Consider the following 72,089-nt stretch of genomic DNA (forward strand, 5'->3'; position numbering starts at 1 on the left):
TGGTCCTGCACCTCAGGCGAACGTTACCGAAGAGCCACTTGTTGCGGTGATAACAAACATAAATATGGTTGAAAATATTGATGGATGATGGGCGGATTCTGGTGCAAACCGTCATGTCAGCTATGAAAAAGATTGGTTCAAAGCATATACTCCTTTTGAGGAGCCCAAAACCATCATGCTTGGTGATTCTCACACTACTCGAGTGCTTGGAAAGAGATATGTCGAGTTGAGCTCTACCTCAGGAAGGGTGTTAACATTAAAAGATGTACTTTTTACTCCTTCAATGAGAAAAATTTTGATGTCTAGCTTTCTTCTTAATAAAGCAGGCTTTAATCAATATGTAATAGTGAAAAAAGATATTTTGGTAGGAAAGAGGTATGCTTGTGATGGGATGTTCAAGTTGAATGTTGAGATGAATAAAGTTTCTAATTCTGTTTACATGATTTCTTCTATTAATTTTTGTCATGCTCGTTTGTGTCATATTAATAATTGTTACGTGGGAATCATGAGTAGTTTAGGATTAATTCCAATGATTAAAAAGAAGTTTAAAAAATGTGAGACTTGTAGTAAAGCAAAAATCACAAAATGCCTCATTTTCAAGTTGAAAGAAAAACTGAATTGATAGAATTAGTTCATATTGATATTTGTGAACTTGGAGGAATTTTAACTCATGGTGGAAATAGATATTTTATCACTTTTATTGATGATTTTTCTAAGTATACATATGTTTTCTTGATGAAAAATAAAAGTGATGCTTTTGAAAACTTTAAAATTTTTCTCCATGAAGTTGAAAATCAATTTGGTAGAAAAATAAAAAGAATTAGAAGTGATAGAGGTTGTGAATATGAGTCTAATGAGTTTAATTCTTTTATTAGATAATTGAGAATAATTCATGAAACTATTCCACCTTATTCTCCTGCATCTAATGGTGTAGCGGAGAGAAAAAAATAGAACTTTAGTTGAGTTAATAAATGCCATGCTTATTGAGTCAAGTGCACCTCTAAATTTTTGGGGTGAAGCTATTTTGATTTCTTGTTATGTCTTGAATCGTGTGCCTCATAAAAAGATAAAAATAAAACCGTTTGAGTTGTGTAAGGCCACAAGTAAAATTTGGGATATCTAAGAGTTTGGCGTTGTCTAGTTTATGTAAGGCTAATGGATCCCAAATATCTAGATTGGGTAAAAAAGCTAGTACTTGTGGTTTTCTTGGTTATGCTTCAAATAGTACAACCTATATATTTTTTAGTCTTGAAGATAATATAATAATAGAATCAGGAGATGCTATTTTTCATGAAGATAGATTTCCATTTGATTCTAAAAATAGTGGGGGTCATAGGACTAACGAAAATATTTTGTCACTACCTAGTTCTTCTACTTTTGTTTTGAAAAATGAAGAAAATGATGATTTTGAGTTAAGAAGAAGTAAAAGAGCTAGAGTAGAAAAAGATTTTGGTCCTGATTTTTATGTTTTTAATGTTGAAGATGACCCTCTCACTTTACAAGAAGTTTTAACTTCACATGATGCTATTTTTTTGGAAAGAGGCTGTAAATAATGAAATGGAATCACTTATTTTCAATAAAATTTGGAAGTTAGTTGATTTACCATCGGGTTGTAAAACAATCTGTTGTAAATGGGCCCTATGAAAAAAGTTAAAACCGAATGGTTCTGTGTAATGACCCGTTGAGTTGTTTTAGTTATTTTGTCGTTTTTGCCTATTTTGCCCTTGTGAACCCGCTACTTTTCTTGTTTTGGATTGTTGCGTAGTGAGAGTGGTTGGCAAAACTCCCGAGGTAGCCGAAATATCTTAAGTTGGAAAATTGCTAAGTTAAAGAATCTTTAAGTGTTAGGTTGACTTTAGGCATCATCTGAGGTATTTGTGTCACTTCGGGAATTTCGTCACTTCCATTAGCTCCAGAACGTCGAATATAGGCTGTTTGAATGTTTGGTTCAGTTCCCGAGGGTCTTAGGGGCATTTCGGTCATTTGGTTGAAAAGTTAGTTTTTGCCTGTTCAGGGTTGACTTGGTCAACGAGACCTCTTTTGGGATTTCCGAGTGCGTGCGTGAGTGAGTTTATAGTTATTACATGTGTCTGCATATTTGGTTTGTAACGGGCAGGTTCTGAGAGAGTCTCCGGATTTCGGGTTATGAGAGTCAAAAGTCAGATTTTACTTGTTCTGGTGTACACGCAGGCGCGAGGGTGGTCACTTCCTTGCGGTTGCGCTCTAGCGAAGGGAGGCACGCAGGAGCGAGACTCTGGTGGCTTCACCTTGGTTTGCTTATGCGAAGATTTTCCTGCAGTCCGCAGCAGCGAGCCTAGGATATTTTGAGGGATTCCACCTCGTCGAGAAATTGTCCGCTAGTGTGAGCTTGAGTGCGTAGGTGCGCGAATTGTTGAACAGAACGTGCCTTTAGTGTCTTCCATCCTTAGACGATTCATTCTAAACCCTTAAGTCTTGAGAGCAATTTGGAGAAGATTGAAGAAATTCAAGGAGAAAACCATTGGGTAAGTCTTCTAACTTGGTATTTGATTATTCTCATGATTTAGGTTCATAACCCATGCTTAGAATGTTTCGATTAAAGAGGAAATGGAAGGGTTTTGGAACCTAACCTAAGAATTGGGGTTTTGGTATTTAAGCATGAATTAGTGATTATTTATGGATGATTTTTGGTATATGAGTTATATTAAGTATGAGGATCATGATTCTAGGTCCAATTTACTGTTTTACCTTTTTGGGTTCGGAATCCTAATTTTAGGGCTTAAATTGGGGATTTGGATTTATGTAGAAATATGGATGTTGATAGACTCGTATTCTAACGTATAATACCTATTTGACTAGACTTTGATCATTCGGAGATTGTTCGGCTTGGCAAGAGGGCATTGTGATTCGATAATCGGCATTCCAAGCAAGTTGAGACCTTGCACTCTTTCTTGAATGTGTGGTTGGCTAAAATAAATCTAATGAGAGGGTTATGGGGTAATTAAAGGGGTTCCGATACTCGTGAGGTGACGAGCACCAGTATCGGATACTGGTCATCATGTTATGGGTATTTGCGCAATTTCAATTATATAGTTGGTCTGAATGCTATGCTTTGAGCACTAGTTGATAGAATAGTACAATCATTTAGATCTATGATTGGGGTCCGATGTCCATACTTTATGTCTCTTATTATTATTTCCTGTCTTATTTGTTTCTGTGCATATCACTCATATATCCTTGTTGAAATGAAAAGAAAAAGGTGAAGCTTTTATGATATTGAGAACACAATGATGGATTTCATACTTGTATGCTCATTCTTGACTTGATGTATGCCATATTCATACTTTATATGTATTCATGCATACGATTTGAGGATACGATTGTGAGTTCGATGGGATCTTATTCTGGATGAGTGATGACGCTTTAACGCGTTCCGTTGACAATGGGTCTGATTAGCTAAGTGACAGGTTATTGAGATATTATATGATGAGACCATGATCCGAGGATTTACCGGAGTGATGATATATGGGCCTCATGAGCACCCCATTGGTATGACTGCTACTTATTTGGGCTATGATAGCCACGTTTGGTTGATGATTATTGCGATGATGTGAACTATCATGCATTCATCACCCCACATCTCGTCAGAATTATGAAAAGTACCTGTTTTGTTGGATTGAATTGTTATTAATATGCATCGGCATGGTGTAAGCATATCCATTCATAGATTCATGATACTATTAACTTGATTTACGATACATGAGAACGGCACCTGAAGGGCCGGAAAGAGAAAGAGTAAAGTGAATTGGGTTTTGTTGTGTGTACTTATAGGCAAAGACAATGGTAAAGGTCATCATTATCCATTAGGAGTCATCATGAGCTTGGGGACTCTGCGAAGAACTATTTGAATCAATACCCATTCAAAAAGGAGCACGTGTTCTGGGGGTGTCAGCCCACTGCGGGATGTGTCTCGTCAATCATCAGAAATGTTTCAATCACGCACTCACGAACCTTTTCCACTTTCCGGTCACACCTGTTCGTGTCACCGAGAAGATAGGGACTATCTGTATTGGGCTAAATTTGAATAATACGGCTAGACAATACCATGATAACATGTGTCAATAGAGATGAGTTAAGTATGAGTCAGCATGAAGCATTCCCGGAGGAAGCTCCATGATTCCGGAGTCATTCCTGTTCCAAAAGTGTCACGCCCAAAACCCACCCCAGGTGTAACAAACATCCAATGCTATGAACAACACCGGAAGCACCTTATAAAATCAATAAACGTCTAATCTCTTTCGATAATCTTTCAACAAGTATATCATTACGCTATAAATAACTAACTCACTCATGATCACCATCAAATAATAAAATCAGCGAAAGTCTGTCATAAATGTATCGTTATAAAACGTAGCAGCACCTAAAGAGTGAAGCAATGACTTCAACAACTACTCACAAAATTAACGTCTATCTATGGAGCCTCTAAGATGGTAAATAAAATATAATCTAACTTTAGGACTCCGCCCAAAAACTAAAACAATAACTAAGATAGGATGGTGCCTCATGAACAAGCGTGTGGGCTCACCACATAGTCTAGAAAGTAGCAAGCTCTTATAATCTGTGCGAGTATCATGAACTTGCTCCTCAACATTGCCTAACACATCATCAAAAACAACAACAGAATGTCTGAGTACTAGGTACTCAATGAGTGTCTCCGAGCCACTAGTTAACATAACAAAATAATATAATAAGGATCAGTAAAACAGTGTCAATAAAAGCAATTTAAAATTCAGAGATAGAATAAATCATCAAACTTAGTAAAACCATTAATGGAAACCGTTAAAGGAGAAATAAATTAATTTCAACTCATTACGTCGTTTATCACATTTAAGTCTTTCAATCATGAACTCAAGATTATCAACAAGCCACTCACAGGAAACTAAAGTATAACACATGCCAATACAAGCCCAAACCAATGTAACGAAGAGATGACCATTTAAGGTTCTCTAAGATGCATAGAATAGAAGTACCACATCGAGGTTGGTTCCCCTCAAAGGCTATCCTTTCTCCCAAATAGCTAGATAAAATCACATTGGGGTTATGAACCCTCAATGACCACTCTCCCTCCCAAATGGCTAGGCAAAGACCACACCGAGGTTATGAACCCTCGATGGCCACTCTTCCTCTTGAGTGGCTAGGCAAACCCTACTATGATCCATAGTAGCTACCTTTCTTCCCGAGTAGTTAGACCAAAGACAAATAATTGAATCATAGCATAAAAGCCAAATCACAATCAAAGCATGAAAGCCAATTCACTCATTATGAATTATGTTCATCATCCCATTAATAAGGGTACATTAATATCACTAACTCATTAAGAAATCAAGTTCAAATCATTATTCAATTTCAATTCAACGAAACACATTCATAGCGTAAACCACATGAAATATCGAAGCTTTCCGAAATCAAGTTTAAGCATCCCTTATGGGGTAATCTATGTTCAAATATTAAAGTCTTATATTTCAACTCCAATCATCCTTCAATAAGGGAAACTCGTGTGTGTGTGTGTGTGTGTATGTGTGTATAATACACATAAAGGTTTAATGTGGGCTTGTCCCTCACGCACACAAACATTGCCAAACCACACCTTAAACATTTTACACCTCGAAAAATCTTCTGTTGATGCATAAGCGAATGGGATAGTGAAGAGTACGAGTATACGATATTTCCATAACAAAGAAACGACATTCGATGACCCTAAGTGATATTTCAAAGGCATCCGATGTTAGACGAGAAAGTTGGCCAAGTGAAGGAAAGGCATACGATGAGTATCGGAAAGGAAATATGAGTAACGAGTTAACGAGGTTTTAATAATGTCTTGGAGAAGAGTGATAACATCCCTTATATTGGTATTGAGGTGTTGAACAAGAGCTAAGAAGGTTCCATAAGGATTGGAGATCAAACGAGTCGACGAAACGAACTTCGGAATCACTGGGGATTATACGGCCAAACATACTAGCCGTATAAATTATATGGTCCGTATGTTTGGGACCGTATAATCAGCCCAGAATGGCATAAGTTTCTGGATCAAATATACGGCCAAACATACGGCCCGTATAAATTATACGGACCGTATGTTGGTCCGTATATACGGTCGGGGACTGCTTTGCTTAATAAATAAAGGGACAAGGTTTATTTCATTTCACTTCTATATCACACCCCTTCTCTCTAAAACATCTCTCTACACTTATTCCACAAGAATTCAAGGATTTTTAGTGATCAACAACATAAACCAAGTGAATCAAGTGTAAGAAACCCCATTAAAGATCATTCAAGCCAAGAAATCTCATTGGAGATGAACTAGGGTTTTTGCTCAAGTGGAGTATTATCAACCAAGGCTTGTTCCTACAACATCTAAGGTAAGATTTATGGTATTTCTATGTTATTTATGGTATTTCTATGTTATTTAAGGTATTTAAGAGTTGAAATACTTGGATTGTAGAAGGGTATAGAAAAATATAGGTCATGAATGTGGAATAGTGCCATTTTGAGTGATAGCTTGACTTGAGTCATGATTGTTGATGTGTTGTGATATAAATATGTTATAAATGATGTTGAGAATAGGGGATAGGCAATGTATGTGAATGAATAATGACTATTGTTATAGTATTGTGAATGTATTATTGACGTTTGGGAGTTGATATACGCTATGAGGGAATGTCGTATAAATAAAAGAGATGTTGTCTGATTTTTTCTAGTTTTAGTCATGTATGCTAGCTATCGATTTCTAATGATACTATGACTTTAATGAAGGTAGAAAAGCGATCGTTGAAGGAGAACGTACAAGTGGTAAATAGTTGAACAGAAAGGTATGCAAGGCTAACCCTTCTTTCATAAGGCATGATTCTTTGGCCAAACATCTAAATCTTCCATAAGTCAATGATGTATTTCCAATTATTCGATTTTCCAAGCTATTGAGCTCACGATTCTTGATATGCTACGATTGTACTAAGTTCTTTGTATGACGAGTAGGCCTATTAAGATAGATGAGGTGAATGACGATGATAGTGATAATGATATCGATGACGACTATAATGGTCATAGCGATGACGATAACGATGACGATGATGATAGTACTTATAATGGTAAAGATGCTTATGAGCTATTATGTATATGTATCTATGTATGACTATTATGGAACCCCGAGCTTATGAGGCCGGGTAGGATATGCAAATAAGTATGTATATGATTATGTAACGCGCGCACACTTCTGCAGATGGTACGGATAACCCTGACGCCTTGGTAGGGCCAGGTAGATGTAACCCTGAAGCCTTGGTAGGGCCAGGTATGTGTGACCTTGAGCCTTGGTTGGCCAAGTATGTATGAAACACCGATCCTCCATGGCCGGGTATGCTATGTAAATGCTATGTACATGATATGATGATGTATATGATATAGATATAAGAATTAATACGAATATGATACGATCACAAATAGAATATGTACATGATATAAATATGGATAAGGATACGTAAATGGATACAGGTATAAGTACGGATACGGATATGGATATATGTACCCAAATATGCATTAGAAATGGTAAGTTCCTATGAAAGGTAAGTAAGTGCTTATGACGAAGATATTACAATCTCCCATCCTATGCTATTCCTTATGTTGTATATTATGCTTCTACGTTGATATTGATCATGCTTTACATACTCAGTACATTCTTCGTACTGACGTCCTTTTGTTTGTGGACGTTACGTCATGCCGGCAGGTACACAGGGAGACAGACTCGATCCATAGCTACATTCTCAGGGACTACATAGCGGGGCTCCATTTGATTCGGAGCTATATCTTTTGGGTACTTATTCTTTTGTGTACATAATTATGGGCATAGCGGGGTCCTGTCCCGCCTATATGATATGTTATACTCTCCTTAGAGGCTCGTAGACATGTGTATATGGGTAGGTATGTCTGGCCTTGTTGGCCTATATTTTGTATATCATTTTGTAGCCTTGTTGGCACATATACATTGATGCGGCATAGATGCCTATGATGATATAAAGATGTTGTTGTCCAATGGGACTAGTATGATGGATGAATAGAAATGTATGTTTTATTATGTGGCTCACCTAGATGTAAGCGTAAGTGTAAGCTAAGGGGTGCCCGGGTGGGCTAGCACCGGGTGCTCATCGCGGCCCTCTAGACGGGTCGTGACAAAAGTGGTATCAGAGCAGTTCAGTCCTAGGGTGTGTCTACGAGCTGTGTCTAGTAGAGTCTTGGTTATGGGTGTGTCTCGCGCCACACTTATAAACAAGAAGCTGCGGACATTTTAGGAATAAATGGCCTTCTTTCTTCATAAGAATCGTGTGATAGAGCTATGATATACGAACTTCTTGTTCCTTAACCGTGTGTTGTGTCTTTTAGAAATGCCTGTAAAGAGAAAGGCTACAGCAGCCCAAAAGGGCAAGACGGTGGCAGAAAAGCGGGCTGAAAGAGCACCGCCACCGGTAGTAGAGGAAAGTGAGTCCCAGAGTACGGCTCAATCTCAGTCCTCCCGTTCATTACCTATATTAGAGGAGCGTGACGGAGCCTCAGCTCCAGCTCCAGCACCTCCAGCTCCTCCACCAGATGCTTTAGGCCAAGATGTAAAAGAGGCAATACATTTGCTTACTTAGTTGGTTGCTGCCCAGACTCAGCGGCAAAGTACAGCGCGGGGTGATAGGGTTGTTAGTGCAAGGGCCCGTGACTTCATTACTTTGAACCCTCCGAAATTATTTGGATCAAAGTCGGATGAGGACCCTCAGGATTTTATTGATGGTATGTTGAGGACGTTTCGTTTGATACATGCTATGGACACCGATTCGGTGGAGTTAGCGTCGTATAGATTGAGAGATGCCTCGATCCAACGGTACACGGTTTGGATGGCTTCACGTAGGGCCAATGCACCTCCCCCGGTATGGCAAGAATTTGTTGACGCTTTCCTTCGACATTATATGCCTCCAGAAGTTCAGCGAGCTAGGGCCGATAAATTCTTAAATTTGAGGCAAGGTAGCATGAGTGCTCTAGAGTATAGTCTCCGTTTCAATTCTTTGGCTAGGTATGCTTCGGCCATGGTAGCAGATATGGGTGATTGAGTGCACCGAATGGTGAAAGGCCTAGGGCCACATTTGATGGATAGGTGTTTGACCGCGTCCCTTCAGGACAATATGGACATTGCGTGCATTCAGGCTCATGCTCAGAACTTAGAAGAAAGTCTACAGCAGCAGAGAAGTGAGCGGGAGCATGATAGGGTACATGGCAAGAGGGCCAAATCTTCAGGTCCGATGAATGAGTTCAGAGGTGGGCACAGACAGCAGATTTCTAGGCACTCGGGTTATTCTATGACCAGTGCACCTCCCCGGTATTCAGGCTAGATATTCGATAGATCTACTCATTCCGGGCCGAGTCAGAGTTATTCGGGGTCTCAGTTCAGAGATGATTTGGACCAGGCAAGGCCACCCGTACCACGATGTTCCCAGTGTGGGAAGTTGCATTGGGGTCGATGCCGATTGGGTTCAGATGTTTGCTATTCATGTGGTCGACCAGGCCATATTATGCATGATTGCCCCTCAGTTCATGGTAGAGGTAGGACCTAGCCTTCAGGGTCGGTAGCCGGATCTTCAGCATTTATACGCCCTATGGGGCTCACAGGCGCCAGTCGGCCATGGTAGAGGCAGAGGGAGAGTTCCCAGTTCTAGCGATCCTCAGACTGTGTTTATGCTTTGGCTGGACGCCAAGATCTTGAGTCTTCTCCTGATGTGGTCACAGGTATATTATCGGTATTCTCTCATGATGTATATGCTTTGATTGATTCGGGCTCCACATTGTCATATGTTACTCCGTATATTGCGGGTTGATTTAGAGTCGAACCAGAGTCGATCAAATCTTTTGAGGTGTCTACACCCGTGGGTGAATCGGTAATAGCTAGCCGAGTATATAGAAATTGTGTAGTTGTGATTTGTGACCGTCGTACTATAGTTGACTTGCATGAGCTAAAAATGGTAGATTTTGATGTTATTATGGGCATGAATTGGTTGGCTTCTTGCTACGCCAACGTTGATTGTAGAATGAAAATGGTTCGTTTCTAATTTCCGAGAGAACCAGCTCTAGAATGGAAAGGGAATACGGCGTCACCAAAAGGTAGGTGCAAGGAAAATGATCACGAAAGGTTGCATTTATCATCTAGTTTGGGTTCAGGATGTAGAAGCTGAATCGCCGACTTTTCAGTCAGTTCCCGTGGTGAATGAATTTTCGGATGTGTTCCCGGAAGAGCTTCCAAGCCTTCCTCCCGAGCGGGAGATTGATTTTGCTATTGATGTATTTCCAGGTACTAAGCCTATATCTATTCCTCCTTACAGAATGGCTCCCGCAGAATTGAAAGAGTTGAAGGAGCAATTGAAAGACTTGCTTGAAAAAGACTTTATTAGGCCTAGTTCATCCCCGTGGGGAGCACCCCTATTGTTTGTCCGAAAGAAAGATGGCTCTTTGAGAATGTGCATTGATTATCGGCAATTGAATAAGGTGACGATTAAGAACAAATATCCTCTTCCGAGGATTGATGACTTATTTGATCAATTACAAGGTGCCAAATGGTTTTCAAAGATTGATTTGAGGTCCGGGTATCATCAAGTGAGGGTTAGGGAGAAAAATATCCCTAAGACAGCCTTCAGAACAAGATATGGTCATTTTGAGTTCCGGGTAATGTCATTTGGGCTAACTAATTCGCTGGCAGTATTTATGGATTTGATGAATAATGTGTCCAGGCCCTTCCTAGATTTATTTGTGATTGTATTTATCGACGATTTCTTGGTGTATTCTAGATCCGAGGTAGAACATGCAGATCATTTGTGTATTGTCCTTGGAGTTCTTCAAACTCGAGAGTTGTTTGCAAAGTTTTCCAAATGTGAGTTTTGGTTGAACTCCGTGACATTTCTGGGGAATATTGTTGCAGCCGATGGTATTCGAGTGGACAGTCAAAAGATTGAGGCCGTGAAAACTTGGCCAAGGCCCACAACTCCTACGGAAGTTCGTAGCTTTCTTGGCTTAGCAGGTTATTACAGGAGATTCGTTAAGGGTTTTTCTTCTATTTCTGCATCGCTCACGAAGTTGACCCAGAAATCAGCAAAATTTCAGTGGACAGATGTTTGTGAATGTAGCTTCCAAGAGTTGAAAGATAGATTGACTTCCGCCCCAGTCTTGACACTTCCAGAGGGATTGGAAGGATACGTTGTTTATTGCGATGCTTCAGGCATTGGGCTAGGTTGTGTGTTGATGCAACATGGTAAGGTGATTGCGTATGCTTCAAGGCAATTGCGGAAACATGAGAAGAATTATCCGACCCATGATCTAGAATTGGCCGTAGTGGTTCATGCGTTAAAGATATAAAGATATTATTTATATGGTGTCCATGTGGATATTTATACAGATCATAAGAGTCTTCAGTATATCTTCAAGCAGAAAGAGTTGAATTTGCGGCAACAACGATGGTTGGAATTGTTAAAAGATTACGATGTTGATATCTTATATCACCCCAAAAAGGCAAATGTTGTGGCTGATGCTCTTAGCCGCAGATCTATGGGAAGTTTGTGTGATGTTCAACCAGAGAAAAGAGAAATGGCTCGTGAGCTCCAACAGTTAGCTAGCCTAGGATTTCGAGTAGTGGACTCAGGTAGCAGGGGAACTACTATTCAGAATTCAGCAGTCTCGTCGCTAGTAGCAGAAGTGAAAGAGCGACAATACGAAGATTCCATGCTAAGGCATTACAGATATACACTCCCTCAGAAGGAGGAGTCATCATTTGAGCTTTCAGGAGACGGAGTTCTCCGATGCCGAGGCAGATTATGTGTTCCTGATGTGGCAAGTTTACACCACCAGATATTGAGAGAATCTCATTGTTTCTGTTATTTTGTTCACCCCGGAGCAACGAAAATGTATCATGATCTTAAGCCTATATATTGGTGGAATGGGATGAAGAAAGATATAGCGGAATTCGTAGCTCAATGTCCCAACTGTCAGCAAGTGAAAATCGAGCACCAAAAGCCGGGTGGATTGTTGCAAACCATAGAAATTCCAACTTGGAAGTGGGAAGTATTTAACATAGACTTCATTACAGGTTTACCCCGTTCTCGACGTAAGTATGATTGTATATGGGTGATTGTGGATAGACTCACAAAGTCAGCTCATTTCTTACCAGTCAGAACGACCTATGTGGTAGAAGATTATGTAAAGCTGTATGTTAAAGAGATAGTGAGACTCCATGGTGTCCCAGTATCTATTTTCTCAGACAGAGGAACTCAGTTTACAACCAATTTTTGGAAGTCTTTCCAAGAGGGTCTAGGGACCCAAGTGAGCCTTAGCACGGCATTTCACCCGCAGACTGATGGACAAGCTGAGCGCACCATTAAGACTCTTGAAGGTATGTTACGGGCATGTATGATAGATTTTGGAGGTAATTGGGATGATCATTTGCCACTCATTGAATTTGCTTACAATAATAGTTATCATTCTAGCATTCAAATGGCACTGTATAAAGCTTTATATGGGCGAAAGTGTAGATCCCCAATTGGGTGGTTTGAGACAGGAGAGGCTAAATTGATAGGGCTAGACTTGGCCCAGCAAGCCATCGAGAAAATCAAGATCATACAAGATCAGTTGTTAGCAGCCCAAAGTCGTCAAAAGGCCTATGCGGATAATCGTCAAAGAGACTTGGAGTTCCAAGTGAAAGATTGGGTATTCTTGAAAGTGTCACCGATGAAGAGTGTAATGAGATTTGGCAAAAAGGGGAAGCTTAGTCCCCGGTACATTGGGCCTTATGAGATTATGCACAAAGTAGGCAAAGTGGCATATGAATTAGATCTACCTCCGGATTTGGAGTCAGTTCATCCAGTTTTCCATGTCTCGATGCTTCGAAAATGTGTTGGAGATCCTACTAGGATCGTGCCAATAAGTGATGTACAAGTGACAGAAAAGTTGACTTATGAAGAGGTACCCATTTCCATACTAGATAGGCAAGTACGGAGGCTTAGAAACAAAGAAGTGGCCTCAGTTAAGGTTTTATGGAGAAGTAGTAAGCGAGAAGAAATGACATGGGAAGCGGAAGAAAGTATGTGATCCAGATACCCGCATTTCTTTCAGCCCCTGGAAGAGAATCAAGATGAGATATCAAGATCATAAGGTATGTATGTCTTCCTTTTATGCTTTTTGGTCTTGTGTGGCCAAATTTTATTGCTATTATGTTGTGGTCCTGTGAGGCATTGTTATTATGGGTTGTTGTGACAGGATGGTAGTGTCATATTATAGGGGAAACTCTGGCGAAATTTTTTATAGAATCCCCGAGGACTTTAACATTCGATAAGGGAGGGAGAATGTTACACCTCAGAAAATCTTGCTGTTATACCCCGTATTTTTTCACGTCGGATTATTCGCAAGCTAATCGACATAAGTTAAGGACGGGATTATTTTTGGATATGAAATAGGAACTTTTAATTTTCAATTTTAATTAGTACACGAATTGCTTATAAATTTTATTTAGTGTAGAAATATTATTGGAGATTAAGGACTAATTAATTATGATTAGATTATTAAGTAGGGATTAGTGATTAATTAAAGTTAATAAATTTAATTATGGTTATGGGCCCCACCCGAAAATAAAAAAAAATAAGTCAAGAAATCAAAATTGATGAGTCATAGGGGAGTAGCACGTGTCAATTTGAGGGACACCATATATATGTAAAGTTGGATGAACAACTTAGCAAACTAATTTCATTTCACCAAAGTTAAACTTAAAAAAAAAAAGGAGGAACATTTCCATGGCTGCTCTCGGCCAGCCATGGATGGAGGAAAAAAATATTTTTGTTGCTATTTTGGTTAAGTTTCAAGTGATTTTCAAGTTCAATGAGGTAATAGCAACATTGGATATTGAATTGAGGAAGAAGAAATAGTGAAATTGGAGCAAATAAGTGTAGAAATTCCTCCGAGTAAATTAAGCTAAGATTTTCTCATTTTATGATATAATTGTATTGATGATGTTAAAATGGAAATATTAAAATTAGATTCGATGAAATTGGAAGTAAGAAATTGCATGAATCCGTTGATATTAGGAGTTGTGGTTGTTATATGGAATTGTTGAGTTGAGAGGATTAAAAGTATGGTTCATGTTCGTATGTTGTTGTTCGTGTTGTTGTCGTGTTGTCGTTGATGTGGAGTGTATAACATATCGTATACAAAACGTATGTTGGTTTGTTTAGTGTATAATCGTAAATGTTAATGATTTGGATTGGAAAGGGATTAAGAAAGGTTGTTGAATTGTTTATGGGTTGGATTGTAAGGATTCTATATGAATATTGCTATTGCTGTCATTGTTGGTATTGTTGTGATAATAGGAGGTTAATTGGACGTTCGGGTTAGGCGAGTTATATAGGGGAAATGCTGCCTGATTTCTGTTAAGTTCTTAACTAATAAAAATCCTAATCAAGAAAGTATGAATTGAAGAATGGTTCCTATAGTTAATTGGTTGCAGATTGATAAGCTAGAAAGTATAGTTTACTAACGATAGCGTTAATTTCATATTAAATAGGCTAAAGGGGCGACGAAGCGAACGTGATTACGATTAACCTTCAACAGGTATGTAAATTTAACCCTTCTTTCTTTTTGGCATGATCTTTATGAAACGAACGGACGATGTGTATATGATTCCAAAGAAGTTCCTATTCTTAGAGCCACTAGGATGGCTAATGTCCTTGATTTCCAAAAGCTATTTCATTATGTCTTGATACGTGTATATGATTCCAGAAGTTCTATTTGGATATAATCCATAATGATATTCGAAAGGTACTTGATATGACTATTGTCTTGATTTTCAAATGATGGTTCGTTTTGATTATTCTATTGAGTCTCAAATACGATTTAATTTGCATATGGTTGCTCACTACTCTACTCATGCATGCCTCAACATATCTTTCACTGAGTCCCGGGCCAGGATACGTTTTCGTGCACAGTTTCACTACATTGTTCACCGAGTCCCTCACTAGAGGGCCGGGTACGGTATATATATATATATATATATATATATATATATATATATATATATATATGATGTGATGGTGTTATGATGTGTTTATGGCGCCAAGGATGGTATATGGCGACCTTATTCACCGAGTCCCATAATGGGCTGGGTATGGAATATGATATTGACATGCATGATTTATGTTTCAAAAGGCAAGTGTTTTGGTATTCTGGATGTTATACTTGTCTCCTGTAGTCCCTATTTCAGTATGATTCCCTTTACTGTATTTTATGCTTTATATACTCAGTACATATTCCGTACTGACCCCCTTTCTTCGGGGGGCTGCGTTTTATGCCCGCAGGTACAGATAGTCGGTTTGGTGACCCTTCAGGATAGGACTCCTACTCAGCTGTCTTGGAGAGCTCCGTTGTTCCGGAGCCTAGACTTTTGGTACAAATCTTATGATGTATACGTATATGTTTATCCAGGGGTACGGCGGGGCCCTGTCCCGTCATAGTTTGCTATCGATACTCTTAGAGGTCTGTAGACATATGTGTGGGTTGTGTATACGTTCTGTTCAGCTGTGTCTATACGATGTGCTATGATATGATGTTCGTCTGTAGTGACAGCCTTGTCGGCTTGCGTATCATTTTATGATTTGATTTGTTATGACTCCTCAGGAGACAGTTTATCTGGATATATATATACGTGACGACGTTATGAACCTTGGAGTTCTTTTGCAAGTTTCCATATTGTTCTTAGATTCAGTTTGACTATATCCAACAGGTACGTACGAGTGTCTAGGTCGGGCACTAGTCATGGCCCACGGGGTTGGGTCGTGACAAAAGTGGTATCACAGTAGTTCATCCTCGGAGTGTCTACAGACAGTGTCTAGTAGAGTCTTGTTTATCGGTGTGTTGTGCACCACATCTATAAATAGGAAGCTACAGGACATTTAGGATGTTATCTTTCCTTCTTATCTTAGATCGTGCGATAGAGCCCAGCCATAGGAAATGAAATTCCTTATACTAACCTTTGATTTCAGCTGAAGAACGACATCGACAGAAGAAAGTGACTGATGATATTAGAAGCTACACAGTACACAGGTAGCCACGGTGCGAAAGAGGCATGTCGTGTAAGGTAAGAATATTGGAGTTTGATTGACATGTAAAGTTCAAGAATGAAAGGGGAGGTAGATAGGAAGGTATAACAGGATTGATCGTTAAAGGATCGGGTACGTCTCGAGGTGCGATATGTGAGGTAAGTTTCGACACCTTTATACTTTTTACTTGAAATTGGGAGCCCTCTGTGGCTATGACATGATATGATATATACGTATATATGTTGGCCTTGTGAGGCATTGTTGGTATTTCCTGCGCGCAGGTTTTGGGATAGTAAGAAGTACAGAGGAAACTCTGCCCAAATTTTCCCAGAAATAGAAAAGAGAGAATGAGATATAGGTTCATAATATGTCTTGAAAGTCGATACCGATAGGGTAAATTTATTATGTTGGATTAAAGCTTTAAGAGATACCCTCCATGTCATCCGTAAGGGGCACCATTCTTACTTGGGAAATTTTATTTCGAAGAAGCATATATGAGCAGCAAAGTTTGGAATTCATTTGAACGGACCAGAATACTTTCCAGCCACATTTTTACCTTAGAAAAGCTCATATTGAAGGGCAAAAACGTCCAGCAATTAAGTTTCACTTCATTGGAAGAATACAAGGCAAACAACAAGTAGTTTATGAACTAAATGATTCGTTCACAACTCGAGAATAAATCTGGAGGTAAACCATGTGAATCAAGCACTAGAAGTCCTGTGGTGCTTGTCGAATTCTAGTTTTGCTTCTGGTGGTGGTTGGAGAATGCCTCATGGTGACATTTTATTAGTTATTAATAAACTAATTGGAGATGGAATTTGTGGAAGGAAAACTCCAAATTGTGGGCTGTCTAGGATCATGTGTTTCATATGTTGTTGATGAAATGCTAGAATAATTCGGAAGGGCTTGTGATACTAAGGGATGATTTAGAAAAAGGTGGCAAATCTTAACAAAACATTTTATTGAGGTATCGAGTGAATTGATAAGTGGGGATAAATTACGACGAGTTTACAGTAAAAAGAAGTGATAGTATGATTGAGATAAAAGTATGGGGGAGGAAGAATTATGACAAATTATAAAGGTATTAATGAGACAGCTTGTGAGATATTAAGGATAAGATTGATCAGAAAGGGTGAAGGGTTAAATACGCCTACTCCACAGAGTGCAATTAAAACATAGTAAGAATCGTGAATAAGGCTAGGAAGTGTTACGTTATAGGATGGATTACGAACAGGATGTAATGTGAATACCATAAGGATTGTTATAGAAATGAGTAAAGCCTAGCAAGGAAGTAACTAAAGGATATGATGTGATCAGTGTGAAACGGAAAAGCAAATATAGAACAAAAAAAAACATACAAAGTCCTATAGGGAAGTTCAAAATAGAGATCAAGTGGTAACGAAAGTGAAAGCGAGCACAGGAAGAGAAGAAGTTAATAGAAAGAAGAAGATAAGAAAAAAGCGAGTGGGATTACAGTGTAGCAATGTGTTATGACATGTATAGCTGAGAAAATGAGTAATATAAGCGACAGAATTGTGAAAGACCGAACTAAAGGAAGATGAGCAACGGGACAGAATGAATGCCAGGAATGACTGGTATGATAAGAACAAATAGGGATGAACAGAATATACTTTGAAAATGAGATAGGGGTTATGTAGAAGTAGTGTTTTCCGAAGGATACGGGAGTAGCATGAGATTCCTCGTGCACAAAATAAAAGATGGACATAGACTTGAGAAATGAAAGGAATACTAAAGGAAGCACTCAAGACAGACGTAATTAATTGAGTATGAGTATAGGATAAAAGGGAAATATATAGCTACAAACTTAAGGTGTAGTACGACGAGAAGGTAATAAGACAAGACCACTATTAAAACAAATTTGATATGATTTTGAGTAAGTTAGAAGTTAGCGTTGGGTATACAACAAGGGTGAGAGAGCATGAGGCATAAAGGAGTACTGTGTGTATGTGACTTCACCTCGGAAATAGTGAAATCCTTAAAGGACAAGGATTGTGGATTTGCGAAACAACTGACGTATGTGAATTTATTAGAAGAAACAGATGATATCCGTTGGGATAAAGATAGTGTTATAGGAAAGCTTGGGACACTTATCATCAGAATATAAGTGCTACCTAATTGAGAATTTGAAACGACTATAAGCACTAGCTAATTACTGATCAGTATAAATGGAATGTGGCTTTGGATAAATCGTTACATTAATTATATTACTCGAGTACCAACTATCAGATAAGATTTTGTACTATATATCGAGAGTTCTCATCGCTTCGTGATTTGGTTAAGGTTTTGTACGTGGGGAATCAAAGTTATAGATGATAAAGAAAAGACATGGATATGGTATAAATACAACCCCAAAGGGGGGAAGCGGGTGAAAGCAAAGTAAGTATAAATGGAAACAATTGACACTGAAATATATTTGATATAGATGCTTAAATTTCAATTGAGATCCCTTGCTAAAACAAGTTAATAATCTCTGATAGCCAGCAATGAATGGATAGAAGACATGATGGTATTTGAGACAAGACTAAGGATCATTTGTAAAGATTCTGTATAATATGACATTATGAAGTGAATGCTTATAAAAAGGAAGAATACGACAAGAAAATGGTAACGAGTAGCTTAAGAGATATTATAAAGGATAGCAACGCTATACTGGATTAGAGGTTAAGGCGTTGGCAATGGGGTTGCTTGGTAATGCTACTGTAACTTATAAGTAGCAAAAGAGAAAGGACAGGAAATCTCCTATAGTAGGATATGAGAAAATCAAATGGTGAATAAAGAAAGGGGAAGGAGCATGACAAGATAGACCGCAAGTGAGTTTTAGTACAAATAAGATATGCAAAACAGAATGAACCAGGAGAGGGGAAAACTATGACTAAGATTGGATATACTCTATACAAGTTGTACAAGAATAGTTATGCAATCTACGAATATTTCTATGCTAAAAATGAGACCAAGTGAGTACTTGATAAGAAGAGTAAGGATTTAGTAATAACAATGTGGTTACGATATTTTGGATATATTAGGGAAAGGTGTAAGACGGTTTGAACCCAAGTACCGAGATGAAATTAGTACTGAGGGAAAAAGCCATAGTTAAGGACTAGTTATATCAATTGAAAGATATAAGAGAAGAATATAGGGTCTGCATAAAGACTAGCGAGGCGACGCTAAGGTATTTTCCGGGCTGATTTGAGCACCTACACATACTCTTGTAAAGATTGCAATAGGATGTGTGATAGGAGAACTAAGAGCAAATTTGAGTAAAGGGGCAATAGAAGAGTTTGAGTCAAAAATAAAGAAATGACACGAGATAATATGCCTAAAGTATTGCCAGTTAGGTTAAGGGAAATTACGAAATGATTTAACCGAGACAATCAGAACAAGCGAGTTACGGGATGACAGTGAAGTTATAATATGAGGGAACTCTAGCGCTATTTGATAACTAACCCTAAAGATCGAGATCAAGAACTAAAAGCAAGTGATAGTTAAAAACCTTTAAAAGAAAGTCAGAAAGTGACACATGATGCTGAAGATTCCAGAATACGGACTATAACAGCAGAGCAAAGCAAGGTTATCAGAGTAGAATAATATTACACTCTAGGAAATTTCGTTTTATCCGTAGAGTCTGTGAAGGGTCTACAAGTACCGGAGGTATGAAATACTCCAAGAATTGTAAAGTCTAATAAATCGATGAGGGATGTCTGCACGTTACAAGGTCTTACTTAAAGATTAGAAGTAAAGTGAAGTGAACGATACATCATCTTAAGGGAGTGACTGTAGAAGAAGAAAAAGTCGAGTTGTGGCTAAGTGCACCATGAATACAAGTCTGAATCAATCAGTGACAGTACAACTGAACAGTATGCAGACAAGAGACCTGGAATGCGTTATAATGAAACTCGTCGTAATTTATCCCCACTTATCAATTCACTGCGAAATGAGGAGGAGAGCAAAGACAACGACGTGAAATAATTACCTTGAGAAGCAACAGAAGGAGGAAATACTACGGGAATGACTATGTGGAGACCTGGAATGCGTTATAATGAATTATAGCGAATCGACCAATGAAAGGGGCATGTGAGGGGCATAATTAAATAAGAGAGCACTTGAGTAAGTATTAGGAATTCAGGACCAGTTTAACATTCAAGGACGAATGTTCTAAAGGGGGGAAGGATGTTATACCTCGTATTTTTGCACGTCGGATTATTCGCAAGCTAATCGACATAAGTTAAGGACGGGATTATTTTTTGATATGAAATAGGAACTTTTAATTTTCAATTTTAATTAGTACACGAATTGCTTATAAATTTTATTTAGTGTAGAAATATTATTGGAGATTAAGGACTAATTAATTATGATTAGATTATTAAGTAGGGATTAGTGATTAATTAAAGTTAATTAATTTAATTATGGTTGTAGGCCCCACCCGAAAAAAAAGAGTCAATAAATCAAAATTGATAAGTCATAGGGGAGTAGCACGTGTCAATTTGAGGGACACCATATATATGTAAAGTTGGATGAACAACTTAGCAAACTAATTTCATTTCACCAAAGTTAAACTTAAAAAAAAAAGGAACATTTCCATGGCTGCTCTCGGCCAGCCATGGATGGAGGAAAAAAATATTTTTGTTGCTATTTTGGTTAAGTTTCAAGTGATTTGCAAGTTCAAGGAGGTGATAGCAACATTGGATATTGAATTGAGGAAGAAGAAATAGTGAAATTGGAGCAAATAAGTGTAGAAATTCCTCCGAGTAAATTAAGGTAAGATTTTCTCATTTTATCATATAATTGTATTGATGATGTTGAAATGGAAAGATTAAAATTAGATTCGATGAAATTGGACGTAAGAAATTGCATGAATCCGTTGATATTAGGAGTTGTGGTTGTTATATGGAATTGTTGAGTTGAGAGGATTAAAAGTATGGTTCATGTTCGTATGTTTTTGTTCGTGTTGTTGTCGTATTGTCATTGATGTGGATTCTAAATTTGGAAGAAAGGAGTGTATAACGTATCGTATACAAAACGTATGTTGGTTTGTTTAGTGTATAATCTTAAATGTTAATTATTTGGATTGGAAAGGGATTAAGAAAGGTTATTGAGTTATTTATGGGTTGGATTGTAAGGATTCTATATGAATATTGATATTGCTGTCATTGTAGGTATTGCTATGATAACAGGAGGTTAATTGGAAGTTCGGGTTAGGCGAGTTATATAGGGGAAATGCTGCCCGATTTCCGTTAAGTTCTTAACTAATAAAAATCCTAATCAAGAAAGTATGAATTGAAGAATGGTTCCTATAGGTAATTGGTTGCAGATTGATAAGCTAGAAAGTATAGTTTACTAACGATAGCGTTACTTTCATATTAAATAGGCTAAAGGGGCGACGAAGCGAACGTGATTACGATTAACCTTCAACAGGTATGTAAATTTAACCCTTCTTTCTTTTTGGCATGATCTTTATGAAACGAACGGACGATGTGTATATGATTCCAAAGAAGTTCCTATTCTTAGAGCCACTAGGATGGCTAATGTCCTTGATTTCCTAAAGATATTTCATTATGTCTTGATACGTGTATATGATTCCAGAAGTTCTATTTGGATATAATCCATAATGATATTCGAAAGGTACTTGATATGACTATTGTCTTGATTTTCAAATGATGGATCATTTTGATTATTCTATTGAGTCTCAAATATGATTTAATTTGCATATGGTTGCTCACTACTCTACTCATGCATGCCTCAACATATCTTTCACTGAGTCCCGGGCCAGGATACGTTTTCGTGCATAATTTCACTGCATTTTTCACCGAGTCCCTCACTAGAGGGTCGGGTACGGTATATATATATATATATATATATATATATATATATATATATGATGGTGTTATGATGTGATGGTGTTATGATGTGTTTATGGCGCCAAGGATGGTATGTGGCGACCTTATTCACCGAGTCCCATAATGGGCCGGGTATGGAATATGATATTGACATGCATGATTTATGTTTCAAAAGGCAAGTGTTTTGGTATTCTGGATGTTATACTTGTCTCCTGTAGTCCCTATTTCAGTATGATTCCCTTTACTGTATTTTATGCTTTATATAATTAGTAAATATTCCATACTGACCCCCTTTCTTCAGGGGGCTGTGTTTTATGCCTGCAGGTACAGATAGTCGATTTGGTGACCCTTCAGCATAGGACTCCTACTCAGCTGTCTTGGAGAGCTCCGTTGTTCCGGAGCCTAGACTTTTGGTACAGATCTTATGATGTATACGTATATGTTTATCCAGGGGTACGGCGGGGCCCTGTCCCGTCATATTTTGCTATTGATACTCTTAGAGGTCTGTACACATATGTGTGGGTTGTGTATAAGTTCTGTTCAGTTGTGTCTATACGATGTGCTATGATATGATGTTCGTCTGTAGTGACAGCCTTGTCGGCTTGCGTATCATTTTATGATTTGATTAATTGTGACTCATCAGGAGACAGTTTATCTGGATATATATATATATATATATATATATATATATATATATATATATATATATATATATATATATATATACGTGATGACGTTATGAACCTTGGAGTTCTTTTGCAAGTTTCCATTTTGTTCTTAGATTCAGTTTGACTATATCCAACAGGTACGTACGAGTGTCCAGGTCGGGCACTAGTCATGGCCCACGGTGTTGGGTCGTGACACTTCCGTTAATGCATAAGTGAATGGGCTAGTGATGCGTACGAGTATACGATATCTCCATAAGTCAGAAACAACATGCGATGACCCTAAGTGATATTTCAAAGGCATCCGATGTTAGACGAGAAAGTTGGCCAAGTGAAGGCAAGACATTCGATGAGTATCGGAAAGGAAATACAAGTAACGAGTTAACGAGGCTTTAATGATGTCTTGGAGAAGAGTGATAACATCCCTTAGACTGGTATTAAGGTGTTGAACAATTGCTAAGAAGGTTCCATAAGGATTGGATATCAAACGAGTCGACGAAACGAACTTCGGAATCACTGGGGATTATACGGCCAAACATACTGGCCGTATAAATTATACGGCCTGTATTTTTGGGATCATGTAATAAGCCCAGAATGGCATAAGTTTCTGGACCAAATATACGGCCAAACATACGGCCCGTATAAATTATACGGACCGTATGTTGGTCCGTATATACGGTCGAGGACTGCTTTGCTTAATAAATAAAGGGACCAAGGTTTATTTCATTTCACTTCTATATCACACCCCTTCTCTCTAAAACATCTCTCTACACTTATTCCACAAGAATTCAAGGATTTTTAGTGATCAACAACATAAACCAAGTGAATCAAGTGTAAGAAAACCCATTAAAGATCATTCAAGTCAAGAAATCTCATTGGAGATGAACTAGGGTTTTTGCTCAAGTGGAGTATTATCAAACAAGGCTTGTTCCTACAATATCTAAGGTAATATTTATGGTATTTCTATGTTGTTTAAGGTATTTAAGAGTTGAAATACTTGGATTGTAGAAAGGTATAGAAAAAAATGGGTCATGAATATGGAATAGTGCCATTTTGAGTGATAGCTTGAATTGAGTCATGATTCTTGATGTGTTGTGATATAAATATGTTATAAATGATATTGAGAACATGGGATAGGAAATGTATGTGAATGAACGTAGTCGTGTGTTATGACCATGGATATGAGTAATTCAAAGTAAATTGAGAAATATGGATAATGTGGATGAATAATGACTATTGTTATAGTATTGTGAATGTATTATTGACGTTTGAGAGTTGATATACGCTATGAGGGAATGTCGAATAAATAAAGGAGATGCTGTCCGATTTTCTCTAGTTTTAGTCATGTATGCTAGCTATCGATTTCTAATGATAGTATGGCTTTAATGAAGGTAGAAACGCGATCGTTGAAGGAGAACGTACAAGTGGTAAATAGTTGAACGGAAAGGTATGTAAGGCTAACCCTTCTTTCATAAGTCATGATTCTTTGGCCAAACATCTAAATCTTCCATAAGTCTATGATGTATTTCCAATGATTCGATTTTTCGAGCTATTGAGCTCACTATTCTTGGTATGCTACGATTGTACTAAGTTCCTCGTATAACGAGTAGGCCTATTAAGATAGATGAGGTGAATGACGATGATAGTGATAATGATATGGATGACGACTATAATGGTCATAGCGATGACGATGACGATAACGATGATGATAGTACTTATAATGGTAAAGATGCTTATGAGCTATTATGTATATGTATCTATGTATGACTATTATGGAACCCCAAACTTATAAGGCCGGGTAGGATATGCAAATAAGTATGTATATGATTATGTAACGCGCGCGCACCTCTGCAGATGGTATGGATAACCCTGACGCCTTGGTAGGGCCAGGTAGATGTAACCCTGAAGCCTTGGTAGGGCCAGGTATTTGTGACCTTGAGCCTTGGTTGGCCAAGTATGTATGAAACACTGATCCTCCATGGTCGAGTATGCTATGTAAATATTATGTATATGATATGATGATGTATATGATATAAATATGAGAATGAATACGAATATGATACGATCACGAATAGAATATGTACATGATATGAATGTGGATAAGGATACGTAAATGGATACGGGTATGAGTACGGACACGGATATGGATATATGTACCCAAATATGCATTAGAAATGGTAAGTTCCTATGAAAGGTAAGTAAGTGCTTATGACGAAGATATTACGATCTCCCATCCTATGTTATTCCTTATGTTGCATATTATGCTTCTACGTTGATATTGATCATGCTTTACATACTCAGTACATTCTTTGTACTGACGTCCTTTTGTTTGTGGACGCTGCGTCATGCCCGCAGGTGCACAGGGAGACAGACTTGATCTATAGCTACATTCTCAGGGACTACATAGCGGGGCTCCATTTCATTCGGAGCTATAGCTTTTGGGTACTTATTCTTTTGTGTACATAATTATGGGCATAACGGGGTCCTGTCCCGCCTATATGATATGTTATACTCTCCTTAGAGGCTCGTAGACATGTGTATATGGGTAGGTATGTTGGGCCTTGTTGGCCTATATTTTGTATATCATTTTGTAGCCTTGTTGGCACATATACATTGATGCGGCATAGATGCCTATGATGATATAAAGATGTTGTTGTCCAATGGGACTAGTATGATAGATGAATAGAAATGTATGTTTTATTATGTGGCTCACCTAAATGTAAGCGTAAGTGTAAGCTAAGGGGTGCCAGGGTGGGCTAGCACCGGGTGCTCGTCGTGGCCCTCTAGACGGGTCGTGACAAAACCTTTGAAAACGTATGTTAGAAAAAGAGACGTACCTCCAATACCTCTAGAACGCTACCAACCGAAATTATCAAGGTTCAACAATCACTCTACAATAGATTTATACGAGAAAGATTAGAACTTTCATCTAATTCTGCCTACCTAACCCTATTTGGGAAAACGAGGGTTTTAAATCAACATTCATGTTCTTTCTTTCATATGATTCACCCATGGACTCTAATCACATATAATAACCCAAACCAGTCTCAATCCATTTAATAACACCATTAGAGGACAAAGATCTTATCTTTATTGAGATTCCCCCAAAGTCCTCTTCAATAATTCTTCCTTGATTTTTCAAGAATCTATGGATTGGAATGATAATCTAGTGTTAACCCTTGTTGCTTTGATATATATTTAACCATAGGATGGTTAGGAACTCACCTTGGAGGGTTCTTGAGGTGAGGACTTGTTCTTTATGCCTTTAGGATGATATTTCGTGATTAGGGGTGTTGGAGAACTAAACCCCAAGCTTAATATAAGAAAAAACGTGAAAATCCGTCTTTTAACCAGAAACCCAACTTTTTTCCCATGCAGATCGAGATTCAGAGAGGCAGTTTTTCTGCACTGGGCCCAAGATGCCGGGCCATCACATGTGCGGCGCGCAACCCGTATCGGCTTCTGCGCACTATTCGGTAAAATGAGCATAATTTCTTGTACAGAGCTCCGTTCGGCCTCCATAATATATCGTTAGAAAGGTATTTCAAAGAGCTACTAGCTTTTAAGTTTTCTCAAATTCTCAACGGATTTTAACAAAATTGAGCTGGAAGGTAGACCTGTCATAAACTTAGCCGATTCTATCGAATATTACACACCCACTATTCGGGTTAATCTTAAAAAAACTATTTTCACCCGAACTCATCTCAATAGGACTTCATATGTCTAAAATGTCACATTAACACTCATTTAACACATTCACACCTAACTCGAATTTACGAAGTGTTACGAGAAGAACCATTGGAATAGCTCCAGAAGAGAGACGAATAGTCTGTCGTTACAGATCCGACTCTACGCCTTCCATGGAGAATTAATAAGCTTTATTGTCCTCTTCATTGTCTAACATTATTGTGGCATTAATGCACATTATTAGCAGGGCCCATATCCTATGTATAAATAGAGTTTGCCATTCCATTATAAAGGACACAAAATCCAAGGAAAGTACACAGCATATAATATATACGTGCTCCATTTTAAACTCATTTTTACTTTACTTTGAGATCATCAAGGTTCTAATTACAAGCTTGACCAGAGTCATAAGCATCAGGCTTCGTCAAGGCCCAGGTTATTCTAACTTTACGTTGTTTATTATATTTCGTTTATATCAATTTTAATTACATATTATGTTGCTTTTTTTGTTAATTTGATGCACATGTCTTTGACCACGAACACAAATTCAACTGAACCGTTTTCTGGGTAAACAGAAGTATATCAAGTCAAAGTTACATTAATCTGATTTTGTTATTAAATAAGGCTACTTTCTAACTCAAATTTTTGGGGGTTGACTTTATAGATAGTTACTCCACTTTTATTTTATTTATTTTTATTGCAATAAAGTCATTAAATTATTTTTTTGTAACAAAAAAACATACCGACTTTGTTTAAACATATATCACAGAATAGTCATTAAATTTATTTTTTTGGCAAAAAATATCATTCAACTTTGCCATAAAAATGAGAATAAGTCATTATACAAATCTTTTTCTAAAAAAACAAAAAAACAAAAAAAAAACTCGATTTTGCTTGAGTATCATATATAACGTCTTTTCTAATGATTTCGTGTGATATTTATATAAAGTTAAAAGTCTTTTCCTGACAAATAATATATAGTTAAGTAACTTTTGCGGTACTTAGTTAAGTTGAATAATTTTTTTGTTTAAAAAATAATTATTTTAATATAATAAAGTGAAAGCTGAGGAAACCAACCCAATTTTCTACCAAAAAGATTCACTCACTTTTTCTTTATTTAACAGTATATCTGGAGCTAGATGGGTTTGCACCATAATTTTGGTCCTCCAATGCATGACACCTACCTCACCGGTCGTGATCAAACGTTGAGGCCGGTTTTGTCCTTGTTGAGTCATGCCTGGTCTATATGTACCCTCCATGGGTCATTTTTTGAATTGCACAGTTTTCAAGCCCGGATTAATATAGATATATATATTAATTTCTGTTATGTCTAAGCCTCTAAGAGGTACGAACACAGCATGTCCATATTGTACAAAGAGTTGTTTGAGTTATACAACAAACCTGGCTTATTTCTCTTTTAACACGTGTATTTACATTTTTCACCAGCACGTGTCCCCCTTTCAGGGGCGGACTTAGTAAGAGCCCAGGGTTCATTCGAACCTCCTTCGGTAAAAAATTACACTGTATATACAAGATGAAAATTATTTTTTATGTATATATAGTAAACGTTGAACCCCTTAACTTCTTCATTTATGACTTATTTATATTTTTGAACTCCCTTATAAATTCTGGCTTCGCCACTGCCCCTTTAAACAAAACCAATTTTCACAAAACTCATAAACAAAAAATGTTTCAGACGGCTTCGTCTCTTTCTTCTTCCGTCTACTTCTTATATTTGTTACCCTTTCCTGTCGTGCTTTCTGTCTTTTCTTTTATGATTCTACTTAAGCTTCTTGACTATGAAAACCTATACTATACTACAATTGATTTTAAAAGCGATCGACAAATTTAACTGGGTTTTTGGGCAAATCGCCGGAAATGGCTCTTTCCTTGTGCTTCCTTCTCAGTTATCTAACTCTTTCTATTGTATGTTTTCAAAAGATAATCTTCTTTGATTTATGTAGTTGGTACTAGGAGCGGGCGTTCGATTTTTCGGTTCGATAAAGTAGTTGGTACTAAGGGCAGGTGTTCGATTTTTCGGTTCGATTTTATCAAATTTCGGTTTGGCTATTTCGGGTTCGATTTTTTGAAGGTGGACACCGAATACCTAATCAAACTAGTTCGGTTCGGTTCTTTCGGTTTCGGTTTTTTAAAGTTCGATTCGGTTCGGTTTCGATTTTTTTCAATTCGATTTTTTTATACGATATTAGAAGCGATTTCATTGACACTAATTCGTATTCTTAAAAACAATAAAATATAAAACTGATAAATTAAAATTAAAATCAAACAAATAGGATACACAAAAACAGAAAATTATAATCATGATATAGGATTATTAGGTGTTATATACATATCGTAAGAATAATTAAGAAAACACATAAAGAACATATATTAATCTAAAGACACATTCTAGTTACTTTTCTTTGTTAAGAATATTTGATTTTCTTAACTGAATTGAAAAATTATAATACAAAAGCACAAATGCAAAAGAGGACTTGTTACAATAGGGTTTTTTCTGGCTTTAAACTTAATGGACTTGGACTATTTTAATTTTTTTGGTTAATGTATTAAATTTCGGTGGACATTTGGTTTTTCGGTTCAGTTTTATCAAACTTCGATTCGGCTATTTCGGTTTCGATTTTTTGACGGTGGACACCAAACACCGAACCAAGTAGTTCGGTTCAGGTCGGTTTGTTGAAGTTTCGGTTCGATTCCATTTGATTTTTCGATTTTCGGTATTTATGCCGACCCTAGTTGGTACTGTGAATCTGAGATTTTTCTTCCTTTAATTTTTCATGTTAAAATTAGACTTTTGCTATTAGTTTGGTGAGTCCATTCTAAAAATTTCTTTGTTAATTAGATCGCATTCCTCTTCTTTTGATGAAAATCTGTTAGTTTGCTATTAGTTTTTGTGATTTTATTCTGATGGGTTTTGTTTTTTTTCCTCCTTTTTTTATGTAAAATCTGTTAGTTTGCTAAAAATAGACGCATAAAGCTCATATTTTTGACCGGCGGGTGAATGCCAATCTGAATATTGTGGACACTGAGACCATTTCAGTGACAAAGCCATTGCATCATTGTCGGTCTGATGGGTTAAATTGTCTTTGCTTCATCAACCAATTAATTCTTTGTTTTAGTTCTGTAAGTGTTTGTATTATGTGCTTATTTCCATAAGTTTTGATTTTCTGTTCTCTGCAGGCTAATTGTACTGATAAACACTTCTTATTATGCATATTTATCTCAAACAATGAAAAATTCTCTACAAATATCCCTCGATTAGTGGAGCCTATGTTGTTTATGGAGTTCAAACTATGGATTTATGGAAATTGCTAACTTTTAATTTTGATGATTTTCTTTTTTTAGGCTATTGAAATGGTATACTTCCATTTGTTCTCTTGCTACGGCTATCTAAATCATTGGGTTCAGCGATTTCTTCTCCTACAAATTGGTCGAGCATGTTTTCATCTCACTGTATTGATGGATTATCTGTTCAGGTGAGGTGCATGTTGAACTTTTATCCGATTGACTTGGTGGAAAAACCTTTTCTTTTGGGATTTTAGGTTCTAAAACTTCCTTATCATGTTATAGCGATAAAAACCATATACCTCCTTATGCTGCATTTTACTTCAAATTATTTACTATCATTTAGTGTATCATATACTTTCTTAGATTTGCAGCGTAGTGCAACATGAAAGAAGTATTAATTGGCCTCGACCATGTTGTAAATCAATTAATTTAGTTTGCTTTAAACTTATATTTAAGCTGTATTGATCATGTGCAAGGTTTTGGTAGCCAAAAGATTAGCTCTTTCCTTAGCAACATGTCTGTGTATAATTTGGACTGCAGGTGACTCAAGAAAAGCTTAGCAACCTTGAACCAGTAGCGCGCATAAGGTATTTTCCTACCTCTTTATTTGAGCTTTCAATGTAATTTGTCGTTAATATACTAAGGCTATTGAGGCCAGTAATCTTTATTCTGGGGAAGTTGATTATTGTAACAAGAAACACATTAGTTCTCTAACGTCAAATAGATCCTATTTCATTTATATGTGCATCAGTTCATGTGTACTTCGAGATGCACTTTATGGTGGATGATTCAAGAGTGAGTTGTATTTTCTGTCAAATGATCTTTTCAAACGCTAAAGGTGAATTGTAAATAAAAATGATTGTGGTGAATTGTAAATAAAAATGATTATTCTCATCAATTGAGGAGAGGAGTATATGATGCCAACAATCTGCCGCCAATGGAAAATGCAATCATTTTGTTCTTATGCTTTAGCATGTTAAAAAGGACTATGATGATGTTCTATAAAATGCTTAGTTTAATGCCTAAAGATGTGTTGGTGAAAAATAGGCTATCAACTTGCTCATGTGTAAAGAAAATTTCTTTATGAGAGCTCTTTATCTTTATATGTCATCTGGCATTGTATTTGAATGCAATAGCTGTGTGTTTGAACCATTACATCCAGATGAGAAAGGGTAACTAAAAGTTGCAAATTCATAGTGCACTCTTGCGAGCATTATAAATTATCATAGATTTCTCTAGCTTAGGCTTCGTGTTATTCATTTATGATGCCTGGTCACACTGGACAACATAACACATTCTAAGAAATTCTTTTGCTCTTTTCAGGAAAGCCTATGAAGAATTTACCAGTTTTTAGATAATACAATCTTCAACCAGTCTTTTTCACCAAAATATACCAAGTTGTGAGTTAGATGAAGTCTAAGCAAAGCTTACCTTCCTTCTGCATCAGAGAAAAGCCTTGAGGACTACTATGTGAATACATATGCTCTAAAGGGCAGAATATAACACAAAGACATACTTATGGGCAGAGAAGGCATGAAGACAAAAGTTTTACTAATGGGAGAAGTTCACAAATGCTAATTCTGAAAGTTGGGTTCTAAGAAAATCTTTTTGAGAATTGGAGTTATCTCACTGTTGAAAAGGAAAAAAAAAAAAAAAAAAAAAAGGTTAGTTCCAACTGATATGCTAATTTTAGTAGAGGTATTGGTCTTGCTTCATCGGTTTAAATCGTCTACCTGCCAGACATAAGTTATTCACCATTACACGCGTCAAATTATTATTTTTCCACTCCAAGTAATATTTCAACTTGGAGTCCTTTTTGAACTTCTACTACGGGAATACACATTGAAGCATTAAATTTATCTTCTCAACTACGTGAACCTTTTGCTCCTCTCCTTTCACCAAAGATGCATTTTTGCGCTTTTTACCGAGTCTTAGAGTATCGTTGACATGATTTGGTTTGTTGATTTTGGTATGTACAAGTGTTATGCCTCTTAAATCTTACTGCGAGTTCGTTTACTGGAGTTTTACGACTTATCTTGTTATAAGAGAGGTTCAGAAGTTTTTTGTGTGGTTTAACTTTGATTGCAGCACCAGTGATAAGTGCTTTTCTCTCGAAAGAAAATATGTGATATTTTAATATCACGATTCTTGGTCCAACACAATCTGCTTATGGGGGTATTTTGTCCAACCAATTATGCTAAGTAAATGAAAGTCCGTGTTGCTATTATGCTTCTCTTGAATTGGTTATTCTCTGTGCATAGTTCTTGGGAAGACGTTAGCATGTTTCACTGGTTTTCTTTTCATTTTTCATGCCACAACTATCATTTGCCTGTATAGTAAAAACGTTCATTGGCCTACCCAGTCCCTCTTTTTTGAAGCATGTGGATTATGTATTTATGTTGAACATGATCTGGCAGAGGATGATATGTTGCTAATTGGGAAAGTTGAGTTCTTGAAAATCTTTCTGAGAATAGGAGTTATCTGATATGTTCGTCGTTGTTGAGAAGGAAAAGAAAAACTTTAGCTGATAAGCTAATTTAGTAAAGCTAATTCTCCAAGTCCACAAAATGAGGAGCTTTAACCTTTGACACTCTTTCAGATATCAGTATATCTTGAGTTAATTTAATTACTATTCTAAATCTTGTTAAAGCTAGCTAAGTTGGTGTGAATGAGAAATGGAGGGAAAAAGATAATGGAAGGAAAATGAAGTTCAAAGCAAAGTTCCTTTGAAAAGGAGCCTTGTACCACATTGGTGATAGAAAGGGAAAGTTATGTGCTTATATTAAAAAGCACTTCCTCTAGCTCTTAAAGGGTCAAGAAGAGGGACTCCCCTTGTGCCGTTGTCGTCGTTCGGCTTTGGTTTTTGATTTGGTCAAATGATCTGATTGATTGATAATCTTTTTTGACCAAATTTATTTAAATTCAATCTTCATTTTCTGAAATTATTTTGTTATTTCCGCCGTAAAATATTAATTAATAAATAATTAAATTTTTGCGGAATAAAATTTAAAGGAAAAAAAAAAATTCCCCAACGTTCTTATTTTTCGGAAAAGGCATGGCCTTTCCGAACAGCTACCAAGCTTATTCTGAACAGGCATGTTCGAGGCTATATAAACTGAGGCAATGCCTCAATTTTCGACTATTGTACAATTTTTCCTTGCATTACATATTCTGCATTCTTTCTCCACAAATAAAACTATCGAGTCTTACTGTGTTTCGTTGCCAAATTTGAGTTCGCCGAAGTCGTAGGCGTTTGAGGTACCGCCACTCCTATGACAGGTATATCCGTTATATCCTGGGAGGTAATAATTCGTAACCTCGGGTACAGTGAGGGGGTTAAATTCTTTAAGGACACACAGTGAATTCTGTGGTCTCGGATATTTATTAATTTTATTCACACAGTTTTTTTTTTTTTCATTTTCTACTTACTGGTTTTATTTCCAGTTTCTGATTTTGCTTTACGACAGTTCTGAACACGGGAGGATAACAAGCTTAAGGAATTTAACAACTATTTCTGTGTTCATTTGTTGTTGTTTAACGTTTACAGAACGCTATTTGAAAGAAAAAAAAAATTGTTTTCGTTAACATAAAACAGTGTTGTCCACAAAATAAAAGAAACTTGTGTCTTTGTCGTTTGCATGTAACGAACTTGTATGTTGCTTGGAGACCAAAATCTTCAGATTTTCTACTCCGGTTGAGATTAAAGTTTTCAGAACTTTCTACTCATTTGGATACTTGATTTGAAGATATAAAAACTTCATCAAGTATACAACATACAGTTTCCTACATTCTGTTTGAAGGTTTTAAATCTGTCTTGTGTAAACTTGATTCGGTTTGAAGAAATAAAATCTTCACTGTTGTGTATTATATTTATTGCTATCAAAACATATTCAGTTCGAACATTTTTTGAATTTAAACTGATTCACTGTTTATTAAATTTTTCTGTTGTTTCCTACGAGAGAAATGGGAGACCAAATTCCAAATTTGAATGCTACTGCTACTGCTAATGCCACACCAGCCCCCGTGGTTGGTTCTACGAGCAATGTTGCGTCCTCCAGTCGTACCGCACCAGCACCGGCTCCGGCAGAGAAGCCCGGAAAATTCACCGGGATTGATTTCAAACGATGGCAACAAAAGATGTTCTTCTATTTAACTACTTTAAGCCTTCAAAAGTTTATTAAGGAGGACGTTCCGGTTCTGCCGGAATCAACACCTGAGAATGAACGTTTTGTTATAACTGAGGCATGGAAGCACTCAGATTTTTTGTGCAAGAATTATATTCCTAGCGGACTGGAGGATGATCTTTACAACGTCTATAGCAATGTGCGAACATCAAAAGAGTTATGGGATGCGTTGGAAAAGAAATATAAAACAGAATATGCTGGACTAAAGAAATTTATCGCTGCCAAGTTTCTGGACTACAAAATGGTAGATGGCAAGTCTATTGTTACTCAAGTTCAAGAGTTGCAGGTTATCATCCACGATCTCCTCGCTGAAGGTATAAATCTGCTTAATACATTTGTCGAAAGTATTCAGTACACTATTACTTATATATTGTTTGGTGTAGGTTTGGTGATTAGTGGGGCGTTTCAAGTTGCGGCAGTGATAGAGAAGTTTCCTCCTTCATGGAAGGACTTCAAAAATTACTTGAAACACAAGCGAAAGGAGATGACACTGGAAGATCTCATTGTTCGGTTGAGAATCGAGGAAGATAACAAGGCAGCGGAGAAGAAGGCAAATGGGAGATCAACCATAGGGGGAGCACATATTGTTGAAACTGCCCCAACTAATCTGAAAAAGAGGAAAAAGGCATCGGGACCAAGGAACTATCCCAACAAGAAGAAATTCAAGGGAAACTGCCACAATTGTGGAAAAATCGGACACAGAGCTGCAGACTGTCGTGCTCCGAAGAAGGAAAAGAAGAAGGGTCAGGCTAATATGGTTGAAACAAACGATGAGGTTGATGACTTGTGCGCTATGTTGTCTGAGTGCAACCTAGTGGGAAATCCGAAGGAGTGGTGGATTTACTCTGGCGCCACTTGCCACATTTGTGCTGTTAGAGAAGCATTTGCTTCATATGCTCCCGCCGGGCCCGACGAGACCATTTACATGGGAAATTCTGCAACGGCCAAGATTGAAGGTTATGGAAAGATCCTGTTGAAGATGACCTCTGGCAAGGTGGTGACTCTCAACAACGTCTGTCATATTCCTGAAATTAGGAAAAATCTAGTATCTACCGGACTTCTAGTGAAGAATGGTTTTAAGTGTGTTTATGTTTCTGACAAGGTTGTAATAAGTAAGAACGAGATGTACATAGGAAAAGGTTACCTTACAGAGGGCCTTTTCAAACTGAATGTAATGGTTGTTGCTAATAATACTAAAGTTTCTGCTTCGTCATACTTGATTGAGTCAAATGATTTATGGCATTCACGTTTAGGACATGTCAATTATAAAACCTTGCGAAAAATGATTAGTTTGGAAGTATTGCCTAAGTTTGAATGCAATCAATCAAAATGTCAAATCTGTGTTGAATCTAAGTATGTTAAACATCCTTATAAGTCAATTGAAAGGAATTCAAGTCCTTTAGACTTAATCCATACAGATATTTGTGACATGAAGTCAATCCCATCTCGCGGTGGAAAGAAGTACTTCATAACTTTTATTGACGATAGTACGCGGTATTGCTACGTTTATTTACTTAATAGTAAAGATGAAGCAATTGAAGCATTCAGGAAATACAAAACTGAAGTTGAGACTCAACTTAACAAAAAGATTAAAATGATAAGGAGTGATAGGGGCGGTGAATATGAATCTCCTTTTGAACAAATATGTTTGGAATATGGTATTATTCATCAAACGACTGCCCCTTACTCGCCACAATCAAACGGAATTGCAGAAAGGAAGAATCGAACACTAAAAGAAATGATGAATGCCCTATTAATAAGTTCTGGGTTACCCCAGAACTTGTGGGGGGAAGCTATTCTAACAGCTAGCCGAATACTCAATCGAGTGCCCCATAGCAAAACAAAATCAATTCCATACGAAAAGTGGAAATGAAGGAAGCCCAATTTGGAATACTTCAAAGTGTGGGGGTGTTTAGCCAAGGTGCAAGTTCCTAAACCCAAAAGGGTAAAAATAGGACCTAAAACCGTTGATTGTGTTTTTATAGGATATGCCACAAATAGTAAGGCATATCGGTTTCTGGTTCACAAATCTGAAAATCCCGACATTCAGGTGAATACAGTAATTGAATCAGATAATGCTGACTTCTTTGAAACCATATATCCGTATAAAAAGGAATGTGAGTCGTCTAGCAAAGAATCTAAATGACCTCGGGAAGAAACAAAGGAAAATATTCCTGATAAGGGGAATCCAAGACGCAACAAACGTCAAAGGACATCTACTTCCTTTGGACCAGAGTTTCTAACATTTTTGTTGGAAAATGAGCCTCGAACTTTCAATGAAGCTATGTCTTCATCGGAAGCTCAATTTTGGAAAGAGGCAATCAATAGTGAGCTAGAATCCATATTAGACAACCATACTTGGGAATTGGTTGATCTTTCTCCAGGGAATAAACCTTTAGGTTCCAAATGGATTTTCAAGCGGAAAATGAGAGTTGATGGTAGTATTGATAAATATAAGGCAAGACTAGTTGTTAAAGGTTTTAGACAATAAGAAGGTCTTGATTACTTTGATACATACTCGCCGATAACGAGGATTACATCTATTCGGGTGTTAGTAGCGTTAGCCGCCGTGTACGGTCTTGAAATCCATCAAATGGATGTGAAAACAGCCTTCCTAAATGGAGAGTTAGAGGAAGAAATTTACATGGAACAACCTGAAGGGTTTGTAGTTCCAGGGAAAGAGAAGAAGGTGTGTCGACTTGTTAAGTCTCTTTACGGACTAAAACAAGCACCCAAACAGTGGCATACAAAATTTGACCATACGATGCTGTCAAATGGATTCAAGATAAATGAGTGTGATAAATGTGTCTACATTAAGAACACTCCGAACCACATCGTCATTGTTTGTTTGTACGTGGATGATATGTTGATAATGAGTAACGACATTGCTAACATAAATGCTACCAAGCGCATGCTTGCTAGCAAGTTTGATATGAAAGACTTAAGAGTTGTCGATTTAATTCTGGGAATTAAAATCCATAAGACTCCTCAAGGTCTAGCATTGTCACAATCTCATTATATTGAAAAGGTACTTGAAAAGTTCAAATATTTGGACTTTAAAGTTGCAAAGACGCCAATTGATATGAACCTTGCTCTTGTAAAGAATAAAGGTGAAAGTCACTCTCAATTTGATTATGCTAGAGTGTTGGGAAGTTTGATGTATATCATGAACTGTACGCGACCTGATATTGCGTGTGCTATAAGTAAACTAAGTCGCTACACTAGTAATCCCGACCAAAATCATTGGCTGGCAATGAAACGAGTTTTGGGGTATTTGAAACATACTCAAAACTTTGCTTTGCATTATAATAGGTATCCTGCAGTTATTGAAGGATACAGTGATGCAAATTGGATCACCGGTTCAACTGAAACTAAATCCACAAGTGGATATGTTTTTACCATAGGTGGAGGAGCAGTGTCTTGGAAGTCATCCAAACAGACATGTATCGCCCGCTCTACAATGGAATCTGAGTTCATAGCTTTAGACAAAGCCGGTGAAGAAGCTGAATGGCTCCGGAATTTCTTAGAAGATATTCCATTTTGGCCCAAACCGTTGGCTCCTATATGCATATATTGTGATAGCCAAGCGGCAATAGGAAGAGCCAGGGGCGTTATGTACAACGGAAAGTCTCGTCACATACGACGAAGACATAATACCGTTAGACAACTACTCTCTAGTGGAATTATCACAATTGACTATGTTAAGTCAAGAGATAATGTGTCGGATCCACTAACTAAAGGCCTAACTAGAGAGGTGGTTGAAAGATCATCGAGGGGAATGGGACTTTGGCCGAGGACAAGTCATCTTGGCGGTAACTCTACCGAGAAGACTGGAGATCCCAAGATCTAGGTTCAAAGAGATCAAACAAAGTCATTGATGACGGTTCAACATTGTCACAATAACTTTTTGGTCCATTCTCGTGATGAGACAATGTTCAGTACCAGGATAAAGCATTACGGCTTTTTAATGGTTTCTAAGTTTGATACGGGGTATATCAAATAGTGTATCTACGGGATGACACATTTGGAAATCACCTATGTAAGTGTGAAGTGTAAGCCGCTTCAAGGAGAATTCTGTGAGGCCAATTCTCTACGTACTTATGAACCAGGCAGTGTTCATGGCTGAAACGAACAAAACAATGAGAACCAAAGATGGTTAAAGGGTTAATTGTGTGACATGTGGTTGTCTAGGTATACACCAAAGCTCGACGGTTCAAAGATATCAAATCTACCGATTGACCGAGTATATCCGACATATGTTCACTACGGAAAGTTCAAAGAGAAATCTACTTATCCAGATGCGATTAATCCTTGCTTACGAATCACACAGTATTTTTGTCATGCATGTTTTTCCATCATATAGCCATTCCCCATTCATGTGGGGGATTGTTAAAGCTAGTTAATGATTAAAGCTAGCTAAGTTGGTGTGAATGAGAAATGGAGGGAAAAAGATAATGGAAGGAAAATGAAGTTCAAAGCAAAGTTCCTTTGAAAAGGAGTCTTGTACCACATTGGTGGTAGAAAGGGAAAGTTATGTGCTTATATTAGAAAGCACTTCCTCTAGTTCTTAAAGGGTCAAGAAGAGGAACTCCCCTCACGCCGTCGTCGTCGCTCGGCTCGGCTTCGGATTTGGTCTGATTGATTGATAATCTTTTTGGATCAAATTTATTTAAATTCAATCTTCATTTTCTGAAATTATTTTGTTATTTCCGCCGTAAAATATTAATTAATAAATAATTAAATTTTCGCGGAAAAGGCATGGCCTTTCCGAACAGCCACCAAGCCTATTCTGAACAGGCATGTTCGAGGCTATATAAACTGAGGCAATGCCTCAATTTTCGACTACTGTACAATTTTTCCACTCCTACGACAGGTATATCCGTTATATCCTGGGAGGAAATAATTCGTAACCTCGGGTACAGTGAGGGGGTTAAATTCCTTAAGGACACACAGTGAATTCTGTGGTCTCGGATATTTGTTAATTTTATTCACACAATTTTTTTTTTTCATTTTCTACTTACTGGTTTTATTTCCAGTTTCTGATTTTGCTTTACGACAGTTCTGAACACGGGAGGATAACAAACCTTTTACAGGATAAGCATGCAACTAAGGTGTCATTATGGTAAAATGTGATACGAGATAAGTTGGATTTGATGGAAGAATAAAACATACTTTGAGGTGCCATTGATGTAGGATGTCTTATGGCACAAGCTGAATCTGATGGAAGAATTAGCATAATTAAGAACTACAGCATAAAAGGAGTCTTCACCTGAGAATACTAAATGCTTCCTTTTTACACTTACATTTGTAGCTTATTTTTATCAGTCTCCTAGTTGACTGAAGCAGTTTTATGCAACTGTAAATAGCTTCTATACTTTTTATTGAATTGAATGATGCACGGGCTTCCATTGCTAGTATATATATATAAAAGCCACCACACCAAAGATGAATATAATTTGAGATGGGAGAAATCGACACAAATATCGAAGTACAAATGGGAGAAATCAGTAGGGAGATCAAGCAACAAACCTGTGTTCAAGGAGCTTCAAAGATGGAATTTTGTGGAGGGACGAAGGCTAAATCATCACCAGCAACGGGCCGCTCAAATTGACTTCAATGGCTGCACTCACTTAGCTTAAGTCTATTTGCTTTCTGTTGTGTTTCACGTTTTCAAAGACCTTTTGTTTTTGTTGAACCTTTACTTTATTAATAAAATAGCCACTGGGTGGCACAAAACCTAGTGGCCTTTAATTTTTTTTAAAAAAAATATATAATTTGAGATGACGAATTTTCGCCCAAAAAAAAAAAAAGAAAGAGGGAGTAGAAAGGTAAGACGCTATTTAAGACCGAAATCTAGACATTTCACTTTGCCCCATGCCAATTATGAAGTTTCAATCACTTTTTCGTAACTGCCTTAATCTCAAATTAACATCTTGACATTCCCAATTCAATAGAGTTTGTTTTACCCTCATTTTAAAAGATCTATAGTGTTTTCACACTTTCCCTCTAACGTGATTCGAATCTTGGATCTATCGATCGTAGGTGGTGGTGCTTTAGCAACTGAATAACCGTCATTTGTCTCTAGATAACAAAGTAATATCAAACTATATAAAAGATTATGTGTTATTAAGCATTTGACTCAAAAAAAAAAAAAAAAGTATATCGCATTAATTGGGATAGAATCAATCTGAATATTACTTTAATGCATTTGCATGTGTATAGAGAATCAAACCGGAACCGCGCCAATTAAAGCTTTAATACTTAAAATGAAAGACTGATTTAAAATCAGATTAATTTGAAATTGAAATTTTATTTCGGCATTTAATTTGAATTTCTTAAGTTGTACTTTTTTTAAATAAATATTTAAAACACACAATTTGTGAAAACTATCAATATGTCCCCAACTTTCATACAATCTTAGAAAATGACCAAATCATAGTTCATAAACAAGGTATCAAAATATCCTAAGGTGTCGCATTAATAAATCACATAATTCCATGTTCCTCATATAAATAAATGTTTGCGATTATATGTTATTACAAATTTTCAAATACACATAGTTTTACAAGATCCACTGGTCCAAAAATTCAACAATAATAGTTACTAGCCTTTCTTTCATATAATTTGTTCACATGATACGAACAATCTCTTTGCGTCGAGTATGAGTCTTTTGTACAAAATTTAAAATGATAGGTCTTCTTTTACAAAATATAAACTGATGGGTCAAGTTTATTATTTATACAAAATAATTTGAAATCCTACTTTTTAAATCATGATTTGAAATTAAATTGAGATTTTGTGCAAATTTCATAAGCAAACACTTATTTCAACTCAAAACTTGAAATTGGAGTCCCGAATCCTATGACCAAACGCCTACCCAATATAGAGAAAGTGTACGCCCGCGCTTTTCTTGGGTAGGAAAAAAATGATTGTAAGAAAAAATGAATATCCACGTGCTCTATTTATTATTTCGGTGTGTGAAGTTTGGGGAGGGGTGGGAGAGAGGGCACAAGTATAATATGTATATAACTTTAATTTATGAAGACATTGGAATTAAACACAGAAATGTAATAAATCCCTAATGCTTACGACCAAGGATAGGCAAATCGGAAGTCACTAGGTGAAGGATTCTGATTAAGAGCTACATATATACCAGAATCCTTCATCAACCAAGTACAATAAATATGAACCTGAAAAAACTTACGAGATTTACAAAAGCCCCTACGTTTATTATAAACATCAAAATCCCGAAACTTTGGACCCCATGCAAGATTGCAATGAAAATCACTTCTGCCCAAGACATTTACATGGAATGAGAAATAATGAATAAGGTCTTTTGGCCACACTATTTTGGCCACAATGACCCAAATGAGGTAAATTCATATGATTATTTAGGACAAATTTAACAATTTATGCTTACTTAATGTCATTTCTATCTTTTTTTCTCAAAGTTTATCTTAATTTAAAATTGTACAATAGAGGATATGATGATTTTTACATAAATGTGGCCAAATTTGGGTCAAATTGATGTGGTCATTTAGCAACTCTCAGAAATAATATTTTTCACCCACGTTAAGTGTGTGAACTCCAAGATCATCATTATTAGATTTACAATGAACTTTGAGCAAAGGGGTATTTTGGGGGAGGCCATTACTAAAATGCTCATCAACTATTACAATACCCAAAGCACTTGTCATAAGCACAACGCTGATAAACCATAAAAGAAGTAATGGAACTTTGGTGTAAGGGTAATTAACAAGCCATTTTTATTCTAAAACTGCAGCTAGTTTCCTCACTTTATAAAGATGTATACAGATTTGGCATTGATGCATTGAGTTTAATTTGGGGTTTTCTATTCTATTTTATTGCATCAAAGTTGAGTGAACCAATCCAATTTTCTGCGAATATTTAAAATTATTGCCTAAAAAGACGTCGTAGCTCACTTTTTTCTTTGAATCATTTTTACTCCTTTCGTTTCAATTTATGTGGCACTTTATGAATTTTGAGAGTCTGAAGTTTTAATTAACCGCAATTCTTTCATATGCTATTAAATATTTTGAATTGTTAATTATTGTAATTTATAATACTTCTTTTCGGAGTTTCCAAATATGGAATTTTATTTTAGAATGCTTAAGGATTTATGTATGAATTCATAGGTGTAAATAAAAAAAATTTACTCTTGAAATTTGAACTGTGCCACATAAATTGGGACAAAGAGAGTGCTATGTTAGATGTCAAAAAACTTGGAAAATAAATTGAAATTAATAGGATTTATGCAGAAATAAAAATAAAACTCAGAATAAAATTCATAGATTTCCACTCAATTTTTGTTTTATTACATCAAAGTCGTTAAATTATTTTTTTAACACAAAAAAAGTACTAATAAATTTTGCTTAAGTATCACAGAAAAGTCATTAAACTATTTTTTATAGCAAAAAAGACATTCAAGCTTGCCTAAGAATAACAAGAAGTCACTAAAAAAATCTTTTGTAACAAAAAAGTCAGTTGACTTTGCCTGAGTATCATATATAATGTCCTTTTTGTTTCCTCCTAATAATTTTTTGTGATACTTACGCAAAGTTGAGTGACGTTTTGGTAACAAAAACTATTTAGTAATATTTGTGATACTTAGATAAGTTGAGTGAGTTGTTAAGATAAGTTGAGTGAGTTGTTCGTCATAAAAAATTATTTAATAATTTTATATACTAAAGTGAAGTTAAAGTGAACCAACCCAATTTGCTGCGAATTTAACATTATTGGCTAAAAAAATGGCGTCGCTCACTTTTTGTTTGAAGCCTTTCTACTCCCTTCGTTTCAATGTAAGTAGCACTTTTCGAATTTGAGAGTTTGAAAAAAGAGTTTGAATTTTTCATTGACTATAATATTTCATATGTCTTTTAAATATTTTAAATTATTACTTATAATACTTCTTTATGGAGTTTCCAAATATGTAAGTCTATTTTAGGAAACTTAAGGATTTATATATGTATGAGTTCAGAGGTGAATGTTAAGAAATTTGACTCTCTTGAAATATGAATTGTGCCACATGAATTGCGACAAACAGAGTACTACATTAGATATAAAAAAAATTGAAATTAATTGGATTTATGCTGAAAATAAAAATAAAACTCAGAATAAAGTTAATTGGACTAAGTTTCCGCAAATGTAATACAGTCAAATTACCTCTCTGTGATTTATTTATTTTTATCAAAGCACAAGCCATCAGACTTGTGTAGTTAAATTACCTCTCTGTGATGCCTCATTCATTCTGATTTATTTATTTTTTTGGCTTTTATAGTGACTGGTTAAATTTGATATACACCTATCAGAGACCCATTCCCATTCATTCTGACAGTCAATTAGTGGCTATACAAATAGTCAGGAATCCCGTCTTCCATGAGCATGCCAAACATGTCAAGCTCGACTGCCATTTTGTTTGGTAGTAGTATCTTTCTGGCCTCATTTCCCTTTCTTTTGACCCATCCGAAGCCCAACTTGTTGATTTACTAACGAAACCTTTGTCAGGACCTTCTCATTTGATTCTTCGCAAGTTGGGGGTCACTTCGTTTCCCCACTACTAAAAAATGGGAAAAACGGACGGATTATGGATCATCAGTTTAGGTCGTGTGGCTTTTACAAAACCAGTTTTGGACAGTTTTTAGTAGTGCCCTTCCATCTTGAGGAGGGATGTTCAAAATCAAACGATCTCTCAGATTTCTCAGAGTAAACTTCAGAGCATAGAAGAAGACGAAGAAAAGAGACAAATGAGCTCATCGAATTGCAACTCGATAAAAGAGAAAGAAGGTTCGGGTTTGGGCCTGCAGACTTTAAACATATCGACATAAACTCAAGCCCAAATGATAAATGACTTAGCCCAATTCCATTCAGCCGAACATGGCCCAAAGCTGAAAGAAATACAGCGGCCAATTTGCACGATTGTCCCTATCTTGGGGTGGTCTTTAATTTTTGTCCCTCAAAGAGCTGGTCTTTAATTTTTACCCTTTGGCACTTTAAGTAATAAAAAATTGGTTGAAAATATATTTGACATTTTGGGTTCAAACCACAGCAGAGTAAAAAAAAAAGAAAATTACAACACAGGATTTTCATAGAAGCTATGCCTATTCGAGCAAAGTTATGTCTTAAGACATAGTTCTATAGAAATTAAGTTATACTACAAAACTATGCCGGAAAATTAAGAACAATAACTTGAGGGGCAAAAATTAATGACCAGTCCATATGAAGGGTAATCCGCGCACTTTTTGAATACAACTATGCACAAGAAAACAAAAGGAACCTTATATTCCTCCCAGTGTTTTCAAATGCGTTTTCGGGGCGAGTTTCGGTGATATGAACCCAACAAGCACAATATCATACACTAGGATTCAAGCAAGAGAACTTCAAGAGTTGCAAGCCTTGTTCATGAAAAAGAAATCCTTGGAGGAGATTGGAGAGAAGACTTCTTGGATTTACAACATTTGGGAGTTGGCATTGGAAGAGTTGCAAAGTGGCTAGATGCGCAACATGGCTAAAAGTGAAACTATAGGGCTAAGATTGCAATTGGAGGTTATACTTGCAAGTTATGAGGTTAGAATGACAATTGGAAGTCATAATTGCAAGTTATGAGACTTTGGATGCAATTGAAGACCCATGTGGGTATTTTTGCAAAAGAGTCGCTTTAGGGCCTTTTGGTGTAATAGGCATTAGTATAAATAGTTATTTTCATCAATTTGGAAGACTTAGCTTGAATGTGTGAACTCATATTGAGAGAATTTTAATATAGTTTGTTTGGTTATTATTCAAATGTGATTTCCAAGTTGTGAAGTGAATTGTTTATCCATTGAATTCATTTAGATTACTCATTTGTGGATTCAAATTGAGTCTTCTAATTTGGGTCAAATTGCTTTGGTTCCTTGATTGAATTCAAAATAGGAGGGTCTAGGTTTTATATACTTAAATTTGCTTATAAGAGTGAGTCAAGTATCTATCCTCTAATTCCTTAATCCCAATTCTTCATCTATCTTTTGTTTTCCTTTGTTTTTGTTTAATTCTTAGAGTTTCCCTAGGTTGATTGTTATCATTTGGTATCAGAGCATAGGCTAAGAGATTGTTCCAACAATTTGTAATCCTAGGCTCAAAATTCAAAAATTCCAAACAATAAAAAAAAATCGAAAATTGTTTTTGTGGTTTAATTTTTTTGTTTTTGAAGTTAGATTTGAGTTCATTGAGGTGGAAAGCATTTAAATCCGAAGTTTGAAGTTATTTGGGGGTTTTGAAGTTTTCACCATTGAAGTTTCATCAATGCTTGAAGAACTCAAAGTGGGTTTAGTTGATTTTGGTAAAATTGAGCTTCGATTGAAATTGGGATTTATTGTCTAGGTTGAAAGGAGCTTAGATCTGAAAATTGGGACAAAATGAGTTGATTTAGACTACACTGGGTTTTTGAGTGTTCTTCAATGATCATCGTTGTTCTTGGCGAAGAAGAAGATAAAAGAAAAGTTTGATCCAAGTTGGCCAAGTCAAAGTTGTGAAAAGTTGTTAATCTATCCCCAAAAGAGTTGTTAATCTACCCCCAAAAGGGTAAATACTAGGTTGAGTGGGTCCCAAGAGGTCAGCAAAATTAAGAAAATCTAGCACAAATCCCGAGCCAAATTGTCACGACCCAATTCGGGACCGTGCGGGCACTTACTTTACCCATCTCAGTAGGTGAACCCTCTCATTTAATAACACGTCAATCAAGCAACAATTCATTTTAAGCTTTAGATAATTAGAAATACAGCGGGATTTCATGATATATTCAATAAACTCAAGTGTTTATAAGATTACAACAATATATGATTACAAACTCGATATAATTTCCCATGTCTAGACTAGTACAAAAGCGACTAAAGATTTCAAATTACCACTACGTTCTAAGACATCAACCTCCGTCCCAGAATGAAGTGGGAGGAGGTCTTCCAGATAAGCATCGCACATTCCGCTTCATACCAAGTCAATCACCTGAAAAAATCTACACCCCAAAAAGGGTGTAGCAAGTGCAATATAAGTACAATCCACACGTACCGAGTAAGTATCTGATGTGCCGTGAATTTTAGCACATTTTATGCCTTTGTAACTAGACATGTTGCTTGATTTTAAGTGTTTTTACATTGTTTCTTATGTTATTTTTGTGTTTTATAGGGTTGATTAACTAAGGATCGGAAATGAGAAGTAATGCTGAAAAAACGGACAAATTGGAGCTAAGCGACGCTCCGTAACTCATGTTACGGACCGTAACAGGGTCCGTAACTCATGTTACGGTCCGTACCTTTGAACCGTAACAGGGCCTGAATTTCCAGAAAGTTTTCATTGAAACCATCAGTGTTACGGTGGAGTGTTACGGTCCGTAACTCATGTTACGGTCCGTAACATGTCACCGTAACATGAGCTAAATTTCCAGAGAGTTTCAATAAAACCTTCAGTGTTACGGTTCAGTGTTACGGTCCGTAACTCATGTTACGGTCCGTAACCCTTCACCATAACATCATCCAAAATTCCAGAGAGTTGCCAAGTAATTGTCACCACTTACGCTTCAGAAGGACGGACCGTAACACAGGGTACGGTCCGTCGCATGGTGGTCGTAACGTCAAAGTGGTCAAATGACGAAATGAAGGACGGACCGTAACCTGAGTTACGGTCCGTAACAATGCGGCGTAAGGGCATTTTTGTCCAGAAACTTGGCGCGATTTTTTGCTCTATAAATACATAATGTAGGGTTTTAATTCATCATTCAGATTTTATTTTAGAGGCATAAACCCTAGGTTTTTAATCTTGAAGTGGTTGGAGCATTTAAGGCAACAACTTCACTCTCATTCCATCTTGTATTAGTATTGTAAGTGTATTATGTTAATCTTTAAGCTTTTTCTGTCAAGAAACATTATGAGTAGCTAATTTTAATTCTAAGGTTGTGAATCCCATGATGGGTATTATGTGAATGGGTTTCTATTATTGATATATGCATAATGGTTGTTGTTATTTATTCTATCTTTGAGTTGTAATGTTGGGTAATGATTGCAAGCATTAGCCGAAGCCATTATATTGACTTTTCTTGGGAAAGAGAGTCAATATTGGTAAGATTGAATAACAATGACTCGAGGCGTTAACCCTCGTTTAATAGACTAACTTAGGAATAAGAATAAGTCTAAATTGGCATCATTGGTCGCTCTTCGATTGTAACTCTTTTATATTCGGAAGAATCATAAAGAGGAAATATTGCTTAACTGTTGGGAAACATTAAGAAGTCTTTAAGAGACCAAGTGCATATTCATAGAACAACCATTAGAAGTATATCACTTTGAAACCTGAAGCATAATATCTAATCAAATTGGGGAACACAACCTTAGTCTCTCTCTCTCACATTAATTACATTTTAAGTCAAAGTATTAAATTACATTATTCAACAATCAATTCAAACTATCCGGAATAGGATTAAAGCATTTAAAGACCGGTATCGCATACGATTAGTACTCTTTTCTCTCCATATTCCCTGTGGGATTCGACCCCAACCTTGTTGGGTTACTATATTTGACAACGTCCGCTTTACGCCATTAATAGGTGTAATTTGAGCGTATCAAATTTTGGCGCCGCTGCCGGGGAATACGGTTCAGAAATTACTAATTGTTGTGTACTATTCTTTAAAACTTTTTCTATTCCATCACACCTCGTTTGCTGTTTTAGTGAACCAGGTGAACATGGCTGGAAGACCCCATCGCAATCAAGGAAACCAAGGGGGGATCCAAGTGAACCATCCTGCACCAGAAGAAGAGGAGGATGAGAATGTATTTGCAGAATTCATCGACGAAGCTGATTATGCTTCTGCTGTAGTTCCCCCGAGAACAGGAAATGCTAATTTCAAAATTGATAGTTCTATCTATCAGCTATTGAAACTTGAAGGCTATTTCCGAAATTCTTCGGAGGACTGTCCACTTCGACACCTAAAGAATTTCGTGCATGTATGTTCCCAACAATCTCAAGGTGTTGTTCCTGCTGATGCACTGCAACTGCGGGTTTTCAAATATTCCTTAGCTGGCCAAGCTAGGGAATGGTATGAAAAGCTCCCGAGCAATACTATTCATACCTGGAATGAGCTGGCCAATATCTTTCTAAAAAAATGGTTCCCACCCAGCAAAAAGGCTGAGCTTCGGGATAAGATTTTTGGGTTTAAACAACTTCCAGGGGAACAACTATATGCTGCATAGGAAAGGTTCAAATATTATCTAGCTCAATCTCCGACTCATGGATTTCCAGATGCAATTCTCACAGAGAAGTTCTACAAGGGGCTAGATACAATGAATCAAATAGCTGTCAACACTGCAGCTGGGGGATGCTTCATGGACAAATCCTTTGTCAACATCACCCGGTTGCTCGACAAGCTTACTACCCATAATCAAGCCTGGCATTCGAGTGATAGCGAAATCCTATCATATGGTAGTCCCTCTGCGGCCGCGGTGGCCAAAGAAAATCATGAGCGAGATCATGCGTTCGCTCAATTGCAAACCACCGTGGATTTATTATCCAAAAGGCTTATGGAGAAAGAGGACAAATGTGTAAATGTTGTCGATGAGATGCCACCTCATGCTCCCGGAATGTATCAAGTTTCTGACGAAACTTATCTTGAGGGGCAGCCACAATATGAGGATGCGAATTATGTCAATAACTCGCAAGGGGGTTATCAACGGCAAAACTACCAAGGTCCCAGTAATCACCCATGGCAAAGGCCTCAACAAAATTACCAAGGAAATAATTATGGAAGAACAGATCAGGGTAATACCAATCAAGGGAATTACAATAACTATAATTATGGCAACAAGAGCTCTAACCCCTACATTCCACCTAGGGGGCAAGCATCCAATTCCCAGCCATGGAGAGATAATTCAGCTACTAACTCTGCTGGCAACACGTCTAATGATTCTGCAGAACTGAAGAGTATGATGCAGAAAATGCTGATGAATCAAGACAGAACAGAGAGCACAATCAAGGGAATGTCCCAGGTCCAACTATCGCATTCAGCTTCCATTCAGAAGCTTGAAGCGCAATTCAGAGACCTTTCCCGAGAAGTGCATACTCCTCAACGGGGACAATTACCGAGTGATACAGTTCCTAATCCAAAAGGTAGTGGAGTGAAATATGTGGAGAATGTACTTGCCATTAGCACCAGAAGTGGAAAAATACTTCAGGGTGACAATAAAAAGCCAATTGATCAGGAACCAATTGTTGAAAAAGAAGCGCAGCCTAATGTATTGGATGATATTGTCGAGGAAGAAGCAGGGGAGGAAGTCCCCATTGTAGTTGAAGAAGAGCTGAATCTTAATAAACCAAAGGAACCGGTGGAAAACCAGGAAAAGGGGAAGGCAAAACTTTCCGGTGCTCTTCGCCCTTTGAGCCAATTGTTCAAATCTTCACCACCTTTTCCTCAAAGGCTGGTGAGAAAAACAGAAGATGAGAAGTGCTTGCGATTTTATGATCAACTCAAGCAGTTAACGATGAATTTTCCATTCATGGATGCTGTCCAAGAAATGCCTGGCTTTGCTAAGTATTTGAAAGATCTCCTAACAAAGAAGAAAAAGCCATTGAAACACGACACTGTGGGTATCACTCACCGCGTTAGTGCCATCCTTTCCAAAACTACAGTGCAAAAGAGGGAAGATCCGGGAGCATTCACAATTCCATGCACCATAGGGCAGCAAAATTTTGCCAGGGCTTTGTGTGATAACGGGGCTAGCATAAATCTTATGCCCCTGGAAATATTTAAGAGATCGGGGCTAGCGATGTCGAGACCAACTACCATGAGATTTCAGATGGCTGACAGATCGATAAAAAGGCCAGTGGGGGTAGTTGATGATGTGCTGGTTCAAATCGAGAAATTCCTTCTGCCGGCAGATTTCGTGATTCTTGATTGTGCTATTGATCAAGAAATTCCTATTATTCTGGGAAGACCTTTCCTTGCCACAGGGAGAACTCTTATGGATTCCGAGAAGCACGAAATAAAGTTCCGGGTGAACGGTGAGGAGGTGACTTTCCACGCAAGCAGAGGTATGAAATTACCTAGTCCTTATCAAAGTATTTCAGTCATCAATTCTGTTGATGAGGTGGATGATGCTGTGGAATTCAAAATGGAGGAAGAATGTTTGAGTGAAACACTATCGGCCATCTTGGTAAATTTTGATGTTGAACAAATGGAGGGATATACTAAGACAATAAATGCACTCATCGGTCTGGGGTCTTACTCTTATGAGCCCAAGAAACTATCTCTTGATCTAGAGAAACGAGCAACTCCTCCAGCAAAACCATCAATTATTGAGCCACCGAAGTTGGATCTCAAGCAACTTCCAGCTCATCTTAAATATGTGTTTCTTGAAACGAATGCCACCCTCCCAGTTATTGTGTCATCACTTCTGAATGAGGGCCAAATCCAAAGACTCATCGAAGTATTGAGAAAGCATTTAAGAGCTTTGGGATGGACTATTGCAGACATCCGGGGGATTCCTTCCGGAATTTGTGAGCACCGAATACAGTTGGAGGAGGAAAGTTCACCAAGTGTTGAACATCAGCGAAGATTAAACCCACCGATGCAAGAGGTGGTGAAGAAGGAAATTATTAAGTGGCTAGATGCTGGGGTGGTTTACCCTATTGCCAACAGTCAACGGGTAAGCCCAGTCCAGTGTGTGCCAAAGAAAGGAGGCATCACTGTTGTCTCGAACTCTAGAAATGAGTTGATTCGAACAAGGACTGTCACTGGTTGGAGAGTGTGTATGGACTACCGAAAATTGAATACCGCCTCCTGCAAGGATCACTTCCCTATGCCTTTTATTGATCAAATGCTTGATCGGCTAGCTGGAAGATCTTATTACTGTTTCTTGGATGGGTACTCAGGGTACAACCAGATAAATATCGCATTGGAAGACCAAGAAAAGACTACTTTCACGTATCCCTATGGGACATTCGCTTTCAGCCGAATGCCATTTGGTCTTTGCAATGCCCCAGCTACATTCCAACGATGCATGATGTCCATATTCTCTGATATGGTTGAAAACTTTCTTGAAGTCTTCATGGATGATTTCTCTGTGGTGGGAGATTCATTCGATGAATGTTTGGTTCATCTTGATCGGGTGTTGCAACGGTGTGAGGAGACCAACCTTGTGCTCAACTGGGAAAAGTGTCATTTTATGGTCAAGGAGGGCATTGTCCTTGGCCATAAGATATCAGAAAAAGGGATTGAGGTTGATCAAGCTAAAATCGATGTGATTTCACAACTCCCTCCGCCCGTTTCAGTAAAAGGAGTTCGGAGTTTCTTGGGACACGCCGGATTCTATAGAAGGTTTATCAAATACTTCTCAAAAATTGCAAATCCAATGTTCAAACTCTTGGAAAAAGATTCCAAATTCAATTTTGATGAGAAGTGCATCAAGGCGTTTGACGAGTTGAAGCTGAAATTAACCTCCGCACCGATTGTGGTGTCCCCAGATTGGTCACTTCCCTTTGGATTAATGTGTGACGCCAGTGGTCTTGCAATTGGAGCTGTGCTTGGTCAGCGGCTAAACAAAATCCTGCACCCAATTTATTATGCCAGCAAAACATTGAATGGAGCTCAGCTGAACTATACAGTAACGGAGCAAGAATTACTTGCCATTGTTTATGCTTTTGAAAAGTTCCGGGCTTATTTGTTGGGTGCCAAGGTGGTAGTTCACACTGACCATGCTGCATTGCGCTATTTGATGGCGAAGAAGGATGCTAAGCCTCGGTTGATAAGATGGGTTTTGTTGCTACAGGAATTTGACTTTGAAGTCAAAGACCGGAAAGGGTCAGAAAATCTGAAGCACCAGGGAGACCGAGTGATGTGCTAGATATTGATGACATTTTCCCGGATGAAAGAGTTTTGGTCATTTCCAATGATGTGGCACCATGGTATGCCGATATTGCCAATTATTTGGTAACTGGCATCGTTCCTGAAGAGTTGAAGACATATCAAAAGAAGAAGTTCTTGAGAGACTGCCGACAGTATTGTTGGGATGAGCCTTACTTATTCAGAACGTGTGCTGACAATATGATCCGGAGATGTGTGGCGGAATCTGAGGTGATGGACATTTTGAAAGCATGCCATGATTCTCTAGTTGGTGGACATCACAGTGGAAATCGAACAGCAGCCAAGGTGCTAGAGTGTGGCTACTACTGGCCAGCCATTTATCGTGATGCAAATATGTTGGCACGTTCTTGTGATAAATGCCAACGCCAGGGCACAATAGGTCGGAGGCATGAAACTCCGATGAACTTTGTTCTTGAGGTGGAGCTATTTGATGTATGGGGAATTGATTTTATGGGGCCCTTCGTGAGCTCCTACGGCCTGAAATACATTCTTGTCGCAGTGGATTATGTCTCCAAATGGGTGGAGGCGGTGGCCTTGCCTAACAATGATGGTAGGAGAGTCAATGTGTTTCTCAAAAAGAACATCTTTACTAGATTTGGCACTCCTAGAGCTATTATTAGCGATGGTGGATCTAATTTCTCCAATAAACCATTTGCTGATCTTCTTGAAAAATATGGCGTGCATCACAGGGTTGCCACTCCATATCATCCTCAGACGAGTGGTCAGGTTGAGGTCTCAAACAGAGAAATAAAAAGCATCTTGGCAAAGACGGTCAATGTGAATCGCACTGACTGGTCTAAAACGTTGGATGATGCTTTATGGGCATATCGCACGGCATTCAAAAGGCCTATAGTGACTTCACCGTATAAGTTGGTATTTGGGAAGGCATGTCATTTGCCTATTGAGCTTGAGCATAAAGCCCTTTGGGCATTGAAAAAGCTGAATATGGATTGGCATGAAGCAACCAAGCTGCGGTTGTTTCAAATCAACGAGATGGATGAATTTAGGTACAATGCCTATGAAAGTGCAACACTGTACAAGGAAAAGATGAAATACTATCATGACACGAAGATCCTAAAAAGGGATTTTCAGCCAAAAGACTTGGTCTTGTTGTACAATTCACGCCTGAAGTTCTTTCCAGGTAAGTTAAAGTCCCGTTGGTCTGGTCCTTTTGAAATTGTGAGTGTGTCCCCAAATAGAAGCGTCATTGAGGTGAAATCCGAGGATGGCACTCGGACTTTTAAGGTGAATGCACAAAGAGTGAAGAATTACCATTGATGTATTGATGATGGTAAGGTCGTGGATAGGTATCGTTTGAAATATGGCTCTTGAACTCGAAAATGAGGTACCACGTCGAACTGTGACGTTAAACCAAGCGCTGTGTGGGAGGCAACCCACATTTACTGCTTTGTAAGTAGTTTAAAGTTTGTACTTTCCTTGTATTCTTTTGTGTTGTTGATGTGCTAATGTGGTGGGATTTTGAGAACAGAAGGGACCAAATAACTGCTGAGTGATCCAAGGCGAGACGCTCCATGTTACGGCCCGTAACTCATGTTACGGTCCGTATCATGAAGCGTAAAAGGCAAAAAGAAAAAAAGAAAAAATCACTGAAGGATGAGGAAGAGTGTTACGGTACAAGTTACGGTCCGTCGTACGTGTTACAAACCGTAACACTGAGTTGTAACTTTGATACAAAATCTGGGCTTCACTGGAAATTTTCAACATGTTACGCCAGGTGATACGGACCGTAACATGAGTTACGGTCCGTCGATTGGACTGCCAGGTCATTAATGAATAAGTGAAATGGGGTCGTTTGATGGACCGTAACACAAGATACAGTCCGTATCTCAGGATACGGTCCGTAACAGGTAACGTAATTGTCGAAAATGTTTAAATACATTACCGACGGTTCCCATTTCAAATTAAAAGGATTCTTAAAACGTTTTTCAACTCCCTCTCCCTCATAAATCCTCTCTTCTCTTCTTCACATCCTCCTCTCTTCATCTTTCCATTCTCCCCCATATTTCTCTAAAAATCTCTTTGATATCTTCTTATCACAATCCCTGTTGTAAGTTTGAGTTTCATCCTTACAATCGCCAACGATCAGGTATTACATGTCTTTGCTTTTTTTCTTTTAGCTATCAATGCTAGTTCTATGATGCTCATGAGTAATTTCGTATAATATGCGTTGAAATTCGTGTTTTGGGCTGTGTTGATTGAGTTTGAATTTCAATTGATAAGTTATGGGGGATTTGACAATGGTTGGGGGTTGGGATTGGTATTGGTGCTATTTAAAAGATTCGTGGGCACAAGAAATTGCTTCCCACTGAATTGGAGGGCAAATCCGGTTAAAGGTTTCATTTGTGAAATCACTAAATCGGTTTGCCCACCAACTGTTCGATAAAAGTCCCCAATAAAAACTTTAATAAAACCGGGTGAAGTCTGAGTAACCCGAGGCATGTGAGGGGATATAATATTGTTTTACAACATACCCATGGGACATTAAGTCGAAAATCTTGGCCTCGTGCTTAAAACGAGAAAATTTGGCCAAGTCATTTGTTTGCTAATCCGTTGCCCGTCATTATGTGTTACGGACCGTAACGTACGTTACGGACCGTAACATCGCACCGTAACACCGATAATATCCATGAAAACTTTCTGGAAATTTGGCTGATGTTACGGTGGGATGTTACGGACCGTATCCTATGTTACGGACCGTAACACCACACCGTAACATCGATGGATTCCATGAAAACCTTCTGGAATTTTGACAGACGTTACGGTGAGGTGTTACGGACCGTAACACGAGTGACGGACCGTAACATCATACCGTAACACCTCTCAAATTTCCAGTAACTTTTCTGGAAATTTTGATCATATTACGGTGAGACGTTACGAACCGTATCCTACGATACGGACCGTCGACTGTGTTACGGTCCCTTTGCTTAATTGAACCATTTCAGTTACGGTTGAAGATACGGCCCGTAACACCATCGACGGTCCGTCGACTGTGTTACGGTACCTGGCCTAATTAAAGTCCTTAGCTTAAATTCATAAGGTGTCTAATTTTTTTTAACAACTTCTCGTACATCATATCTAACTTTTCCTTCCACAGGTATGGGTAAACCACGACAATCAAAGAAGGCTTCACCTAAGGTCGCGCAAAAAGGAAAAGGTCGTGCTGCAAGCAAGGTAACCTCACGGCTGCGCGACGACGATCTGATCAAGGACGCCAGGCCTAAAAAGAGGTCGGTCATACCTAGCAAGCCACCCCCACCAGTTGCACCCAGCCAACCAGACCCACAATCAGAAAGTTCCTGCTCGACTGAGGAGTTGAGAGAGTCGAGCTCGTCGAGAGAGTCGAGCCAAAATGAACCCCAGCGGGCTATCACACCAACACACCGACCTCAACCACCCATTAGACATCCTACTGCGGAGGAGCACGAAAAAGAGCGCGAACAGGAAAGAAGGAAACTTGACATTCAGCTGCAAGCTATGACTGAGAAGATCCTCCGGTTTAATGTGGAGGGATCTGAAGATTTGTATAACAAGGGGTGTGAGCGGGTAAAAGGTGAGGGAATGGACCCAAGGCGGAGTATTTTCGAGGAACAGAATGTCATCTTCGATGGAATAGAAGGATATCCCGGCATTAGTGATACTATCCGATTCCACAAGTTGGAGTTTTTGAAAAACCCCGTTGGGTCCTACATATCGGTTTTTGTTAGGGAATTCTATGCTTCATATGGGGCAGCTGTATTCAAAGTAGTGAAGAAAGGGCAGCGAACAACTCAAGTACCGGCAATGAATGAGGTTGTATTCCGGACAAAGAAGATAGATGTCTCTCCATCGGCTATAAATAAAACACTATTCGGGGAAGATTATATAGAGCCTACAGCAGCGGAAGAAGGGGAGTTTGCCTACAAAATTAAACAGAAGGATACAATCCCCGTCCGAAAATGGGTAGCTTCTGTTATTGCACGGACAACAGATCCTGAATGGGCCATAGTGCCAAAGTTGACAGCCACCACGCAGATTTGGAAAAACACCCTAACGCCAGAGGCAAAGTTTTGGTGGCAAATTGTTCTGTTCCGCATCCGTCCTACCCAATCAGATAATTATTTGACTCCAGACAGGGCTGTTCTTGTGGCTTCCATAATGTCGCGATATAAGATCAACTTCGGACGACTGATAGCCGAAGACCTCCGAGAGAGAGCCACCCAGCCGGCCACGTCCCTCATTCATCCATGCCTGCTTACGCTACTATGCTTGCGTGCAGAACCAGAACCCCTACCCCATATCGATCATAGTGTGATTGCCAGCCATATTTATGACATCACAAAGGGGAAAGATGAGGTGTTGAGCCAGGGTTCGTTGCCCTCTGCATCGGTTTCTGAGGTGCCGGAGGGGCCTACGGGGTCAGATGTTATACCCTTGGCTATCATGGGTGAAGAGGGAGCTGCTGCAGATCAACCCACAGATTCTGAGGCTCCACCGGCTGATCATGCTACACAGCCTATGCCACCTCCAGCCGCACCTACTTCGGGTGGTCCTACCTCTTCCACTGGAGCAAGCCTAGCACCACCGCAGGCAACACCAGGAGTCCCACCCGAGCTTGCGAGAAAAATGATGTTCAACCAGGACAATTTTGGGGCAGTGGTCCTGCAAGCGGATCGCACAGATAGGCAGGTCAAGCAGATCATGACTGAGCTAAAATTATACACAAAAAGGGCTATTGATGCAGCGCTGCGACCGATAAAAGAACAAATGGCTGCGGACCACATACAAATCCACTCCCGAATAGATGGTATTGAGGGCAGGATGACTGAGCTGACTAGGACACACCCTACATTGGAATTGGGCGCTATTCGGAGTGAGTTGAGGTCTGTCAAGGATGATGTGCAGAAATTGAAGGCCCAGGAAGTGGCTGTGGCGACAGACCAGGTTCCTAAAGTACACACGGAGTTGGTACAGAGCCTATACCAGCCGGTTCAGAGCCTACTAGGGGATGATGACAACGAAGACACGGTTGAGGAACAGCATGACGAGGAGTTGGAGGAGGATATCCCCTCTGTGGACAAAGGGAAGCGAAGCAGAGCATCGCCAGATCTCGAGCCCATTCTCCAAAGTCTTGATCCATATGCTGAGTTGCGCCCACAGAATGAGGAAGAGGAGCGGCGTACTTTGAAAAGAATCCGCCAGGAGTCCCGGTTAAGTTCCGACACCGCAGGAGCTACTTCTAGCTCAACTCAGCCCATTGAGCCGGCTCACCGTATTTCTCCCCCACCCACTGCTCCACCCCATGATGCTGCGACAGATCCGACTGCCTAGTGCGCTCCAGGGAGGCCCTTCATTTTTTTTAATGCGTTATATTGATGCTTTGAGGGCAATGCATGCTTTTAAGTTGGGGGTGTAGTATTTACTGATTGGTTGTTGGGATTGCTGTTTTAGTATACTAGAGATTGTTTTTAGTATTTTTGTTTTGATGGGAATTTTATCCCAAAATTGTGATAATAAGCATGTGTTTAAGACAATTGTTATTGTTTTGTTTTGTTGGTATTATTATTATTATTAGCAAGTATGTGTTAGGACGTTCTTCGGCTGTTCTTTGCTATGTGTTTCTATTCCCGAAGAATGCTATGTGTATGTTAAACCTAGCATGTTTAGGATGTTTAATATAGAAGTAAAGTAATGATGACTTAAGTGGTAGTGGTCCGTGTTTCTAGCATAGATATAAATGGTTTTTACAAGTTCAATGATATCCCTCCGAAAAATAATTTGTGATATACATCAAAAATGAGTTGTTGATATTGACATGTATGGTTCTTTTAATGACATTGCAAAGAAAGGGTGTTTATGCATATGAATTCTTCAAACGGAAATGAAGTCGGAATATTTAAACAATCCTTATACCATTGTGTGGTGAGTTTTTAGCTTCTATTTGCATATGATGCTTGCAATCTAGAACTTGCCCGGTTGGTCGTGCGTGAATTCTAAGGAGAATTTGATTGTGAAGTGATCTTAGGCTTTCTTTGTATTAACCCCCAAGTATCTTAAATGAGCCTGGCCCGTACAGAAAATGATCCCTAGTCTCCCATTTTTGAGCCTATAGACTTTTTCTTCGATTAACCATGAACTAACCTATTTCCCTTCTTTGAATAATCCCATTTGGCACCAAGTCCCTCCTTGACACGGAAGAATGACAAATGAGGCTAAAATCCTAAGTTGGGGGTGACAAGTCAAAAGTGCGGAAAATGAGGCTAAAAGCCTAAGTTGGGGGTGATAAGTCAAGATGCGGAAAATGAGGCCAAAGGCCTGTTGGGGGTGATCACGAATATAAAGGGACATAATTCAGCGTGGATATAAAAAAAAAATAGTTATATAGGTATATAAGTTCTAAATAAATCCACGCTAAAGATGGAGGGTCGGAAATGATAGGAAGAATGATGAATGAAGTCAAAAAGAAGTGTCGAGGAGAGTGAGTCACCGATACTCAAATATTCATCCTACCCGTCCCTAAGCCAACGTTACAAGCCCAAAAAGTCCTAATGTGATCACGATCAAATTGTTCAGAGTTGAATGCATGGAAAATAAAGGCAAGCCTATGGTTTGCGCACGCATGGTATGCAAATTTCTTTGTGAGTGTGAGTGTTCTTCTGTCTCTTTAGTCTTCTGTCCCATTTATGTCGTAAATGTGTGTTGGGACATTCTTTGGTCTATGTGAGGGCATAAGGATTGTAGGTTTCAAAGTAACTGGCTTTCCGGAAGTTGAAATTCATGTGCATAGAGACCCCCGTACTATGATTGTGTCATTAATTGAGGTTTCATAGTTAATTGAAATTTTTCTAAAATGTGCGTTTTGTGTCACAAACAGGAGATGGATAAGAGCCTAAATATTTTTCTTGGATCGAAGAGTCCGTGCTAGAAACACATGCCAAACCCACCGTAGTCATTCTTATTTTGCTAAGATGTCGTGTGTTAGTAGCGAGTATTGTTGTAGTTGCTTAAGGACAAGCAAAAGCTTAAGTTGGGGGTGTTGATGTGCCGTGAATTTTAGCACATTTTATGCCTTTGTAACTAGACATGTTGCTTGATTTTAAGTGTTTTTACATTGTTTCTTATGTTATTTTTGTGTTTTATAGGGTTGATTAACTAAGGATCGGAAATGAGAAGTAATGCTGAAAAAACGGACAAATTGGAGCTAAGCGACGCTCCGTAACTCATGTTACGGACCGTAACAGGGTCCGTAACTCATGTTACGGTCCGTACCTTTGAACCGTAACAGGGCCTGAATTTCCAGAAAGTTTTCATTGAAACCATCAGTGTTACGGTGGAGTGTTACGGTCCGTAACTCATGTTACGGTCTGTAACATGTCACCGTAACATGAGCTAAATTTCCAGAGAGTTTCAATAAAACCTTCAGTGTTACGGTTTAGTGTTACGGTCCGTAACCCTTCACCGTAACATCATCCAAAATTCCAGAGAGTTGCCAAGTAATTGTCACCACTTACGCTTCAGAAGGACGGACCGTAACACAGGGTACGGTCCGTCGTATGGTGGTCGTAACGTCAAAGTGGTCAAATGACGAAATGAAGGACGGACCGTAACCTGAGTTACGGTCCGTAACAATGCGGCGTAAGGGCATTTTTGTCCAGAAACTTGGCGCGATTTTTGGCTCTATAAATACATAATGTAGGGTTTTAATTCATCATTCAGATTTTATTTTAGAGGCATAAACCCTAGGTTTTTAATCTTGAAGTGGTTGGAGCATTTAAGGCAACAACTTCACTCTCATTCCATCTTGTATTAGTATTGTAAGTGTATTATGTTAATCTTTAAGCTTTTTCTGTCAAGAAACATTATGAGTAGCTAATTTCAATTCTAAGGTTGTGAATCCCATGATGGGTATTATGTGAATGGGTTTCTATTATTGATATATGCATAATGGTTGTTGTTATTTATTCTATCTTTGAGTTGTAACGTTGGGTAATGATTGCAAGCATTAGCCGAAGCCATTATATTGACTTTTCTTGGGAAAGAGAGTCAATATTGGTAAGATTGAATAACAATGACTCGAGGCGTTAACCCTCGTTTAATAGACTAACTTAGGAATAAGAATAAGTCTAAATTGGCATCATTGGTCGCTCTTCGATTATAACTCTTTTATATTCGGAAGAATCATAAAGAGGAAATACTGCTTAACTGTTGGAAAACATTAAGAAGTCTTTAAGTGACCAAGTGCATATTCATAGAACAACCATTAGAAGTATATCACTTTGAAACCTGAAGCATAATATCTAATCAAATTGGGGAACACAACCTTAGTCTCTCTCTCTCACATTAATTACATTTTAAGTCAAAGTATTAAATTACATTATTCAACAATCAATTCAAACTATCCGGAATAGGATTAAAGCATTTCAAGACCGGTATCGCATACGATTAGTACTCGTTTCTCTCCATATTCCCTGTGGGATTCGACCCCAACCTTGTTGGGTTACTATATTTGACAACGTCCGCTTTACGCCATTAATAGGTGTAATTTGAGCGTATCAGTATCATAGGCTGACAATAGTTAGTAATGCATATTGGTAAAAGAATTCACAAACAACCATGATAATCACTAATTCAAGTTATACGTCTATCTACCACACATCATAACATCAATACCCTTAGGTCACAATTGCTCTCTAATAACTACAAGTCAAATACCACTAGTGCCATGCTCCAATACATAAATACTCCGATCGTTCATTTAAGTCTAGGAGTCAACTCATTGTTATAACACCTTTTATCCTTCATCATTTAGAAACAAATCAAACGACTAATTTTATGGAGGGTGCTCCAGGATAATTCAACAGGCATAAATCAACAAGGATAATTCAAATGTAATCGAACCCAGATACACATCATCGCTTAAGTAAAGCATCTAATCCTCAAACATGCCAAGTCTGAATACATCCAATCCAAGTCCAACATCATAAGTACAATACCAAACATCTCATAATCAAGTCAATAATGCGATGTAATGCAACAATGTATGAATGCAATGCAATCTCATGCATATGTGGTGTAGACATGTGCTCCAGACGGAAATATCGACGTCCCAGTAACACAACCAAGTGTGACTCGCGAAGTCTAAGTTCCACCCGTTCCGGATCTTTGCCCCACAGATAGATGGGACCCCGGATCTTTGCCCACGGGGGGTTCTCACTGGCACCACCCGGGGGACCCGCGGTGTCCATGCACTCACTCAATCCACGATTTCGGAATGAACATCAGACATCGGACTCTCACGTAACTCAAGTAAAATAGTTTCATCATGTATCAATGCACTCAATCCATGATTCTGGGACGAACATTAAATATCAGACTCTCACATCACTCAAGTAAAACTGAGCCTAGCTCATCAAGTATCATCAATATCTCAACAGTGTATCATGAAATGAGAGTTTGCATGCAATGTATGAATCACATCAATAATCATGCTCAATACCACAAGTACCGACAGAGGGTATGCCAATAATATATCTAAATCAAATACCAACAGTGGGTATGCCAATAATATAACCGAATCACAAGTACAAACAGTGGGTACACCAATAATATCAAAATCACAAATGATAAAACAGAATCCAATATCTACCAACGAGACATGGCATCAAGCCGGCACAATCGAACAACCAAATCACACATAACGGGGTGGCTAGACCCAACACACAACAGGTTAAACAATCGATACATATTATTACCACTCTCTCTAACGCAGCCTGATAACTTAGAACAAGTAAATTTGTCTCCTACTCCCAATCATTCTGACAACTCAGTCTAGAACTTAGTCACAATCTTTGATACATTTTACCCTTCCAATTATCAACTAAGTCACCATTAATGGTGTAACACAATTAACCACATATTACGGAATTACCCATCGTAAGGCATAAATAATTTATGTACCATCCACTACTCCCAAGTCACATAAGTCCACCAATATTCAAGAAACCAAACCAAACAACCGAGGGAGTCTACAGGCCACAAGCCCGAGCACACAAATCACACATCAATACCAACCAAAGGTTCCATCCCAAATCTCCAACTCCTATACATGCATTCTTCGTTCCTTCTAATACACGAATATATGAAACTAACCATAGTCTACCGAAAGGGAAGCCATAACCTACCTCATGGCCGAGCGGGTGCCATGAACATCCGTCGACTCTTCAACTTGATCACTATATCGTAATATATTCAAACAAGCTTGGAGACACCCTTGAGGTCCAAGAATAGAATTATCCATTAGGGTTTTTATAAAAGGCATCAAATTGATAAGGTAGATATGGGGGTTTATCCCACCTCTACATTCACTTTCACAATGCTAGATGATAAATCAACCTTTATTTATGACATCATGACACTACTCTAAGTCATTAGCTAAGTCAAGTTTCCATTTTAGGCTTATCTTGAGAAACCTATTTTCAAGATCTATAGTAGATACCTATTTGTGCTTCAATGGATAAATGAAGGATTTGGTTAGGAACCATGTTAAGATAATGAACGGGTGGGGGGGGGGGGGGGCGAGGAATAACCCAAAGATTTCATGTTAAGAGAACAGAAAGTCCTCCTATTGTATCTTAAGAGATTGACATACCCATTTGTGTTTTTCTAGATAAGAGGCTTTTAACAAGAATCATAAAAAGGGGGGAATTTGAATGGGAGGAGTTACAGGATTTTTCTTCCCAACAAAGTCAAGTTTTGTGGTTCCATAAGACACCATGGGCGGCTGGACTCTCTAGGGTTATCAAAAATGATAACACTTCGCGAAATATCACTTAAATAAGTGGGCAGTCGCGCCACCGCTCTAGCGGTGCCGCTTCTGCGCCCAAGGTACTGCTTGGGCGGTCCTTGAGGAATTTACTTTATCGCTTTTGCAGCTGCCCAATCGCCGGGGCAGCTTGGAAGGCGCTGCAGCAGTACAACTAGGCTCAGATGGCCCGGATCCAATTCTTGTCACGCAACTCTTGCGATTTCCCGATCGAGTTAACGGTTCCCTAAAGTACAATTAGGGTTCAAGTATGTCTCAAGATGTCAGCGTCACGAATATTTTAGAATTTATAGTAACGACGAAATGGGTCGTTACACAAATGAGGTACAAGAATTTCCCTGAAGCAAAACGAGGTTACTGTTTTGGGAAGGTATCACTAAGTACGACCCGTATTTCATTATACCGACCGTGTAGAGCTCGTGACTTGGACCATATAAAAGTAGGATTCAAGTTGAGCTTACTGCCTCGTAGTGAAATCCTGTAATACTGTCTGTATTTTATAATACGAACCGTATAAAGTTGGTCGTATAAGTTAAGGTGTAGATCGAGCTTACTGTTGGAAAAATACATCCTTAAATACGGTTTGTATTTCTCAACACGGACCATATAAGAGGGTCGTATAAAGTGGGTTCCAAGTTGAGTATTCTGCTTGTGGAATTGATCCTTAAATACGGTTAAGTATACGAACTGTATCTTGCAATACGGTTTGATTTTTAACGGAGTTAGTTGTATAACTTGGAAGCCTAGTCGTCTTTCACAAATATGGACCGTATATTCCAAAATGGATCGTATTTGGTGAAGTTCCAGTCGTATTTCCTAAGGTCCATATCTTGATTCAAGCTTGGGTCCTTTCACTTTCACCACATTTCTTTGATTTCTCAAGCCTCAAATCTTGTTCTTAATTCATTTCAATACCAAAAAAATTCTTGGGATTTCTTGTTGGTTTGTATCCCTAATCCTTTGGTAGGGAGCAAAAAAAATGAAGTATAGAAATTTAAAATTTTTAGTTGTTTCAAATTGATACCTTAGATCAATTGGGGCTTCACGGCCGCGTTTTCAAGTTATCACCTACCCGGGCCTGAAATTTTATTTCTTTTCTCTATTTTTAGCATTCCATTTTCTTGTGTCTCTCAACTAGTAGTCATTTAGTAGTGGTTCTGATGTTTAGCATTCTATTTTCAAGCTTTTCTTCGTTTTATTTCGTTGAAAGTTTATTGGCTCGCGTCCGTTTTGCTTTGAGTCGTCCGTCATTCATCTAAACAAGAATCCATTCTACCACAAAGTATAAGCAACGTGCGTATTTGATTGGACCAACGATTCGTCAACAACTTTGAAAGAGCACGGAGTGTGGTAAGATTGAGAGTTCAATACGAGTGACGTAAGGCTTTTATTACTAACATTGTTTACTAGTTTTGCAGGTCATAATGTCTAATCAAGGAGATCGTACTTATAAGGGGCAGGAACCATTATACTTGGTGAGTTTGATGAACATGATCATTAGTCAATTGTCGACATTAATGGCGAACGTGGGTGGATTGACGTCGAGGATAGATAGTTTAGAGGCAAAGGTGGTGCAAGTTGAATCCTCAAGTAGAGTGGGCACTCCCCATTCTCAAGTTGAAGGGGATTTGGGCAAAAATGCAGAAACTACTCCAACCATTACACCTGGGCAAATACAAGCATTGTGCTTCCCGCCTACCACTTCCTCACCTAACGCAAAGGCTCCACGTCAACAACCACCTAATACCTAAACACCAATCGACAAACCTATCCCTAATTATATCGAACATCCCAAAGTGAACCCGCACCTTAAAAAACTCCACAAAATGTACCACATGTTCCCCAACAACCACCCCAAGAACAATTCCAACCCAATTCCAAAACCCTCTTTATGATGAAAAAGTGGAGAAAGTTGCCCAAGAGAGATGGTGGGATGAACCAAGGTAAGAAGAAATGCATGGGGAGATGAACAACCGTGGTATAGGAAGGCAAAGAGGCTTTGCAAGGTTCCAAGACCATGAAGCGAGGTTCAAAGGTCATGAAGACCGTGGGAGATGGCAAGGAAATGAAGCACGAGGAGAAAATGATCGAAACTTGAAAACTATCAAGGTAACACTTCCTAAGCTCAAAGGGAGTAGTGACCCGGAAGAGTTCCTTGAATGGAAATTTCAAAGTGAGAGGATATTCCTCACCAATAATGTGTCGGAAGCTTTGAAAGCATACAAAGCCAAGAGCACTCCATCTTCAGCTTGGAACCAAGGGAAAGAGAAGTGGAAGAGGTCCACTTGGAAGAAGCCCAAGATCACTACTCCCACTCCTCAAGCTAAGTTTGACTACAAAGCTAGAGGATACGACCAAACCAAAGGTGGTACCAACGCTAAACCTAGCTTCCTTCGTCCATCTACTATTCAATGTTTCAAATGCTAAGGTAGAGAGTATATTGCAAGTGAATGTCCCAATAGAAGAGCAATTATGGTCTTACGATATGGATACCGAACCGATGAGGAAGATGAGGATGGGGTTGGTAATGATAATGAGGGAGAAAAGAGTGAGAATGAGGGTAAATCTGAGAGTGATGTGGAGGAGCAAATGGAGGAGAAGCTGTACTTTGCTATTGTAGCTAGAAGAGCCATGGGGGCATTAGCTAGGGAGGAGAGTGACCAAAGGGAGAACTTATTCCATGCGAGACGTAAAGTAGTCGACAAGGTTTTTTCATTGCTAATTGATGGTGAGAGTTGCACCAATGCGGTAAGCCAATTTTTTAGTAGAAAACATGAATTTCCCCTCAAGAAAATATCCTAGTCCCTACAAACTCCAATGATTTAATGAGTGTGGTGAAATAACGGCGGCGAAGCAAGCCGTTATTAAATTTAGCATTATAAGGTATCAAGATGAACTCTTATGTGATGTGGTACCGATGCAAGCTTGTCACATATTGCTTGGTAGGCCTTGGCAATTTGATAGGGATACGTAACATAATGGAAGGTCCAACAAGTATTCATTTGTAATTGGGGGAGGAAAGTTTAGTCTTGCTACATTGACACCTTATCAAGTGACCAAAGATTATAGAATCATGAAGGAACTCTGAGAAAGGGTTCAAGTGAAGGAAATGGAGAAGCGTGATAAGAAAGCCTTAGTGGCTATTAGTGGAGAAGGGTCATCTCAAGATGGACCCAAGAGATGCGTGTTGGCTAGGCCAAGCAATTGCTTAAAAGGATTTGATGAGAGGCACTTCATGGTGTGCCTAGTTAACAAAGATCTATTTTGCATGCTAACCAAGATACTAGCACTTTGCCTAATATTATGACTTCTATTTTGCAGGAATATGATGAGCTCTTTCTGGAAGAAATGCTAAAAGGATTACCTCCATTGAGAGGTATTGAACATCAAATTGACTTGTGTCGGGGTCATAAATTCCCAACAAACCGGTATATAGGAGCAACCTAAAGAAAACAAAAGCATTGCAAAAATAAGTTAAGGAGCATCTAGAAAAGGGTCTAGTGAAGAAAAGCCTTAGTCCATGTGATGTGCCGGTGATTCTTGTTCCATAGAAGGATGGAACTTAGAGTATATGTATTTATTGTCAAGCCGTCAACAAAATCACGATAAAGTATCGCCATCCTATCCCTAGACTTGATGACAAGTTTGATGAGATTTGTAGCTCAAGTGTGTTTTATTAAAATTAACCTTAGAAGTGGCTATCACAAAATTTGTATGAATCCCGGTAACGAGTGGAAAATGGCCTTCAAGACCAAGTTTGGTCTATATGAGTGGTTTGTTATGCCATGCGGCCGAACCAATGCACCTAGCACCTTTATGAATTTAATGAACCATGTGTTGAAGCCATTTATCAACAAGGTTGTTGTCTATTTTGATGATATTCTTGTGTATAGCAAATCAATGGAAGAACATGTGAGCTATTTGAGTTAAGTTTTTGATGTTTTGTTGCATGAAAGGTTGTTTGCTAATCTCAAGAAATGTGCGTTTGGGGTTGATAAAGTGGTATTCTTAGGTTTTGTTGTGAGTGTGAATGGTGTAGAAGTTGATGAAGAAAACGTGGAGTCCATTAGAACTTGGCCAACTCCCAAAAATGCAACCGATGTGAAGAGTTTCCATGGGTTGGCAAGTTTCTATAGGCATTTTGTGAAGGGTTCTAGTACCATTGCATCCCCTTAACCGAATTGATAAAAAAAGATGTTCCTTTTATGGGGGAGAAGAACAAGAAAAGGCATTCCAAGACTTGAAGTCTATGTTGAGTTCGTCACCTTTGTTACAATTACCCAATTTTGATAAAACCTTTGAGGTTGAGTGTGATGATTTCGGGGTTGGCATAGGTGGGGTCTTAATACAAGAAGGCAAACCATTGGCCTATTTTAGTGAGAAGCTTAAAGGGGCGACATTGAACTACTCTACCTATGACAAGGAGTTGTATGCACTTGTGAGAGTATTGATCCATTGGCAACGTTATTTATGGCACAAGGAGTTTGTGATTTGTTCGGATCATGAATCCTTGAATCATTTGAAGAGCCAATCCAAACACAACAAGAGACATGCAAACTGGGTAGAACTTATTGAAGCTTTCCCTTATGTAATTCATTACAAGAAAGGTAAAGAAAATGTGGTGGTCGATGCTTTATCTAGAAGGTATGTTTTGCTAAATATCATAACGTCTAGGATGATGGGGTTTGAAAGCCTTAAGGGATTCAATTCTCAAGATCCCGATTAAGGAAGTTTTTGAGGAGTTGACTCAAGGGAAGAAGAGGGTTGACCGGTTCCAATTTGTTTATGGGTTCTTGTTCAAAGATGGCAAGGTTTGTGTTCCTATGAGATCTTGGAGAGAGTTGATTATGAGGGAAGCCCATAGTGGAGGTATGATGGGACACTTTGCAGTGTCCAAAACACTTGACATTCTCTTTGAACAATTCTATTGGCCCAAAAAGAGACATGATGTGGAGAAGCTTTGTGGGCAATGCTCGGAGTGCAAACACGTCAAATCAAAGACTCGGCCTCAAGATATGTATACTCCCCTTCCCACTCCTATTGGTCCTTGGATTGATATTTCTATGGATTTCATATTGGGATTTCCAAGAACCAAAAGGGGTGATGATAGCATATTTGTGGTGGTTGATAGATTTTCAAAAATGTCTCTTTTTATACCATGTCATAAATGTGATGATGCATCTCATTTAGCTTTCTTGTTTGTGAATCATGTTCTTTAGTTGCATGGACTCCCCCGCACTATTGTTAGTGATAGGGATTCCAAATTCCTTTGTCACTTTTAGAAGACTCTTTGGGGTACCCTTGGTACCAAGATCATGTTCTCTACTTCTTACCACACTCAAACGGATGGTCAAACCGAGGTAGCGAATTGGACTCTAAGGAGTATGCTTAGATGTATGACTAGAGGAAAGCCCACTTCTTGGGAGGACCGTTTACCTTTGATTGAGTTTGCTTACAATCGATCCCTCCATTCCTCTATTGGCATGACTCCATTTGAAATATGTTATGGCTTTAATCCTTTGATTCTTTTAACATTAACCCCTTTGTCTAATGATGTTGTTATGAGTTTAGATGCAAAACAAAGGGCGGCTGAATGATGAAAATCCATGCCAAGGTAAAGGAGAGCATTGACAAGGTCAACACCAAGGTAGCCAAGAGACAAAATCATGGGAGAAGAAAAGTGGACTTCCAACCCGATGATTGGGTTTGGGTGCATTTCCGAAAAAAAATGTTCCATCAAATGAGAAAAGGGAAATTAAGCCCAAGTGGAGATGGACCATTCAAAGTTCTTGAAAATATCAATGCCTACAAGATCGACTTGCCAAGTGAGTATAATGTTTTCAATGTGAGTGATCTTTTCTCTTGTGTTGTAGGTATGCCTTTAGATTCGAGGACGAATCTTCTCCAAGAAGGGGAGAATGATATGAACCCAACAAGCACAAGGCCATTCACTAGGAGTCAAGCAAGACAACTTCAAGAGTTGCAAGCCTTATTCATGAAGAAGGAAGCCTTGTTCATGAAGAAGGAAGCCTTGGAGGAGATTGGAGAGAAGACCTTTCGAATTTACAACATTTGGGAGTTGGCATTGGAAGAGTTGCAAAGCGGCTAGATGCGCAAAATGGATAAAAGTGCAACTATGAGGCTAATATTGCAATTCGAGGTCATACTTGCAAGTTATGAGGTTAGAATGACAATTGGAGGTCATAGTTGCAAGTTATGAGACTTTGGATGCAATTGAAGACCCATGTGGGTATTTTTGCAAAAGAGCCACTTTAGGGCCTTTTGGTGTAATAGGCATTAGTATAAATAGTTATTTTCATCCATTTGGAAGACTTAGCTTGAATATTGTGTGAACTCATATTGAGAGAATTTTAATATAGTTTGTTTGGTTATTGTTCAAGTGTGATTTCCAAGTTGTGAAGTGAACTGCTTATCCATTGAATTCATTTAGATTGCTCATTTGTGGATTCAAATTGAGTTTTCTAATTTGGTTCAAATTGCTTTGGTTCCTTGGTTGAATTTAAAATAGGAGGGTCTAGGTTTCATATACTTAGATTTGCCTATAGGATTCATTACCAAGTGGGTCAAGTATCTATCCTCTAATTCCTTAATCCCAATTCTTCATCTATCTTTTGTTTTCCTTTGTTTTTGTTTAATTCTTAGAGTTTCCCTAAGTTGATTATTATCTGGTGGGGCTTAACAAAAACGCTCTGGGACGTAAATGAAAGTCGTAGATCCATAAGGCGTACGCCCTAGAATTTGGGATATAAATCTCGGGCGTAAAAGCGTAAGCCTCAGGCGTAAACCGTACGTCCCGAGTGTTAAATTTAATTTTTATTGCTTTAAAAGTACTTTTGCTATAGATTATGACTTTTATTATTGGTGTAATAATATTTATAATTTATATTATTACGTTTTCACGTTGTAGTGATTTTTCCTAAAATATATAAATAAATAAAGCAACTCATAGAAAATAATATTGCCACAAATAGCCTTTTTACATTATTATGTCTGAAATTGGTAGGATAGAGATTCTATAGCACTATGTTCCTGAAGCAACCTTATTTCATTTTTTTCTTTGTCCTTACACTTTCCTTCTCCTTTGAAATATATAAATAAAATCAGTGCAAATATTAGTTGAGGGTGAGAAAGATTAATAGATGTGGAGATTAATGATGAAGTGGATGAATATTCCATTTTAAAGATTATCTAGGCTTTCTCAAATAATAATTATAATAAAAAAAAATTATGTTATTGGTAACTTATTTAAATTTATTTGCAGTAATTTAATAAAAAATTTCTTTTGACTATTTTTAATAATAAAATTATAAAATTGAAGATTCATGACATATACACCCTGCAGATCCATGAGGCTTATGTCTCGTGTCTCGAAGCTTACGTCTCGCCTCGTGTCCAACACTGATTCCTACACGTCAGTCACATATACATTATAAAAAATAAAAGTATGTTATGACGGTCATGTATACAGCCGTTAGGATTTAGACTACATTGTATCAGATTTATATTTTGCTTTTTCTTTATTTCATAGATACTTGTATAAATATGACATCTATATTTCTGAATAAACAGAGAAGAAAAATTCCCAAACATTATATTGCAGAAGGCTTGGCAATTTTGACAGGTTTGAAATGGGGCATTAACAACCTTTGCATGGATATACTTATTAAGTAGACGTTTCACTATATTTTAAATTCTTTTCACTTTATTTTAAAAATTATGAAGTTGGAGTTAAAGATGAAATTAATTTAGAATTTATGAAGATGGAATTGAAAAAAAGGTTTGGAGCACTTTTCCAAATTTAAAATCCCAACTCCAATATGATCAACGGACACAGTAGTGCCATGTGGCAAATGCAAGATCTAATTCATGAAATTAAACAACTTTTAAATAGAAGGAACGTTCAAATCTAACACTGCTTTAGAGAGGAGCCGACTTACTGGCTACTGTTGCATTTAATTGTATGATTTTCCCTATAAATGGGGCTAGTCTTTAATTTTTGTCCTTCAAAATCGAATTTATACTTAGTGGGAATAATTTTTTTAAATGCAAGGGGCATAAACCGTAGGATATTATCATGCAAAAATATAAATTTTGTGCCCCACGAAAAAAAGTTATTTTCTAGAGGGATAAAAATTAAAGACCAGCACAAAAATGGGCTAAAAGTGCAAATGACCCATAATATTGGGGTAAAAGAGATCAGAGACCTTCTTCACTAAAACAATTTCTTTGCCTAGGCAAATTAAAGCCACAATAAAGAGAGGTCAAGAAGACTTTCCAAGATTCACAATCAGATTCAAGAAAGGCATAATACTTCCCTCAGAATTCGCTGCGTAATCAATTACCTGAGGGGATGGATTTTTGCAAAATAATAAATGTGACTACTTTCAGACTACGAAATCTAGACAATTAACTTTGCCTCATGCCAATTTGAAGTTTTAATTACTTATTCGTCACAATTCTGATCACAAATTAACACCTTGATATTCACAATCCAGCTAATAGAGTGACATCAAATTATACAGAAGATTTTATGGGTTGTTAAACCATTTAACTCGAATTAAAAAATGTGTATCACATCAATTAGGATTTTACATGTGTCTAAAGGATCTAAAAAGGATTGCGTCAATCAAAACTTCGATTAGTTAGGAATCATCAATCCCACATTAAATAACAATATAAATCTCGCCTCAAAGTGCTAAATAGAGAGAGAGAGAGAGAGCGCACGAGTGAGCGAGCACGTGTGTCTTTCTTGACTAGAAAAAAAAATACATAGAGCGCAATTATAACATAAATTACTTTTAATTTATAAAGAGATTGGAATTTAATACAGAAATGCAATAAATCCCTAATGTTTACAACCAAGGATAGGCAAATTGGAAGTCACTAGGTGAAGGATTCTTCTTACGAGCAAAATATATGCCAGAATCCTTGATCAACCAAGTACAATAAACGTTTTCCTTAAACAGCTTTGGAAATTTACAAAGGCTCTTACGTCGTTTCCAAACATCAACATCATTAATCTTTGTACCCCATGCAAAATTACAATAAAAATGAGTAGTGCCAATAAAATTCTCATGGAATGAGAAATCAAATTTGTCACCCACTTTAAGTGTGCGAACTCCAAGATCATCACTATTAGATTTACAATGAACTTTGACTAAAGGAGAATTTTGAGGGAGGCCACTGATAAAATATTCAGTAATTGTTGGATTAAAATTGATAGCATTTGTCATAAGCACAACGTTGATGAACCATAAAATAAGTAATGAAACTTTGGTGTAAGGATAATAAGCCATTTTTAGAGTAAAAATGAAAGTTGGTTTCCTCATTTTATATAGATGAGATACAGATTTGGCATTGATATTGAGTTTAATTTGGGATTTTCTACTCAACAAAGGGAAAATATTAATTTAATGCTACACTAATAAGTTAAGATTACTTTAATTTGGTTTTGTTATTAAAGTTGACTACTATTTTGGGGTCGATTTCGTAGATAGTCACTCAATTTTTGTTCTATTGCATC

At 38.0% G+C, this 72,089-nt stretch overlaps 1 protein-coding gene, 1 long non-coding RNA gene and 1 other non-coding gene across 3 annotated transcripts; 1 reads left to right on the top strand and 2 right to left on the bottom strand.

Moving 5' to 3' along the window:
• Nucleotides 1–28,025: 28,025 nt before the first annotated feature.
• LOC132612353 (uncharacterized) lies at nt 28,026–32,629 on the top strand. Its single transcript, XR_009571722.1, has 4 exons — nt 28,026–29,478; nt 29,701–29,831; nt 30,184–30,230; nt 30,967–32,629. It is a non-coding gene; the product is annotated as an uncharacterized LOC132612353 (long non-coding RNA).
• Nucleotides 32,630–47,998: 15,369 nt separating this feature from the next.
• LOC132612484 (small nucleolar RNA R71) lies at nt 47,999–48,105 on the bottom strand. Its single transcript, XR_009571839.1, has one exon. It is a non-coding gene; the product is annotated as a small nucleolar RNA R71 (small nucleolar RNA).
• A 23,241-nt stretch (nt 48,106–71,346) lies between these two features.
• Nucleotides 71,347–71,881, bottom strand: LOC132612354 (S-protein homolog 21-like). Its single transcript, XM_060326634.1, has one exon. It carries the CDS (start codon nt 71,860–71,862, stop codon nt 71,419–71,421), a length of 444 nt encoding a protein of 147 aa, XP_060182617.1. The 5' UTR covers nt 71,863–71,881; the 3' UTR covers nt 71,347–71,418.
• Nucleotides 71,882–72,089: the final 208 nt, after the last annotated feature.

Source organism: Lycium barbarum, chromosome 9, assembly GCF_019175385.1.
Source record: "Lycium barbarum isolate Lr01 chromosome 9, ASM1917538v2, whole genome shotgun sequence".
Classification (NCBI taxonomy): domain Eukaryota; kingdom Viridiplantae; phylum Streptophyta; class Magnoliopsida; order Solanales; family Solanaceae; genus Lycium; species Lycium barbarum.

Coding starts and splice junctions, on each gene's coding strand:
- LOC132612354 (XM_060326634.1), bottom strand. CDS start 71,862: ATGGCTTATTATCCTTACACCAAAGTTTCATTACTTATTTTATGGTTC.